Source organism: Dermacentor andersoni, chromosome 5 (genome assembly GCF_023375885.2).
Source record: "Dermacentor andersoni chromosome 5, qqDerAnde1_hic_scaffold, whole genome shotgun sequence".
Lineage (NCBI taxonomy): Eukaryota > Metazoa > Arthropoda > Arachnida > Ixodida > Ixodidae > Dermacentor > Dermacentor andersoni.
Genome location: NC_092818.1, coordinates 134,544,924 through 134,605,871, shown reverse-complemented (window position 1 = coordinate 134,605,871; position 60,948 = coordinate 134,544,924). Strand labels below are relative to the sequence as shown.

At 45.7% G+C, this 60,948-nt stretch overlaps 2 protein-coding genes across 8 annotated transcripts; both read right to left on the bottom strand.

The window, feature by feature from the left end:
* Nucleotides 1–397: 397 nt before the first annotated feature.
* On the bottom strand, nucleotides 398–33,549 carry Sqor (Sulfide quinone oxidoreductase). Of its 3 annotated transcripts, none has more exons than XM_050178652.3 (10): nucleotides 33,312–33,549; nucleotides 25,458–25,652; nucleotides 24,589–24,759; nucleotides 16,484–16,537; nucleotides 15,209–15,403; nucleotides 13,842–14,060; nucleotides 9,679–9,865; nucleotides 3,341–3,408; nucleotides 2,436–2,614; nucleotides 398–957 (listed from the first exon to the last, which is right to left on the bottom strand). In XM_050178652.3, the coding sequence occupies exons 2-10, from the start codon at nucleotides 25,650–25,652 to the stop codon at nucleotides 897–899; spliced, it is 1,329 nt and encodes a 442-aa protein (XP_050034609.1). In that variant the 5' UTR covers nucleotides 33,312–33,549; the 3' UTR covers nucleotides 398–896. The 3 variants fall into 3 exon arrangements, with proteins under 3 accessions (XP_050034609.1, XP_050034610.1, XP_054927003.1); XM_050178653.3 differs by lacking the exon at nucleotides 33,312–33,549 and adding an exon at nucleotides 26,051–26,172; XM_055071028.1 differs by lacking the exon at nucleotides 33,312–33,549 and adding an exon at nucleotides 25,803–25,865.
* Nucleotides 33,550–34,264: 715 nt separating this feature from the next.
* Nucleotides 34,265–52,584, bottom strand: LOC126531215 (CRISP/Allergen/PR-1-like). Of its 5 annotated transcripts, none has more exons than XM_055070383.2 (8): nucleotides 52,484–52,576; nucleotides 48,369–48,526; nucleotides 45,745–45,943; nucleotides 44,829–44,913; nucleotides 42,672–42,826; nucleotides 39,769–39,863; nucleotides 38,892–39,013; nucleotides 34,265–34,353 (listed from the first exon to the last, which is right to left on the bottom strand). In XM_055070383.2, exons 2-8 carry the CDS (start codon nucleotides 48,410–48,412, stop codon nucleotides 34,343–34,345), a joined length of 711 nt encoding a protein of 236 aa, XP_054926358.1. In that variant the 5' UTR covers nucleotides 48,413–48,526; nucleotides 52,484–52,576; the 3' UTR covers nucleotides 34,265–34,342. The 5 variants fall into 5 exon arrangements, with proteins under 5 accessions (XP_054926358.1, XP_054926360.1, XP_054926361.1 ...); XM_055070385.2 differs by lacking the exon at nucleotides 52,484–52,576 and adding an exon at nucleotides 52,315–52,423; XM_055070386.2 differs by lacking the exon at nucleotides 48,369–48,526 and having other exon boundaries at nucleotides 52,484–52,584.
* Between the last annotated feature and the right edge of the window lie 8,364 nt (nucleotides 52,585–60,948).

The following is a 60,948-nucleotide window of genomic DNA, read 5'->3' as shown; positions in this document are numbered from 1 at the left end:
TGACGGCGCTATGTGGACCACGACAACTTTGTATGTTTTATATGTGAAACAATCTTTTAGCTGGTTTCATATGCTTAGCGTAAGAATACATGTCATAACAGCATCCAGACTTCTACAGATTGAGCAGAGGCTAACGGTAGAAAACTGTTATACGTTCTCCTCCTTTTCTTTTTTTTTCTTTTTTTTTCCAAAGCCACGGCTGCGAGTGGATGCGTTGACAGACCTTCACATCTTCCAGAGAGAGGAGGCAGTCCTCCTGAGAAACGGGAGCAGAATACTAAAGGGAAACGCTCTCTCGCATTTAGCCATTTTCAACCAGCTAAGCTTCTAAAGAAATTATTTGCGATCGAAAGCACAAATTGTTCAATTTGTAGGCTAAGGAATCGATAAATGCAACTCTTTTAAATATAGTCTTTATTTTTCGTGTTTCATAAACACAAAACAAAAAGCACTTAGGTGAACGAAGAATTGGAAAGCTAATTTTTCCAGCAGCGCGCGAATAACAATCTGTACAACTATATACGCCTTTAACCGCTCATGTGACTGAGTTGCATAGTGGCACCGCACAGAACGCTGAGTACACTACACGGAAAACCTGATAATATGCAGATGCCTATTGTAGAAACAACTTGAATACAAACCACCGGAACTTATATTTTCCAACCTTCTGCAGAGTTTTGAGTTAAGCGACATTTTCTGATGGAATGCGTGTACACCACATGATTTTCGTTACTTATCAATATGGGAGTGTAATCAGTCTTCGTAGCTTGTGAAGACAACCAATATGGCGCAATAACAGCCAAAATCGGCACAGCGTATCCGCTAGACAAGGCAAATATTCGTAGAACATTGCAGTGCAAGTACACGCATACATTAACAAAACAAAAATCGGAATTTCATTTAGACAATCCCAAGTGAAGCGCTTTTCTGAAGATTCCGGGGCCTTCCCAGTAGCCACTGAAAAAGAAACAAAAGTTTAGACATTACTCGGGCAAGCTTTCATCATACGCAATTCAAAACACTGTTCTAGTCACTTAAGGAAAAAAAGAAAAAGAGAAAGCTTCTTCTTTCTTCTTCTTTCTTATCTTCAAGACAAAGAAAGACCAAGCTTCTAAGAATTTGTCAACTAGTGGGCCTATATATAAAAGCTACGCTTTCAACATATCATAGAGTGCATCTGTGAACTAATCATTGTGTCACATTTTCCGAATGTCAACCCTAGTTTGTTTGGTTCACTTTCTGCGCAGGTAAGTCCATTGCAGTGCTGCATCGTCACCTGCAATTTTCCGTTAATCCCCCCCCCCCCCCCCCACACACACACACACAATATCACTACATCTCCCATTTTTCTTGACACTAGCGAGGAGTAACAGATCAGAGTCACGCTCTTCCGACCTACCGCTCTCCCTTGTGTTCACTACAACCTCTCTCTCTCGCAGTCGCTAAGCTAATTAAAAGCGTTGCGGTTTTTACGGATGTCTGGTTTGCTGAAGTGGCTGTGTCAACGTGCGCTCGTCCTCTAATTTCTGCTGATCTTTTTTTGTCTCTAAACTACTGGTCGCTCGTTGCGAATTGGACCCATACGTATGCTGAGCGCCTACGTCGGTGTGGGGCGCTGAAACGAATGAAAGCTTGGTTGGGACATTACCCCGCGTTGAGCGACCACAACATAAGAGCTCGTCGCACTCACTCGTATGGCAAACGAAGTTCAAAGTAAGGCATCAGCAACAAAACTACGGCACTCCAAAATGACCATGCACCTGCCTCAATCCATGCGCATGAAGTGCAAGGTACGGAGAAATTATTGTTGTAAGTCTTAGAAAAGTTGAGGAATGTGCAGCAGAGTAACGTTCTGTCGCTACAGGACATCTCAACCACACTGCTTACGATTTGCAACGCATTCTGCATTATATCCTTCAGTCCTTCACAAAAGACGAGATGAGAACATAACCTAACTTAGGCTTATCTAAGTCAAGCGATACACAGCGAGAGAGCTTAAGAGACCAGGGATTTTCTTTGTTCTACAAACGACCTGATTTAACTTTTTTACGGCAAACCAACAAACTTCACTTTAGGCCAGTAAATAGGGCAAAAATATTTTTATAAATTTTGTCACACAGACACACCTATGTGCCTCTTCCCAGTTTGTCCTAAAAAATAAAAAGTAAAATCAGAAGGTGCGAGGCGTGTGCATCTACCCACAACTGCCAATGATTTCACTGTGCTTATAGCTTACTTGCAGGGGTTTTTGTTAACCCGACAGCTTCCATCATAGTCATGCAGTTACCGGAAACATAGTTTAAACAGGTGAGATATTTTTTAAAAAAATAAATCATATCTTCTAAACTAAGCTCTATTTCACCTTTGAGAGCTACTGTAATGAGCTCAAAAGCCCAATTGCGAGCTTAGAAATGAGTCATGAGACGCCCGCTCACCGCAAGAACAGGTTCCAATAGATGAAGGGCAGCATGTCCCTTTTCACGTAGAACATGCTAGTGCGCTCTTTGGCCTGGTTGAATGGGAAAGTTTCCAGGGGTTCCGATTTGGAGTCGAATTCAGCAAGGATGCATTTGTCGTAGCTGGTCACCAGCGGACACGACGTGTAGCCATTGTACTGAGGGGCAACAATGACGCATCAGAGAGAAAGAGCAGGGGCAGGTATTACGTGAAGCATAACAATATGACGTGCAAAAAATCAAATCTCTGATCAATACATATCTGACGCTATCACCCAACAAAACTTTTAATTTCTTTAGTCCTGTCCACGTAGCTGTTAGATTTCGCTTTTCTCACCCGGCAACAATGGCCGCGAATTATCACGTGGGCGGGCACGATAGAGCTTTCACCAGAAACTGCTGCACATTTTGGCAGCACATACAAAGTCTACCGTGGACGGGCTGCGCATCTACTCCATGCTTTAATGAAACTAAATGATGCATGTTTTAATGTGCAAAGAGAATTAAGTGTAAGGTAGTAGGCCTGCAGCAACCTTGACGGCAAAAACATATTGCAGACGAATACCAGCATCCTGCGCTATGAATCATTTTACACATGGTAAAAACATGACCGGCCCGACAACTGTCCATATTGTGCTGTGACTGGTGTTGTGAGCTTGTGACTGTTCTGTGGCAACTGCTCCTCACAACGCTGCTGTTGCAACAACGCTAACAAAGAGCGGCACAAACACGCGTGAATTAAGATCCAAACAATATGAGCGGACACTCAGGACAAATGGACGAATAGCTTTGGCATAACCCAAAAGAAACCAACTAATTATTCTTCCGTTTTAACAAAACGATCATAAAACGCGCTCCTGTGTCTGAGCAATTGATGCACGTACCTTTTTGGTTGGTGCCTTGCCTTCCATCACGCTCGTGAGGTTTCTGCGGAGTATGCCGATTTCTCCGGCTGTTAAGAAAACCAGAAAGTACAAAATTAACTCCAGCCAAGAAAGGAAAAATTACAGTGGCGTTTCACTCCGTGAAAGCGGGTTACGCGCAAGAGTATGGTAGCCATGCCAATAAGCTTGCGCGTAACCCGCGTTCCCTTAGTTGGGGTCGGTCTACTCGCGCTCGGCCTGCCGCCGCTTGAGTTACTGCTCTGTCCTTCTCACTCGGCGTTCGACATCTCGATCACGAGACGAACCTAGAACATCCATAGCGCACACAGGGCCCGTAGCGACTGCAAGAGGAGGTGAACCCAGCGCGCCTCCGCCTACCCTCCTTCTTCGCGACGCTTCGCCTCCTTTCTCCTCTTCGCCGTGCGCTCCTCCTCTCCCCTTCCAGGCGCCCTAATCGTCTGGAAGCTCGCTTCCCTCCTCTCCCAGCTCGGCCGCCTCCGTCTTAATCTCGCGGATTTCACAGACGGGGCAGGTACACTTGAGAGTAAGTAAGTCAGGGGAAATTTAGCGCTGAATGCGACCGAAATCTGATAGCATTACGTCACACCTCTGCAAGTGCACCCGGATTCATGATTTACAACTCTCTCTCTCTCTCTTTCTCTCCTCTCTCTCTCTCTATATATGCATGCGTATTGTCGGTTGCACCTGCCCCAGACGCAAACGATTCAACGGAGAACCATAGACTCTCTTCTCCTGCTTGCAAGCGTGCTATGCAGCAAAGCCACTGCAATGCAGCGCACAATAGACGTCGTACGTTTCTTTTGAGCATGTCGTGACAAATTGGAATGGCAAGAAAACTGAACATGTGATAGGAAACTGTTCCAAATGAGTTTTCTGTGAGCTTATCTTGCTTGCGATTTCTGCAGTTCTTGAAGTCGCGATGTCCTCAAATATCTCGCGCACACGTAGGTCAGCAGTGAGATAACAGTAACGACATTGCGGCTGCCTTGTAGCGGTAAACCAGGTCACCGATAATGAGCACCACAGTAACTCTGTAATATAAAGCTCACGTTCAAGGAATGATCACGCACGTTGCAAAGCTCGCCATTGTGTCTACAGAAATTCCTTGGTCTGAGTAACAACGATTTGAGGCTACAACAGAAAGAGTACATTTAGCCTTATTAAAAAAAAAAGTGTGTTTTGTCGACAATATTTTTTGCTGCACCACCCAGCACTAGTACACTAACAGCTGCATAAATATTTGAAGAAGGTAATAACAAACTATTCTGTGGCGCTTTAGCCTAGCACGCAAGGCAAGCTAGCTTACCTTACGAGGCACCTGATAATTTGACTGGTAGTTGGCGTATTGCAGGCCATATAAAAAGCAGCATTTGTGAAACTTGGTGACAACTTACTTTGTGCATTACTATACACTATTTCTACGTTGACTCTTGTACATTATTGATGACATAGAAGCCCTCAGTGCATGCATTACTGAACACACAAGTTTGTGGCCATGAATCAGAGACTGCACTTAGGCTACACGCCATTTCATAGCCAGTGGCGCACCAGCTATATCTCATATGGGGGAGGGGGGCATACCCGCATACAATCTCTCTCTCTCTCTCCACACACACACACATATATATATATTGCCCATTACTATTAAAATAAACGAAATATCCTGGAAATCACACATAGTGAACCATGGGGGCCCAAAAAGTTATCTGAATTTGCGTTTATCTCTTGCAACCATATAAAATCTTAAGATGATACAGGGACAAAATGCAATGATTGCCCCACAGTGGTCCCGGATCCCGCCGAGTGGCAGCAGTACAGCGTACATAAAAAATGCACATTTGCTACAAAGAATTTCAATCATTCAAAGTTTAGGTAATAGTTTTGTCGAGGTTATGCGCAACGACGTACAATCAACATAAATTACTTGCAATAGTCACACACACACACAAAATGTAAGGCCTTCCCGGCCCTGCGACAGTGGATGTCCAGCGAATCTGTTGAAAACCACAACTGCTCAGGGGGGTATGCAATACTTTACTGCTTCATATCCCCCCCCCCCCCTCCACTCAATTTGCGCTAGATTTCATATCTGTTGAGTTCATAGTTATTCCTGGGCAACGAGATGAATTGTTTGTTCGCAAAACACATTCATAAAGCTCCGGATAGCTTACATGCCTAAATTATTAAAAATGTCATAATGAGTCCCCTACGTTTCAAGTTTACCTGCATATTGCCGATAACGCGTCTTTTATTTTCGCCAAATATAAACAAAATGACTTGTTTGATTCAACTAGGCCATCGCTGAAACTAAGACGGAACGTGTTATGATGCCTGATAATAGAGTAAGAAAAACGTTTATGACCCGACCAGGAACGTAAACATTTTGTTGCGCATTGCACTTACCATGTCCCCCCTCCGCTTACCACAATATATAAACCTGTTGTAAACTACAGCTATGTCGGGACACTGGGAAGTGTAGCTGATAGCGGCCTATCACACACTCTAAAATTTGAATAGGAATTTTTTTACAAAGGCTGTGCTTGATCCAACTGCATTTAACTTCACACAGACCGTTTCCACAGTGTACCACCAATTTTTGCTAAATTTGGTCTTGGCGGCTTTTATAGTTCTGCAAAGGCAGCGGACTCAATTCTTACCTTTTAATTACACACCTACAAACACTCTGGAGTGCATGCATACGTAACTGATTGCGAAAGCCCCAATTACCCATCTATATTGAACTTCACCTCAACATCCCTCATTAACTTGTCCTTACAGTCACCAAACACAACGAAGATGCCTCCTTTAGTTCAGCGAGGACACCAGGCTAAACTAATATATTATGCAAGAAAAAGTAAGAAGAAAAAAGATGAGGGTTCAATAATTATTCGTATTTCTTATAAATAAGCCAGAAAAGTTACTACGCGACACATGGCACTTAAAATGCTGCCTATTCCTTCAAAGTATAAAATATCTGAAACGCAGAGTTCTCCAGGGACCTTGGGAAACCTAGCTAATAGCACTACCATGATACTTCCGAACGCTTGCTTACAATTTCTTTAACGCTGTATTTGATCAACACGTATTTATCATCGCACATAAACTTGGCGTGCCGTGCCCCTTATGTTCGAAAATTTTGACCGCAGTTGTAATTATGCCAGCGCAGCCATCTAAGTCTTAGACCGCTCGTAAAACGGACTAATAACGCTACGGACCACTTGCAGATGTATTCTACGGGACAATGCGCATTTAACACACCAATTTGGAACATTGTCTACACCCTATTCATAGCGTGCCCATAATATTCTCTAGATATAAACAAGATCCCTTGTTTAGCTCACTGATTACGCCAGAGAAACAAACTACGAATCTCGTAATATCCCCTTCAGTCACGGCGTACATGTTTGTGTACGTGACTTATTTTTGCTATTACTGTGCAGTAGTTTCAAAGAATAGACAATGAAAATTAAGCTTTGAACAAATCGAACATTCTGCCTTTTTAAGTACACCCCATTTTAATGTATCGCTTCACACGACCGCTTTCATGAAGGCACTAGCGTTTTTGACGGGACGTTTCAAGTGGGGCGTTTCGGTACTAATCGCGAAAGATTATTTCTTCCCTCGTTGTAATGCCCAATAATTAACCCGTGCATTTATTTCGAGCGGGTGATTCAATATATTTAGTGAAGAACCGTAGCATGGCTGACTGTACAATAAATGAATATTTAATTACTATGTAATCATGATGGATCACTATAAAATGCACAGAGTCATTCTTCCGCTTTGACTTGCTTTTTATATGGCGCCTCCAGCCACTTTGGGATAACATTACGCAATTTTCACATATTCATCGACAGTCGATCGTAATTCGTGACTGAAGGTATTTCATGAAAATTCATTTAAAGAAACGAGGATTTAGCAATTATCTGCGACACTTGCATTTAAAGCAGGAAAATGAAAGTCTCGCAACGCATTGCACTTAAAATTTAGCTATTTTTACAGAATTTCACGTCTGTATCTCGTGCGTTGTTTAGGAATATAGGAAACATTAGACTAGCGGCAGTATGACACTCTGGAACGCTTCAATGTGTAACTTTCTACAAAAGCTGTGCAACAAGCTGAGTATGTTTTAGAATACGGATATAGCGGTTCCAAAAAACTGGGCACGATGCAAGTTGTGCAAGCTGACAGTTTGTTATGGCGGGAACTGCCGAGCGCCAGGCGTTCTTCGTAACCCGAACGTGTATGGCGAATCCCGCGCGTCGTCCGCTACAGGGCGTCCAGAGAAGGCACAAAAGATGGCGTTGTCCAAGCAGGGATATATATGCGTAGTAAAGGAAAGTATTACACATGTCGTCACTCCGCTCAAAAAGAAAATTTAGCTTCACCTGTAATTTCAATGTACTTTCCAGCGTGCATCCGAAGGTGCCAGTGCCTCTTTCAACAGCGGGGGGGGGGGAGGCAAATGACATATTTTGTCACGCACTTCTGGCAGCGGGGGGAGGGGAGCAAGTGCCCCCACCCCTTCCGGTAAATACGCCTATCTTCATAGCAGAGCTGCGAGACCGACTGCGCTGACGTTAGCTTATAGTGCGTTACGTTACGCGCTTTAGCTTGAAATGCTTATTTCTCGTTGCTCCTGTTATCCAAAGACAGATATTCACCGAAAGAGGTGAAATCTAAGGCTAGACACAGCGTCTCGACACGTTGTCGAAACGTTGGCGTATACCAGGTCATCTGGGAATACAAGTCCCCTAATTAAAATGTTGGCTCTAGCGTGAGGACATCCCTTGTTCTACCACTGTTGAGCGCTGCTTTCGTCAGCGTTACTGATATATTTTTTTTTTATATTGTCGAGCCTGAAGTCCGAGTAAGGTGGTCCTGTATGAAGCATGAACAATATTTCGCCTCACCATTCGTTTTATTTAGCAGCTTCGTGTCGCTGTACGAAGCGCTGCGCCCCCAGCGTCTGACTTCTTGGGAAATCAGAGAACGTGCTCACGTGACCGAAAAACAGACGGGTAAGCAGACCCCCACCTGCAACACCGAGCGTGAGAACCACCGCCTGCTTTACTAGCGCCTGCTTTCCATTCGCTCCGTGTAGGACGGTCGGACAAAGGCACGGGTAAGCGATGACAACGCATACACACCGAATTAATGAAGAATGGGAATACCTTATCAGGAGGAACTGGCTGGTGAAGTCACTTTTGGGTAGTGTAAATACACGAATGCAGATTCGGATTGCGAAATAAAAATTTGCAGGGTTAAAGATGATCGTTTTTTCATCTACCTAACGTATAGAAACACCACATATGTGCTGAAAGAAGCTACCGCTAAGCGGACGCTCTCTGGCGCGAAAATGGACCTTCCTATAAACGGAAGGTTTGCTTCTGACACCACCAAAAAGTTGTTTTGGATGAAGAGGCAGTTCTAAATAACATTGCTTAAGGCCTGCGTTGCGCCTAGTGGGAATATCATACTTGTGTTTAAAAAGCAGCGCTGCGAAGTCGAACCACGGAGACGAGAACAGCACATACGAAGCAGCACTGATTTTTAAACACTAGTACTACCAGATAACATTACTTTATGTAATAAATTACTTGCCCGATGACATACATATTCAAAACATCGTATAACAATACGAAAACTTGATCATTTTCAGTATCTCTGCGCAGCGGGCAATGGAATGTGTAAGTTATGCGGCTTATGAATTAATTTTTTTTTAGTAAGCTAAGGTGCAGCCCAGGTTCGTTGTACCCCTTCACCAAATCCACAAGGAACATTGAATGCAGCGGAGGCCACGAAGCGTACCTGCTCTTTTATGCGTTACCGTTGTCCGTGTGCCGACTAAGCAGATCATCGCCAAAGCCGTCAAATAAAGAGAATTTAAACCAATTGGTGCTGTCCTCTGATTAGAGATATGATTACAAAATCTTCAGCGGACTCTTCAGCCCGCATATTCAATACTGAATAAAATGCATTTGAGGTCAATTTTAAACGTTAATTGCAATCAGCGCTTATCTCGCATCTGTTCTGGTCTTTACGTCGGGTTTTGAACTGTAAATAGTAAGCATATGCATTCGAGTCACCCAGCTCTACACCTTGCTACAGTTTACTTAACAGAATAAGCACTCTCGCTGCATGACGCCCTTTTGGCATCTACTAGCCCGATGATCATTTCACTGAAATGAACCACAAACGAAGTGGCAAGTTGTTGTCCCGGTCGGTCGCTAACGTAAAAGCCTACAAGTAAGCAAATGAAAACATCCCAACGAGCCTTCCAGCAATCAAGTGCGACTTGATGGAGTTAGACTGACCAACGGCGGCTGCTGTCTTGGATGTGGGCACGTTGGTGCAGTCGCCGATGCCAAAGACGTTGGGGTAGCGCTTGTGCTGCAGCGTCTCACCATCCACGTCCAGGTATCCCGCAGCATCGGCGAACGAGGGCCCCGTATTGATCACCGCCGACGGTATCATCGGGGGCACCACGTGAAGCATGTTGTACTGTGCGTGGGCGGTAGTGAAGAGAGAACGCCAATTTATTGTTAACTGTTATTGGGACAAAGGCTGACGGTACGCGAATGCAGTTACGCAGTGAATTCTGGTGAAGGACAAATAAATACGTATCACTATCAAGTGACGTACATGCATAAGTTTTAGAAGAAAATTCTGCCGATTAATAACTTTATCGAACTGCTTTGAATTTGAAGAGGGAAAGGGGGAAAATTAGCCACGAACGAACGGACTGACCTAGAAATAGTCACAGTAAAAGCGGCCGAATTCAGGCTTGGGCTCGCCAACAAATATTAGGCTTTGAGACCGGAGGACGAAGTTAGTCGAGAAGGAATAAGGGAAACCTTAACTAGAATAATTTCAGAGGGCACAAGCGCAGTTGGAGGTAAGTCGCCAAGACAGCGAACAGGCAATCTCCACCAAGCAACAACAAACCTAATAAAAAAGCAGAGCATGAAAGTATCTAATTCTAGAGATAAGGTCGAATTTGCTAAATAGTCAAAGCTGATAAACTTGAAAGCAAGTAATATTCGAAATTATAACAAAGATTGAGGGAGCAGTGAAGAATGACGGTAGCTTGAGGTCAGTAAGAAGACTTGGTATCGCAAAGAACTAGATGTATGCAGTGAAAGATAGGCAGGGCATCATCATCAGCTATTTCGCGGATATAATTAAGGGTGCGGATAAATTCTATCCTGAACTGTACAGTACCCAGGGTAGCAACATAACCGTGATAACATATAGAGATGAACGGAATACAGAAGTTTCCTTTGTAACCGGTGATGAGGTTACAAGAGCTTTTCAAGGTGTGTACAGGGGAAAAGCGGCAGAACAAGCTGTAACAACACTCGAGTTGATAAAAGACGCATGGGATAGTGCACTCGCAAAGTATGCCGCCCAGCTCGCAAAGGTGTAGGGGAAAGCTAGGGGTATTTGCCGGACGTGATAATATGGGGTGAAGCGACATTCAGGGACATTCTCAGCACGTTTGCAGCGTGCTAGGATCTTACCTACGCGCTTGACAAGTGGGGTGGCCTGGTGGGCAGTCGGAGTGATGAAATGTGGATTGAAGGTCTAAGATTGTCGGATGATTGCTGCATGTGCTTGTAAAAAAATGTGCGAGGTGAGCAGGAGGAACATAAACTCGCGGGCCTTCTCAGGTCGAGGGCGGCGTTGCTGGTAGTGCTCAGGTGAGAAAGCTTTAAGGGCATAGTGTTATGGCTATCAAAGAAGTGCGCTCGTATGTCGTGAACGCAGGTATAGGGAATGAGTGCGTCACTTGCCTTCTGTGCTCGATAGCCTCCTACATATTCCTAGAGTAAATGGGGGTTGGGATGCGAGGGCACGTGAGCGTTCAGTTGAGCCCGAAGGAAAGCAGAAAATTTATCTGTCTTCAACAACGTTACTTCACTCGACAGTCTACCTCGACTGAAGATAGTGGTTGATATCGCCGCCCCTGGACTGTGGTCATTGCGCGTAACCGGCCCCGCAAAACAATATCGGAGCGAAATTTTGTTGACCGAGCGCTCTCGTATTGCATTTAAACGCGCCGAAGTCAAAGAAATTTCTCCTCATTAGGGATTTAATAAACCGCGGTGTCTTCTTCAGTCGACAGGTGGTGCTCTTCTCTATCCTGTGGTCAAGAAAGTTGGCAAACAAGCGCAGATGGAGAACCCGGAGTCATGCGAAAAAAAAAGTGAGAAAAACAGAAACGCAAATTGGATGCAAAGCATGGAAACAAAAATTGTCCATGAAGATTTACAAAGGCATCAAACAAGAGAAGTTTGGAGAGAAATCTTGTACAATAACACAAAGTGCGGTGCCTTGCTATTTGAGTCCCGATCTGGTTGCCTGATTACAATAACACACAGGAGAAAATAATCGCAACATGATGATGCATGTGTCTGCTGCAGCAAAAGTCCGGACAAGACTCCGCACACCGCAATGAAATGCCAAAATATTCATCCGGTCAGAACCTCATGGAACGTCCACCTTCAAGCAGCGCTGGTATTCAAAGCTGATGGGAGCGTTAACTGGTAAGCACGCGAGATAAGTAAGAAACGTTTAGGGTAATGGTGAAAAAAAAAAATGCTGGGAAAAGATGGAACCGGGGTCGTTAGAGGCATAGGCAACCTTACGGTACAGTGATAGCTGTTTAAATGAAGGGAACGAATATAAAATAGAGAAACGTGCTAGACTGCAATAGATGTAGTAAAATATGATTAGCGAAAGCAGGCGAAGTGACTATTTGTCGTTGGACCGTTTCATACAGAATGCGATTAGAAACCATCAGTCATCATCACGGCTTAATGGGAGGGATAACGCGCAATGAAGCGGCTCCCAAGTGTGAATAATGTAATTTAGTGTAGAAAGTATTTAAGATTTTAAAGATGTAATGCTCCTGAAAGTATTAAATGAAAAGCGTGGTGCTACCACCACGATTCGAATGACGTTCTCCTATCGTCATCATAATTATCATCGTCATCGCTTCGCAATGGGGCTCGTTCCACTGTGTATCCAACGTGAATACGGTGGATTTACTGTGGCATTCATTGTCCTTTTTCTGCCCGTACTGTTGCTTTTGCTAACTAGTCTACTTGCCAGCTTGTGAACTTTGAAATTCATAAAATCCCAGAAAAAGCGGGGAGGGGGGAGGGGAGGGGAGTGGAGGGGAGAGACGCGATAGCATGCATTTTTTTAAAGCTTCCATGAGCACAGGTATTTTTCAGGGTACATACGTACTTTATTAACATGAATTTAACTTCCGACTCAGAAAATCGAGCAGCTACGAACTTGAAACAAATAATGACAAGCAACATACTGTTTCTAGAACACGGTGACCGTTTCTACGGCCTAAATATTGTCAATTTCATCTGCTTCAAGAACTTGTATAGATTTGCTCGAAGCAAGTATCACTGCTGCATACTTTTACCCTAAGAAGACCTGAAACGGAATGCACGGGGTTCGACGTACGAACACTTTATCAAAAAGAAAAATACTTTTCCGTAAAACTTAACGCAACATTAATCAAATCGTAAAACGAGCCTAAATTCACGAACATTACTCTGAAATTTCTCGTAGCTGAATTTTGCAGTTTTTAATTAGTCGTTGGAAAATAGCGCTTGCCTGGTTCATCCGTATTACCCTCGTTTAGCCTGGATTACAATGCCTGAAGAAAAACATTTTTATTTCACTTAAAAATATCTGTATGCGAGTTAAAAACATGAAAAAAGTACTCTCACATCTTCGCTGCCCCTCGTGAGATTTGTAGACCCACTGAAAGAAAACTGAAGCGGGCATCTAGCACAAGACAATTACTTCGTGTTCACATGTTCTTGTAATAAATGAATGCAGCTTTGGCAAGTGAACTGTTTCTCATCTTGCGGGAGTCTGTAAGGTAGCCGGTACTGCAGATATAGAGACTTCAATTTACGCGCCTGCATGAATGAAGCCGCACGAGCTTTTGATATGTTTACCCTCGTTTCAAGCATCATGCCCAGAGCGTTGCGTTGTGAATCAGAGATGATTACACATGGGGTAGAAATGGGGATTTCTCTCGCTTAAGTGTTCCATTTGAATTTATTAAGTCGCGAAATCGCGACGACGGGCAACAAGAGTTTAAGTGGCGATGACTTATTATTAACAAGACTTATTATCTGTGGCGATGACGAACAAAAAGTGTGAACTTTCTCAGCGTAACGAGCGGTGGCACCCTCTGCCGACCGCAGAGGGAAACCAGTCTTTATGACCCTTGCGTACTACGTCTTTATTGCACATTGTTTACGGCACGCGTTTAGTCTCTCTGCAGGACAATACCACTCATCTTTTTCCCTCGCGAGGAAGCGCATCGCTTGGCTTATATAGTCGACTCCGCGGTCAGCACACAAAAAGTAAGTAAATTTTGCCTAGGCACATATGCAGCCAAAATGGAGCTCTTTTCTGACGGGTGGGCTGAACGTATACTCACCTTGAACGTGACGGTCTCCTTCGGATCAGCTGTGCTGCCCAGCAAGCGGAAGACGGCCTCCCTCTTGGCCGGCCGCACCTGGACCAACTCGTGCTTCAGGTTAACGGCGATTCCACGTCCCTTTACCACATCCCAGAGGGCATCGGCGTACTTCCGCACGCCGAAGATAACACCCAAAGATGTATTGAAAATGATGTCCACCTTATCGCGCCGCCCCACCTGGGCAGCGAACAGGAAAGCACAGATTAATTTAGTAATTGCGTGAAACTCCCGGAAGGTGCAACCAGACTTGGAGAACTTTCGTTGTAAAGCGACAAAAATTAATTACACCCACGTCTCGAGAGAAAAAGATTGTACTGAACACGCGACCCCGTCGATGACATTTAAAGGCCGTTATGGCGAGCTATCGCAGTTGAACACACCAACACCTTCTGGCACGGTATGATACCCTACATTGCTCTCATAATTATTACATTATTACATTATTACTGTTCCCGTTTGATGAAAAAGTACTGCGCTTAACTTAGCGCTACGCGGTGTAGTACAGGCTTCACAGTCCGCCGCACTGCCGCTATGCTAATGCGTTTTGGCTTCGCTGTGCGTTGAGCAGGAATAATCTTCAGAGGTGTGGCCGCAAAACAAAGCCAACATGTGCAAAGCTCTTTCCGAAGGCTTCACGGGGCGGGACCGCTTAGTGTGTTACAGAGAGATCACACAACACTACAGACTAGGGCGGGTTAAATATCCTCCGGCTGATATATCCTTAAACAAGAGCCAGGCCTCCACTTGGCGTCGCCTGCAAACCAACTCGTTTCCAAGCTCGGTGTCGTGCAGCTTCTACTACCCGGGTCAGTACTCCAGCCAGTGTAAGCTATGTAAAGCCAGGGCTAATCTTTATCACATTCTGTGGGAATGCCCACAGGCTCCCTCTGAGGGAAGAATAAAGTCTTTAGAACAATGGGAGACCTTATTACTCAGCTCCGATCCGGAGATTCAACTGAAGACCGTCCGACTGGCCGAAACCGCCGCTAGGGTCCAAGGACTCCTGGCCGTCGTCTAGGTGGGAAGGCTTAAAGCCTTCCCTACATCTGTTGGACAAACAAAGTTTTACAATTCAATCCCCTCACTTTATCACTGCAGCGGCCCAAAAGCACAGTGTAGCGCCAGGTGCTACGAACGCACAACCAACCTCGCATGCGCCTGATTAGTTTTCGCTCTGCGACCCTACGCACAGCTCTGTCGCGCTCTTATCGGGGGCCGACTTATTTCGCGCGCAGGGATGCTGCACGCGAAGCAACGACTGTTGGATCGGTGAGGGAATATGGCATGCAAACAAATAGTGAAAGAATTAGACGGCAGGTGCGCACCTTTCGCAGGTATGCATCGGTGATGTACATTATCTTCTGCGCTGCGCCAGGACACTTGATGGGCGTGGCCGGGTAGGTGAAGATGGCGTTGCCTTCCTTGAGCGCCTGCATCGCCTGGTGCGTCTTGGTGACCGTGTTGTACGAGTAGTTGGAACACACGTAAGGCGTCTCTAAGGCTTCCATCAGGCCATCGATCTTTGCCACGTCAGCGAGGAGAAGCAAGAAAAAAAATACGTTAACCGAATTATTAGGGCGCAAGCGCAATCACCAAATAAACTCGATCAACGAAAAGGAATTAAGCTGGGAGAAAGCCATAGCCAGACTGGAACGACATGTAAAATTCGGCAGCCGCAAGGAGTAGCAAAGCTTCCCCGCCTGAATTGCGCAATGAGGAAAAATAAAATTCTATACACACTGTCTCTGAATAGCCACGAATGCTTCTACTAACCTGTACCGCGAACTACCTGCGCCGCGATATTCGCAGTATACGCGATGCAAGGTCTGAGGTGTGGACGTAGCATACAGAGGTCGCTATTTTCAGAAAATGGGTTCGAGCATTACCACGCTATGATTGACAGCTTACAGCGGTCCTTGGCAAATCTAGATTCATAACATTCCAGACCTGCACTAATATACCAGGCAGTAACTTGGAGATTAGCAAAGAAGCTTCCCAAAAAGTTGAATGGTGTACAACGAGCGATGGAAGGAACAACGTTAGGCGTGAAGTTAAGAAACAGGAAGAGAGCAGTGTGGCTTAGAGAACAGACTGGTGTTGCCGATGTTCAAGTTAAAATTAACAGGAAAAAGAAATTGAGCTGGGCAGAACATGTAGTGCGTAGCGCCGATAATTTGTGGCTTATTAGTGTTACAGAACGGGTGCCGTGAAACGGGAAGGTAGGCGCAGTTGGGGAAGGCAGAGAACTAGGTGGCGTGATGAAATTACGAAATTAGCAGGCATAATTAAGGCGAGATAAGCTGGCGCTAGAGAGGTGTAATTGAAAATTGTTGGGAGAGTCCTTAGTCCTGAAGTGCACATAAATAGGCGGATGATGACGATGATGATGACAATGATGATGAAGATGATGATGAAACGTCGCTATTCGATATGTGGCATAATCGGACTAGATCCTTCCAATCAACCGTCACTGAGCTGCCGTGCCTTCAACGAGTCATGCAGCAATGAAACATAATCGGTAAGTACAAAAGAATCAGTCGCCGTATACAGTACTAAAGCAAAATAAATAAAAGAAAAGCTTGTAGAAATAACGCTCTTACCAAGTCAAACCGCACCTGGATTCCCATCGCTACTACGAGGAAGTCGTACTTGATCTATAAGAAAAACAAGGAGAAAAAAGTAAGAACTACGCACCGGCAAAGCACCTGTGCTTTATGGTTTAATGTAGTCATTCACTTTCGGATGTTTGAAGTTTATTTCCCAATATATTTGAGGAGGAAGGTAAATAAGTTGTAAAATGCAGCTTCAAAAACACCGCACTCCTTCGACTACATCACTTTGGTATGCAGAGCTGCCGCTCCACCAACTTAAAAAAAAAAAAAGAAGCAGAAGCACGCAGCTTATTTCAGCACAAGAAATTCTATGTAAGATGAGATGCCCAATCGCGCCAAACTGAAAGCGATGAAAATGTTTATAATTTCGCACGATTTACCAATCAAACCATGGAAAACAACAAAATCTAGATGATTATAGCTAACAAATGATAAAGCCAAGTAAGCCGTATAAAAAGTTAACTGCGCTTTCATTTATTTGTAGAAATAGCACTGAAAACGTAAACATAAATGGATGAAAAGACGAATTAGTAGGAATAAATTGAGCCCCTCTGTTCCTTTGTTTGTCTTCTCAAAATGAACGCTGTAACTGTGTCCACTCATTGAATACCGAGGTGCTCTTGTCCAACCATGACGTGACACTCTAAGGCAATTAAGGAGGTAAATACAGAACAATGAAGAAGCGACGAAATCAGTGGCTACGTGCTTAGTTTGCAGGAATATTACGCAGCAGTGCAGTGGTGAGCGGCTCGTGTGTCAATAAACTATGCTGCTCTCCAAGGCGCCGCGGATTAAGGATCCCGATAATTCGACGTGGACGCACGGTCGGAAGGACACGCGGTTGCGATCCTGCTGGTGGCAAGTTCATTTCTCTCGCCAACTGCTTCAGCGTGCGAACTTGCAAGTCTTTAACTGCGCGCTACACTTCGCTACGCTTGAAACCAAAGCAACAAAGCGGAGCTTTCGGGAACTGTGTCCATCGCCAACAACGATCGGGGCCTTCTGGTGAAAGTGGTACACACAAGTTGAAATAGGATGCATTCAGTGCGTTTCAAGTACCCAATACATATATCGCATGGACTGCAATGTGCAAGGTAATTTTCCACCTTTCGCATGCTTTATATTTAACATACAATCGAACAAACAAACAAACAAACAAACAAATTTGACAAATATTGTTAAAGTGCAAACAAGAGACAGGTCTCAAAAAGAAGGTCATACGCAGAACAGCGCGCCTGTCCTGTGTCTGACGTTCTTTTTGCGACGTGCTGCTTGTTTGCGCTTTAAAAATATTTGTCAAGTATGCAACAACTAGGCCCACAGAAAGTTATTCTAAACAAACAAACACCGACTGCACAGCACGCCGCGTCGTAGAAGCAACCAAATTCAATATTTTCAGTGACGATATACAAATTACGCACAGAACGCAGGCCGAATAGACAACGTACGAGAAGTTGAGATCTCCACTAATAAACTAATTAATAAGATGAGAACATCGGGCGTGATCGGGAGAGCCGCCAGCGGAGCTGCAGGCGTTGCATCTGAATGGTTGCACGAGATGAGGTCGACGAGAAACCAGTGTCGTTAGTCAGCGCTCAGTTCAGTATTGCATAACGTTAATGCCGAGTTTACTGCCGTTACACTCAGGCCAGAGCATGCACAAAGCAGCACGGGGGGGGGGGGGGGGGTGAGGGAGCGCCGGTGTGCTTGCACAGGCCGTCCCAGCTCACTTGAGCCAGAGTTTAAAAACTATGCGAATGCCACGTAGCTAAACAGAACCAATGTAATATCGTCTGCCGTCGTTTGGAGACACTCGGATTATTTTGTGCATTCCGCCTAACTATATAATTAGTCCTAATTACTTAATCAACTTCTCAAATATTGTAATTAGATGAAAAGTGTCAATGAGAAAATTATGGAGCAACGGGTAAGATTTCCGATACAGCTTTCTGCTGCCCAATTCGTGCTACATAAAAGCGCTTTTGCGAGCGTTGTTGTAATCGCACCGCTGGCACGAGTTTGTTGGGGTCTCGGTGCTGACGCCCGTTATTGCCAATGGGTCGCAAGCCCCAAGGGTAGCGTTGGCCTGGCGGCCTGGGGCACTGGAAGCATCCGAAGGTCCCGGCAAAGCATGAGAAGACTGGTAACAGAACAACTTGTTTATTCTAACATAGCAAAAGAGCGGCCGGTCAGGTCGACCGAAGTGGAGAGACGGGAGAGCACGTAACTCAACAGTACAAATCGGAGTCTCTCTCCTGGCGTCCGGGGGCAGCTGCTCTTATACTCTCGGCGTCGCGGTCCAAAAGGGAAGGTCACGGGATGAAGGTCACGGGATGAAGGTCACGGGACGGCGGAGCATGAGCCCACGACGGCGCGCACGGTCGAGCCGAGAGACCTGCTGAACCGAGTGCAGTGACGCATCGCCAACCCGCCCACACGACGGCGCGAACGGTTGAGCCGAGAGACCTCCAGGCTCCTCATTCGGGGAAATCCGCTCCCCGGCTGCCGCGCTTTGACAAGCGAGGGCACACACACACACACGCACACACGAAGACACGTGGCACTGAAACACGCCTGGACACGCTTGGCGGGGAAGCGTTGCGGCGGCGTCGCACGGGCCAAAATGTCCGCCGCTTTGAATAAAGCCCCGGCGTCCGTTGCACCCGCGCCGGCATTACCGCGCGTTGTAGGCGAAACGTAACAGACCGCCCCGCCGGGGGAAGGAGATCCCGATGGACAGGGGACTGCATCCGCTGTCCGGAGGGATGTCGCTCGATGATGCTCATAACCGAAGTCGGGCGTCCTTTGGCGTTTCTTGAGCGCAGCGCACAGAGAAGGCCTCGTTCTCACGTTCAGGTGCACACAGGACACTGCAAAGTGACTTCGGGAGAGTCGACATTTTTGTTCTCGTTTCCGGCAAGCGTTAGAACCACGCCTGAAAGTCAACCGCTCAGTCAGCAAGCACGGCACAACCCTCACTAAGCCCTGCCAGGCTCTTTCCCCTTTTATACTGCTGCCTAGTTCCTTACAGTAGTTTAGCAGCACTCAGAACGCGTCCACAAATCGGAAAATTGCACTAGAAACACATCATCACTTTGAAACACTACACAAAAGCAATAGGTTAAAAATCCTGCCTCAGGAAGAAAAACATCAGTAACAAGCAATTTTGAGGCTGATTCCCACGTTAGGGGTTTCGACTTAAGCCATCGGCGTTACCGTTGAGACTCCCCTTTTTGTAACGCACCTCAAAGGAATATTGTTGCAAAGCGAGGCTCCAGCGCAGGAGGCGGCCATTTTTGGGAGAGATGGTCTGCAGCCATTGGAGAGGGCAGTGATCCGTTTCAATGATAAACCTCGAGCCGGCTAGGTAACATGACAATTTCTGAACGGCCCACACGATACACGCACACTCTTTCTCGGTGGCGCTATACGCCTGCTCACGACTGGTCAGCTTACGACTAGCATACAGGACGGGGTGTTCTACTTCTCCATTTTCCCGTTGGCACAGTACAACGCCCATGCCTCGCTCACTAGCATCACACTGAACAACGAACCCTTTTGTGTAGTCGGGCGATCGTAGCACAGGCTGGCTTGTTAGGGCGCTCTTTAGGGCGCTAAAAGCTCTTTCCTTCGTCTCATCCCAGACGACTGTTTGCGGCTCTGTCTTTCTTAGAGCATCCGTCAAGGGAGCCGCGATATCAGAGTACCTGGGGATGTACCTCTGATAGTAGCCGGCGACACCTAAGAACGACCGAATATCGGTCTTCGTGCGCGGTTGCGGGAAGTCTCGCACAGCGGCCACCTTTATTTCAGAGGGGCGGCGACGACCCCGACCAATCACGTGTCCGAGGTAGACAACCTCGGCCTGTGCTAACTGGCACTTGGGAGCCTTGACTGTCAAGCCCGCATCGCGGAGGCGGGTTAGCACTGCCCGTAAGTGGGCCATATGCTCAGGCCAGGATGCGGAGAATATCGCTACGTCGTCTAGATACGGTAAAGCGAATTCTTGCTGTCCCCGCAACACTTTATCCATGAGGCTTGAAAAGCAGTATGGCGCGTTCTTCAAACCAAAACTCAAAACTTTAGGACGGAATGTCCCCATTGGTGAAATGAACGCCGCATACCTACTAGCCTCTTCTGTAAGTGGAACCTGCCAATAACCCCTGACAAGATCTAGGGTGGAAATAAACTGAGCGCTACTCACTCTCTCAAGGCGCTCCTCGATGTTAGGGATCGGATAAATTTGATCCTTAGTGATGGAATTAAGCCTGCGGTAGTCGACGCAAGGACGAGGTTCCTTGCCCGGTACCTCAACTAAAATCAAAGGGGAGGTATAATCACTCTCACCCGCTTCAATAACACCGAGCTGTAGCATTTTCTTTACCTCAGCCTCCATAATATCGCTCTGGCGGGGTGACACCCGGTACGCCTTGGATCGTACTGGCTCTGGGGAGGTAAGTTCTATGTCATGAGTAAGGACAGAAGTCCTACCAGGCCTCTCAGAGAACAGACCTTGAAACTCTTGTAAGAGCTGGTGTAGTTCGGTTTTCTGCTCAGGCGACAGCGATGCTTTACTTATTAAGTCACTAATGACTTGATCGGTGTCTTTCCTGTTCGTCACTGAGCCTAGTCCCGGAAGCTCGACCGGAAGCTCTTCTAACTTTCCCGCATCGGGAATTTCCTCTCCAGTATCTGGTGCCTTTAACGCTACAGGCTCAATTTTATCCCGTTCGGGCGTGCTCTGAATACCAGCTTGCTGCGCCTCTGACCCTTTTTCATCGTTCAACAACGTCGGCCCCGCAACTACCGCCTTTGCAGCGAGCTCCCGAACCTTCGATCTGGTTAAGGCCTGAACGCTAGCCTCCCCAAACAAAAGCCCCTTCTCGCGCAGGAGGTGATCGGACCTGTTCGAAAATAGGTACGGGTACTGGGGGGGCAGCATAGATGACACTGCGGCCTCCGTCTCAAGTGCTCCGAAAGGTCCTTCAATAAGCACTTTTGCTACCGGCAGACACACGCTATGAGCTTCCACTGCTTGCTTGATCCATGCGCACTCGCCCGTGAACATATCGGGTTCTACGTAAGAGGGGTGAACTACATCCATTGTAGCTGCGGAATCGCGAAGCACTCGGCACTCTTTCCCGTTCACGAGGAGGTCTCGCATGTAAGGCTCGAGAAGCTTCATGTTCTCGTCAGTGCTGCATATAGACAAAAACACGACTTGTGTTTTTGTTTCTGGACACTGCGCCGAAAAGTGACCCGGCTTCTGGCACGTATAACAAACGCGCGCTTGCCTCGTCTCGAACCGCTTTCTGCGTTCGGCTTCGGTTGCCGCCGTCTCCTTACGTTCGGTCGGACTGCTTTCACTCGCATCCGAACTACGTGTGTCCCCCTTTGCTCTCATGGGCGTGAACTTTGGCCTCTCAAACTTGGAGCCAAATTCACCCTTTTGACCGTCCTTAGCTCCACGAGCCCGACGCGTCACAAACTCCTCGGCTAACTCAGCGGCTCTAGCCACCGTACTAACGTCTGGCCTATCCAAGACCCAGTACCGCACGTTCTCAGGTAACCGACTATAAAACTGTTCTAGCCCGAAACACTGCAGAACTTTCTCGTGGTCACCAAACGCTTTCTCTTCTTTGAGCCACTCCTGCATGTTTGACATAAGCCTATACGCAAACTCTGTATATGACTCACTTCTGCCTTTCTCATTTTCCCGAAACTTCCGACGGAACGCCTCCGCTGACAGCCGGTACTTTTTTAGCAGACTCGATTTCACTTTGTCGAAATCCTCTGCCTCCTCTCTCTCCAAGCGAGCGACTACGTCGGCCGCCTCGCCGGGTAGCAAAGTGAGCAAGCGCTGTGGCCACGTTTCCCGAGAGAACCCCTGCTTCTCGCACGTTCGCTCAAAGTTAACCAGGAACAAACCAATGTCCTCTCCAAGCTTAAACGGCCGCATCAGGTCAGTCATTTTGAACAATACTCGTTCTCCTGCACCGTGTGCCTGACTTCCATTACGAGCGCGTTCCATCTCTAACTCGAGACGCTTCATTTCCAAAGCGTGTTGACGGTCGCGCTCTTCTTTTTCTTTCTCTTTTTGTTCTTTTAGTTCGCGCTCCTGTTTCTCTTTTTGCTCTTTAAGTTCGCGCTCCTGTCTTTTTGCCGTCTCCCTCTCCTCAATGGTCTCAAGGCATTCCGACAGCTCGTCATCCTCAGCTTCTAACTCAAGAATAGCCCTTAGCAGTTCTGGTTTTCTGAGTTTGTCTGAGACATCCAGACCCAACTCTCTCGCAAGCTCCAGCAATTTCGGTTTGCGCAACGACTTCAAATCCATGGCTGCTCTGAATGCTGCTTTCTCTACTGCCTACTATTGTCTTGTCGCAAACTAACCCGGTAGCAACGACAACCACAATTACCAGCTCTGTTTCTAACACTAACAAAAGCCTGGCAAAACTCAGAAGAAGAAAGTCCCGCACTCACCAAACCTCGCAGCCAAGACTTCAGCGCAGTCGTTCCGCTGCAGGCAACCAGTCATCACACAGGGCTCGTTGCACTGCTCCCGGATGGTCGTTGTGCTGCTCAGCATACATTCAACCGCATCTCTTCGCTGCTGGCCTCCGTTGTCGCGATCTCACCGCTGGCAACCAGATGTTGTAATCGCACCGCTGGCACGAGTTTGTTGGGGTCTCGGTGCTGACGCCCGTTATTGCCAATGGGTCGCAAGCCCCAAGGGTAGCGTTGGCCTGGCGGCCTGGGGCACTGGAAGCATCCGAAGGTCCCGGCAAAGCATGAGAAGACTGGTAACAGAACAACTTGTTTATTCTAACATAGCAAAAGAGCGGCCGGTCAGGTCGACCGAAGTGGAGAGACGGGAGAGCACGTAACTCAACAGTACAAATCGGAGTCTCTCTCCTGGCGTCCGGGGGCAGCTGCTCTTATACTCTCGGCGTCGCGGTCCAAAAGGGAAGGTCACGGGATGAAGGTCACGGGATGAAGGTCACGGGACGGCGGAGCATGAGCCCACGACGGCGCGCACGGTCGAGCCGAGAGACCTGCTGAACCGAGTGCAGTGACGCATCGCCAACCCGCCCACACGACGGCGCGAACGGTTGAGCCGAGAGACCTCCAGGCTCCTCATTCGGGGAAATCCGCTCCCCGGCTGCCGCGCTTTGACAAGCGAGGGCACACACACACACACACACACACGCACACACGAAGACACGTGGCACTGAAACACGCCTGGACACGCTTGGCGGGGAAGCGTTGCGGCGGCGTCGCACGGGCCAAAATGTCCGCCGCTTTGAATAAAGCCCCGGCGTCCGTTGCACCCGCGCCGGCATTACCGCGCGTTGTAGGCGAAACGTAACAGCGTGAAAGCAGCCCGCGAACACACCCAAAGTGCCTCGAGCGACCAGTCGCGCGGCAATTTCGCGTGCATTCGTACTATACGCTCACGCCAGCAGCGGAAGGTGTAGAAACGCGACCCTGGCTCCGCCGCAGACGGGACTGAGCGTGACGTACACGGTCGGTCAAGCTCGATCCGCCGTTCTCGCAGCCAAAAGCGTCTTTCGCGTTGCTGGAGACGCTCGGCTAACCCTTCGCAGCTTGTGCTGCGCGTGCGCCGTGGAGCGGGGGACGCACGACAACGGCGGCGGCGACGACGGCCCGAATCCGCCTCGACCGTTTGTGCAATTGCTATCGCAGTAATAGACGGTGAACAATATTTCGTCATAGTGCGATCCACACGTAGGACTTAAACCTTTTCTAAGAACCCATCTTGGCACGGACTAGCGTACCCTCTCATTCCCTTCTCGTCCTCGCCCGTAATAATTAGAATAGAGAAGCAAACAATAATAAAGCATGCAGATACCTATAAAGAATACATATATTCTTTGTAGGTATCTGCATGCTTTAGCATTGTCTGCTTCTCTATTTTGCGCAGTGTTTTTCATTCGTAATTGTTGAATGCGTACAGGGGAATATTTCTATATCAAGTATATATACTCCCCTCCCCCTGATCGCAGCTCGGGCCCGTCGAGTACACGAAAAAAGTGTGCAGTTTACCTATGTGTGTGAAACATTGAACCCCATACCTTAAGTCCCTGCTTGGTGACCACGGTGTTCTCCTGCGGCGAAAAGGTTTTGGCCGCATCCTGTATCCAGTCGGCCTGGCTGGGCATTACGTCGGCCATTGGCTTGAAGGAGCTGGACAACTGCTTGATGCCACCGCCGACTAACGTCCATAGAGGCTGGTAGCAGTGCGTCTTGCGAGAAAATACGAGAGAGAATAACCTATATGTTCCTTTCGTAAATTCGCCTAGATCGTGACCGCACAGCTCAGGAGTACACAAGCAAGTGATCGATAAGATAAATAAAGTTACTATAAGAGGTCGACTACTCGTAAAAATGGCATTCACCTGCCCGAAGAAAATAATCTGCTCGGCTAAGTACACATTTACGTTAATTAGCATCGGCGTTAAAGCACATGAGTAAATTGTTAATTAGCAAAACAACATGCTCCACAGAAAGAATGTTAACTATCGCCAACTCACCGTTCATATTTCAGTTGTTTACTGCTTTCTTTTGATCCGTAATATTAAATGTAATTTTGCATGACACCTTTTCTTGGAAATCTAGCGCTAAAATGTGGAGAAGGTAGACGACATGCATTGGGTCGTCATCAGTGTTTGGCGGCGGGACAGCAAAAGGAAGATAGAAAAGAAAAAGAACAAAAAAGAAAGGAAAATTATACTCGTCGCTTGTTTCTGGAATTCGGCGCACTGCACTTGTGGTGCGCTTGTCTTGCGTCTAGCGGTGCGCCGTATAATAACTACAGACTATGACATATGATTTGTTCTGCGTCACTCACGAACTAGATCGAAGTGCTCAGTCGCCATAGCTTTCAATTACGAGTAAAAACAGACAGGTTCACTGCATTGTAGGCTAAAGCAGCTCCTCTTACATCATGGGGCTCGAGAACGCCGACTTTTCCTTTGCCCAGCTTGGATGCAAACTTTGCAGCCGTTGCGATGCCGCCCGATCCACCACCGACAACAAGCAGCTTGTAGCTACGTTCTCCACCGCCGCTCTCCGCCGCCTTGGAAGAGTAGAGGCGAACTTGGCGCGTAAAGCGCCTCAGGGAGGACCGAGGCATCATCTGCAAAACAAGAGGTTGAAATGTGCTGTTGCGATAGCACAATTATAACCACATAAAGCTCACAGACAATGATGCCAAAGAAGGCATAGTGGAAATTAACGGCTTATTAAATATAAGTTAGGAGTAGGCTAATGGGAATTGAGAACGCACGACAAAACAACTTGTAATCCGTAGGAACCGAACCGTAGTCTTTCGCATTACGCATGCGGTGCTCCACCAGTTGAGAACGACCGATGTCAATCTCGCTCAACGCTGCGATGGTTGTCTCGACAAACTGCGGAACGAGCGGAATAACCTTGTACGCCAAAAGGGGCTGACCAATTCTGTGCGCAACGTTAACACACTCCGAACTGACGCCACGGATACAAGCAGTGAATATTACCGGTATTACCACTTACGAAAACGGAGGTTGTCCAAGAGGAGGAAGGCGCAGGATCTGCGCAAGCCCAACACCGGCGCTGACAGGTCGCAGGCCCGACGTGCAAAGCGGCGCCTCTTAAGACAACTAAGCGTGCCAACACCTTCCTCTCCCTCTCCGTTAATCGATAAACAGCTCGCTTTAAGTGTTCTCTTAGATAACGCTAGCCAAAGAAGCAAGCGTCTTTGATCCGGCGTTATCTTTACCGCAACCCACGAAGTAATTCCTCCGCTTCACCAAGCACGGTGCTGCCAGGTCGCAGGCTAGGCTCGTCCTTATTCAAGCACGAACTATTGCGGACGCCTTTAATAAGCCCATTTATATACGTGTGACGGAATCTAGTAAAAAGGGACTGCAGGTATGCAGTCCTTGGAGGTGGTACGCACCTCTTTAATCGAATTACGTGAACCCGTACACAGACGCCTGTCGCTTACGTGGATAAGGATAAACTAACGAGTATAAGTAGAGACTCTTGATGTCACGACAAGGTATTACGCTGCAACTTTATGATCCCGAGACGGGACGCTTGGACGAGCTCAGGCTGACCTCAGTAAAGCGGCTCGAAGGACAGGTGCCAAACAAAAGGAGTACGGTTGGCAGTCAGCACAGACTTGTCTCCGGTGCATTCGCGTAACGGCATGCATGGCCTGCCTCAGCGCCAACCACACTGACCGCCAAATTTGTTCCTAGGTAATCATAATTTGCTCTACATTAATACACACCGAGAACTATATTTCAGGTAGGCTATATTACATGCGCCATTACTTTTATCTCATTTGTCATTGTTTTCTAAGAGTAAGCGCTTCGCGTAAGGTTGGAGGCAGACGTTCAATTTCGAAATTTATGCAATGAAAACTTCAACCGGTGCAAAGCGGTCATTCATGAACAGGCCCAGTCCCAAATTCCCATAGTCCCTAATTGAATGTATCAAGCTCGCAGAAAAATATTCCAAGATGCTGCAAACACCGCTAATGGAAAGCAAAAATTAATGTAATTAAATTCCGAGGAACACGGTAGGGAGAGGTGGGGGAGGGGGGGGGGGGCGTTCCAGATTAATTTTAACCACCTGGGGTTCTTTAGCCTGCACCTAAATATTGAATTGAAGTTTATTTACCACATAAGTACACTGATGCACATAAGCTGTGGGGATGGCAGTATAAAAACCGCGTAACGGCAGCCCTGACTGGTCCCACTTCCCCGCAAACAACACGGGGAGGTGGGACCAGCCTAATACCGGAACCTTTTAATAATTGCACCAAATATTCACATTACGTAATCTTTCTGTAAGATCCAAATCGTCAATGTTTCCTTTGTCTGCCCTGGTAGTGGGTATGTGGTGTGTAATAAGTAGATATGAAATTACTAAATTAATAAACTACCCAGCAATAACGTCCCCATGCGGAGATGCTCCTGGCCGCTCCGCAGACTCACATTTAGCAACAGCGCCACCCTCAAAAGAACACACGCTTATGTAGAGCACATTAAAGACCAAGTGTAATGGAATTTCACTTTGGCTATAATTGTTATAAATAAGCAGGTATGTATACCAGGGTCATACCACGCGAAACGTCCCAGACCATAAAGGTGACCATCGCCGATTTTCTTGTGAGAAATTGGGCTATTTGGTGAATGTGTGAATGAGGTTTCAGAAAAGTGTTTTTCTCGAAACAAGAAATTTGGAACTCATAAGTGCTCTTCGAAGATCCCGTAAAGATGCAAAAGTTGGTGGAGGGATATTTTCTTAAGGGCGAAACTAGGTACAATGACAAATCTTATTTTAGAATATTCCACTGGCGTGCTTACTTTGTGTGTCGTCATAGGTCAACACATTCGTGAAGTTTCCACGATCATTTAGCTCAGTAAAAAAGCAAACAATTGTGCGTAGCCAGAAATTTTGTGCACAAGGATCGTTAACGTTTCAACCACAATATCTTTTTGATATTATTGAACGTTGCTATAATTTATGCTGAATGTAATGTTCGACTATGAAATCAAGCACTTTTCGAGAAAATTACTTCCGAATTTGACAAAAAAGTTTTTGACGCTGTTCAGACATAAATTAAGCATTCATGTCCTTCAGGTAAAAATACGTAAAGTGACTCATTGCACGCACTAGCCGTCCGCATTATGATCTAGAAATTTTAATTTCAGTAAATTTGGTTTGGGACGCGAAAAAAAAAATTCATATCCACAACCAATCTCACCGGCAGGCACTCCCGAATAGTGCATTCACTGCAAAACACTTGCAGGCTACAACTGAATTTCTGCCGTGCTTATGGACTAACCCTCTAGGCAAGAAATATTGGCGCATGCTTTTTCATGCGCAGTAAATGACAGTAAATTATCAGTTTACATTGTTCGAATGTTGATGGCACTGCTACCACTTCTTCACGATAATACATTTCTGCGATAAAAATAAACCACGTCTGCTTCGAGGACGTCTTCCCATATTGCGCATGGCGCTGATTCGTTGTTCTTTTAAGTACTACAGAACAGCAGATTACCAGTTATGCAAGAACCTGAATCGCAGACACTCCGCGCCAACCGTTGCATTGGAGACAAATGTCAAAAATTTTTTCCAGTTTGCAGGCTATATATTCTGCTGTGAGTGTGTCCATGCGCCTCGTCGTGCGTCGTTTTCATTCTGGTGTGAAGGAGCTGAAGTGAAATGACCGTCTTATTATTCTGCCTTCGCGTAGGAGAGGATTAGGCTTATTTAGCCCACTGTCTTCCACTGCGAAAATCTCACATTTATGCCGTGTTTGCATACTTGACGCTCCCCAAATTAGAAGTGCACTGACGAACACATGCCGTTTACGATGTATTCAAACTGATGTCACCTGACACATCACGCGTTCGCTTGGCACTTAGCCACAATGAATATGCGTGCCAGAAAGAATAGCCGGCGCTGCATACGGTTTCTGCAGTGAAGACAGTTTCTGGAGTGCCCACCGGTGAGACTGATTGTGGGCATCAAAAATGTTTTTCTCGCCTCAACGGTAACTTGCTGAAAGGTTGCATGTATTGAGCTATCTCGCGCATTATATATGAAGGGCCTGATTGTTTAAAATACGTGTGAACGTAATTAAAAAGTGACTTTTTGCAAATTCGGAAATAAATTTCTGAAAAAGTACACGATTTCATAGTTGGAACATCATATTTAACATGAGGTATAGCAACGGGAAAGAATTGTGAAAGAATATTGTGGTTGAAACCCTAACGATGCTTATGCAAGAAAATTGCTGAAAACACAGATTATTTTTTTTTGCTTTTTAACTCAGCCAATTAAGCACGAGAAATTATGAAATGTGCTCACCTATGATGTCACACCAAAGAATCATGCCACCAGAATATTCTAAAATAAGATTTGTCGTTGCACCTACTTCCACACTTGATTAAAAAAATAGATACCTTCAACCAACTAGTCGGTCGTCGCGAAAATTTCAAAGAGCATTTACGTCACCAAATGCTTTTTTTAGTAGGAGAAAAATACTTTGGTGAAACCTCATTCACACAGTAACCGACCAGCCCCATTCTTTTTTTTTTTTTTTGCAAGAGAATCGGCGATGGTCACATTTGGGGTCTGTGGCGTTTCGCGTGGAATGGCCCACCACTGAAGCAATCTTGGCTAAGTCGCAGCACTAGTAATTGTGTAGTCCTCTTGTTAGCAGCCTTTAACCAGGACATAAGCAGATAACGCCAGTAACTGATGGTCCAAGCCCGCCGCCTCCGAAGCGTGCCGTGAACAGTCGCGGATGCCCCCTCATCTCGGAGGCCAAGCCGAGGAGCAGCGCGTTCTAGGTGATGCATCACTTCCGGCGAGCGGTAAAGGGGGGCGTTTTTTTTTTTTTCAGTCTCGGTATCATAAACGACTATTTTTGCGAGCTTATCGTGACGCTACCGCTCGTATTTCAAACAACAAATTTTGCACGGAGGTTCCTCAATATCTGCACTATCCTAAACTGCGGGCTGCTTACGCGGTAAAAGTTCTGTTGCAGTTGAGCTTTATAAACACGTATTGTTCGGAACGCTGCAAAAGAAAATAGCAATAAATAAATAAAAATGGCAGTTTCACCCGAAGGCAAAGCGCTGAAAGCGATAGCAATGCTTAGCGTTGTGCTTAAGGCAGTTCTGAGAGAAAGCTGGTGTGATGAAGAGCACTGCCAGCGGCGTTGCAGATGTCACACCTCGATGGTGGCTGAGACGCGACAGAAGAAAGAGAACCATCGACTTATTGACAGCATCCAAAGAAAGTATTACATAAATTTAGCTTGACGTCTGCTGTCCCTTCCGTTCGGATCAGTGTATGCATCACGGTGTGACGGTGCTCCCGTGATGGTGCGCCCACTTGGCTTCGTCGCTTTTGTAGACAAACACAATGCGCGCCTCCGGAGACCATGTAACCCTCCGCGCGTTGTCCGCGCATGCGCGTCGATACCGTCGCAGCACGACACCGCTAGCGGCGACGGTGCGATCGCGCCTCCACAGTGCGTATAATTGCTGTGGCAATAATAAGTGCAAGAAGCACATGCTTCGACATATCTTATTCAAATGGACGCTAAAGGCGCGATCGGAACCGCCTAATGAAGATTACAGCGACACTTAGGATTTCTAGTTCGAAAGATCCTCTCGGCGTGTGAGCACATCTAATAGGCGGCAGACTTTAAGCCACGCATTTAAGTTGCAGTGCTGTGAAACCTCCTCATGTGCTGAAAACTGGCGATAGAATTGCAGGTACAATACACATCCGGATCTGTTTTTGTCACACGCCAAATGAGCAGTGTATCTTTAGGAAAGACTGCACTTTGTGGAGTATTGCAGCCTGAAGAACGCGGTATCAGCTCTATTATGCCTGCTGAGACAACGTGCGTCTCGCCACTCTGAGGCGCTCGGTGCACCACCATGTTGAACATTTACCCCGCCGACCATCGCTGACGCCGACGGCATCCGATCCCTTTCGCTGCGTTTCAATGGATCAAGTTCTCATAATCCTTCTCGCGCACTCGCAGCGCGCATTGTGAAGCGTCGCATGAGTGAGGCGTGTTTTGTCTTGTGCCAGGCGATGTCACCTTGATAATGTAAATCTGTAGCCACTCAAGTACGCAGCTGACAGCTTCCTCGCAAAACCACAGGACAACCTCAAGAGGGCAGCCGTGCTTTTTCCACGCCACAAAGTCCACTGACAACCAAAAACATGCGTGGAATAAACTCCACAATGTTTTTGTTCACAAAAAAGAACAAATAATAAAATTTCTCGCTCTCCCGTAATCGAGAGAAGCATGAAATGGCAATCGGCGTAGCAGATTGGTTGGAGATAATACTAACCGCAAACTTAAAATGGGTGTAGTGCATGATCGCAACAGCCCACCCCACCACACCATACCGCACCATACCGCACCACGCTATACTATGCACTGGTCCATATGGACGCTGCCCAGCTAGATTAAGAAAACTGGCTTAAGGCGGCACGACAGGCAGCGAAAGCAGCCAGGATGACAGAGCACATTGCCCAGCTAGAAGAAGAAAAGCGCCTGAAGGAGGCGTCACGCAGCGTGGCGCCATCTCTCGAGACGACGTAAAACTGGCGCCGCGGAACTCACGGACCACTGGCGTTCAAACAAGCAAGGGCAAACCTGTCTCAGCGCGAAAAGATGACAGTGAAGTGTATGGTGCCCTGTATCTGGCCTTTTAAACATCGCTATTGGAAATGATAACTAAAACCTCAGCGCACTAGAAGTTACTGTTTGAGTGACATCATGAATCAACATTAGGAAGAACTCGGAAGCAATATTTTTTATAACTTGTTTGGGCGGTAACTAGCCTATGTAATGTGATCCTGAACAAACGGTTGGGTGCCAGAGATCGTATTTCCTTAAGTTTTGACTGGTTGCCCGGGAGTAATCTTGGGAGTGTTTGGAGTATTTCCCCTATGTTGTCCTTGGCGTCATGGTTTGTTGGCCTTCTCATGATATGATTAATAAAAATTGAGCCCTTCGGTTAACTCCCTTTCTACTCGCTCATTACATAACGAGGGTCTTGAATCCGGCAACATTGATGCCTTCAGGTAGCATGTGTGGGTTTAATGACCTGTTGCCTTCACTCAAAACGATCACGTACTCGTGACGCCTGCGGCAGAAAGGACGTTCCACATCCGTCGCCAATGTTTGTGAGTGGGGGCGCTACCTAACACTCCCAAGGTTAGTTGTAGTAGTTTGTGCGTCCACTTTCATTGCCATTAATTTATAATTTCTTTAATTCAATTAGTAGGTACAAGTAATTTCCCTCATGTTGTCCTTGGCGACTTGGTTTGTTGGCTCCTCATGATATGATTAATAAAATTCGGGCCCGTCGGTTAACCACCTTTCTTCCAGTTTCAGCTGGGGAACATATACACAAACATCTTATTTGCATCAGCAACGCACGACAAAATACACCGATGAGTGTTCAATTTGAATTATTTTTCTGCTTTTCTCTTCTTCGTTTGCACTAATGCGAAACCGTCGCACATGGAAGTTACGCTTATTGTCCCAAGAACGCGAAAGAGCTGTCAAACGCTGCCGCAGTAACATAGGTGCAAAGGCACCGTCCCTGAGTGTTATTAGGTATACTGTCAATTATTTTCACGGCGTACCCGCCACGATTGTTTAGTGGCTGTGGTTTGATGGGGGTAAAATGAAAAAGCGCTCGTGCACTTCGATTTGTGCGCGGGTTTTAAAGAACCCCACGTGGCCTAAATTAATCACGAGCCCTCTACTTGGGCTTCTTTTATACCGCCAGTGTTACTTTGGGACATTAAACTGCGTAATAAGTAGAAATCATTTTTACGTTGAGAACCCGCAGCAACTGAAACGCGCATAGCAGCTGCAACATCAACGAAACTACTCGTGACGTGTAGAAACCAAACGTTGCGCACGTTGGCCCAACAACGTTGGACTCAACCGCGTCGCAGGATTTGCGCTGCTTACTGAGCAACAACGAGAGCGACAGGCGCTAGCGGCATTTCCCCGTGCCGCTGCAACGGAGGCGGAACGGGAAGCGCCGCGTTATTTTAACCCAGCCGAGAAGTGCCAACGCGTCCTTAGCACAAACTGCGCGCATTCGAATCTCCCCGTCCGCCACATATCGCTCGGTGCGCACATATGTGCGCTTGTCATGCTGTCAGAAAGGGCTTCACGGGAGGCGCAGTGTAATGCCATCTTCGCTGACCGTCAATAAAGCCGACCGGTACAGCAGACGCTTACCTTGGTAGGCGCCCAATCCAACGCGGAACTGAGGAGGAAAACGTGAACGTCGGCAGCTGCGCTAGGGGAGCGGTGCGTCGTCTTCGTTGCAGCCGCTGGCGAGCGCGCTAGCCGCAGATGGAATGAGCAGTTAAAAGGAAACAATGGTCCAGCCGCTGCCACCTGGTGGCAGTACGGAGAGCCACGGGCTGCGGGCAATGTCTTCCGTGACTGCCTCCACCGCAATGCAAATCTCGAAGGCAATTGTCAGGTACATTGAAGCACCGAATCCGCGTGCTTCGCGAACGTTGCGGTGTTGTCCAGTCGGTGGCGTACCAGCTGGAGCGACGTACGAACTTGAGCGGGGTATTTAAAATTCGGTTCCATCCGATAGCGGGTGGGCAGTGGCGTAGCCAGAAATATTTTTCGGGCCACCGGGGCAGGGGCGGGGGGGGGGGGGGGGGGGGAGAAAGGGGGGAGGCGCTCCATTTACGTGCCTCCCCCTTCCCCGGAAATGTTTTGTGTTATTGCCTACCGACTAAAAGCCTCCTACCCCCCTCCCCCTCGCCCCGCCTCGAAACTACGCCACTGCGGTTGGGTGTGTAAGCTACGCTGAACTTTCGCGAATTTTGACAGTACGAAGGCAGGCACAAGGTAAGACAAATAAATTTTCGTTATAATATAAGCAGCAGTAAGTAGTACAATAAGCGCGATCGACTGCAGTAGCTTTCACACACCTATCTTTTTCATCTGTTTCCCTAATGATGGAGAGTAAACTGGTTTAACGGTTTACCAGCATCTCCAGTTCACAAGACTTTCTCTCCATCGTGTGGCCCGCTTAGCCTGTAAAAGGCAAAAAAAGTTAAGCGCAGGTTTTTCTTTTTCTTCTTATTTTTGTTTTGCATTAGGCCGACAAATGCCTGACTATGCCCTGAACTGTGGACCTTATTATTTACTCTCACATGTCCCTGATCTCATCACAGAAAAGGTGTTTTATTATCCAGTTTGAATTCCTCAAACCAAAGGCCGCATGCACCAGCTTCGCCATCGTCCTACTTGGGAGCTGAAAGAGATCGAGAAAAAGAAAAGTAGGAAATGTCACATCATTTCTCCAACGCATTCAATAGTTCTACCTTTAAGCCCTAGCTCTTTTCAAACTTACGTGGAGGATACTTGTGCTAAGCACGATAAGCTTTTGTACTATGAACCCGCCGCGGTAGCACAGTCGCTAAAGCGCTGCGCTGATGAGCTCGAGGTTGCTGGTTCGATCTCAGCCGCGGCTGCCACAGGTCGATGAGAACGAAATGAAAAAAAAAAGAAAAAGAAAAACGCTCGTTTACTTATATTTAGGTGCAAGTTAAAGAGCTCCAGGAGGTCAAAATTCATCCGAGGTCCCCCACTACTGCGTACCTCATAATCGGTTCGTGGTTTTGGCTCGCGATACCGCAATATTCTTACGCACCAAATAACCAGTAGGGCGAATAACTCGCAATCTGTCCCTAATGACGTGGCTACACTTTCACTTGCCGCAGTGGCTGACTGCCTTCTTCGAGCCAAACAGTTGAAACGTACAAGCAAGGAATAACCCTCGCCAGGCTTTCTCGTTTACTGTCAATGCGCATTGATATGGTTTTATTCGAAAGAACTTGAGTTTGGCCTAGTTGGTGTTATTATTACGTTGGTGTTACGTTAGTTGATGTTATATTACGGTTGATGTCTGCGGACTATGAATGTAGAAACAAGGGGATAAGAATAAACTGTAGTGCCTTTAGTCGTATTTACGGAATACCAAAATGTCAAACCCTCGTAAACCTCCACAACTCGACTTCAAAAGTTCAAGACTACGCCGATAGATAGGCTACAGTTGGTTATTTCAATCCGCCTGCTTTATACGCACGCTGCCCTATATCTTGAACGACGCCGCTCGGGGGACACCTGATTCACAAAGTCCACAAATGTTCTACGGAGTCTTGTATGACATTGCGGTGCCTGCTTGTTCGCGGCGCTATCGGATCTAGGAAAACGCCGTTGAAACTGGGCGCATGCGCATCGTTCTAATCTGCTAAGAGGTAAGCGCTAACACGATAGCGTCTAGCACCGTCGAACATCTGAGTTCATGATTGTACTTGTGATTTCATCAGTTTCATTACAGTTATTTATTGATATTCTATTTTTTTTACCAGAGAAGCTGCATTGCCAGCCTTCCAAAACGATAAGAAACAAAAAGCAAGATTCTGGGATTTTACGTGCAATCAAAACCACAATCTGATTATAAGGCAGTTATGTTGGTTGATCCCGGTACTGTTGAACACCTGAGGTTCTTTAACATGCACTTGAACCTAAATGCAAGAGAGTTTTTCATTTCGCGCACAACGAATAGCAGCAGTCTTGGCCGGGATCGAACCGGCCACCTTGAGCTCAGCAGTGCAGCGCCATAGCCAGTGCTACTGCGGCAAGTCAAGTTCTGTTTTACGGAAGTTCGGAATCCACACGAAATGCATACCTAGTTGCATAGTTATGCACTCTGCATGCAAAATTCAACAGCGCTCCATCAACACAACTGGTCAACCTGCTAACTGCAGCGTTACATCTTACTTCATATAAATATTAATGAAATCCAAAGACCTAGACTTCACGCGAGGCGTCTTACCTTTAAAAATCGGAACCTAAAGCTATTCGGTATAAATGTGTGTTTCTTAAAACCTATAGAGCGCGTTTTCAAGGCTTGCATTATGCTTAATGATAACGAAGTAGACATTTATGGTAGAGTGAAACAAGAAAAAGCGCACCAAACAAAGGTGAAATTTTGCCCCCTCTGCCAAGAAGTTTTCAATGGAAGTTCCTAGGTGTAATAACAGCAAGAAGCCTGCTTTCCAAGAATGTCGATCTGTAATTTTTTGCACAGCATTATGCACCCGATCAATTGCAAAATTTAGGTTGTATTAATTTTACGGAGACTTCACACATTTCTTCCATCGGCAGTGGCCTAACGTCATGTCACTGACCGGGGAGGCATGAAACAGCCACTCAACACATCTGAAGAAAAACATGTGGAATTACCCATGCAGGACAATGCAGCACAGCCGCTACCGATACTACGCTATTGTGGATTTACGCTTATTCAGTTCCTGCTGTGAGTCACCGCAGAAAGCGTTGCCGATACAATCATGAGATGGAGGAAGAAGAAAAAAGAATATTGTTGTTCAGCCTTATTTACGCTATCCACGAAAGCACTCTTCCTCATTTTTTTTACTGCCATGTACAGCATCCTGTACCTTTCTATATCATTCGAGCACAGTTCGCCGGTGCTGCACCTGCGTCAATGTTGCGGCACTCTGTCGTCATACCATGACATTTGGAAGGACTTTATTATCTCAATTAGCTTCCTATAAAGCGCTAGATTTAGCGAAGCCCTGTGCTTAATCAAGCGAAATCCGGTGAGATCCGACTCTGACTAAGTGTCCCCAAATCACATAAAACCTGCAAGTTTTATAGCTAACGCAACTAATTAAAAGATAACGGTGGAGCACATGCAAGCGTTTACTGTCATGATTCGGGAAAAACTGGTGGAATTCAGCTTCTTATATAGTTTTCAGTTTGACATTAGGTGCTGTAAGGTGGTAATGTTTTCTTTTTTTTTTTCAATTGGGGTATTTGCAGCAAGGCATCTATAATAAAGAATGAAGACAAAGGGACACCAATAAATGCATGCAACCCTGAGTCATGCACGGACTGTGGCAATATGGTTGAGCATTTACGTTATTTATTTATTTAGGTTAGCGTAAAGGTCCATTTAAGGACATTGAGTAAGAGGGGGATAGAATTGTAAGCGTTTAAACAGGAGTAATCAATATAAATATTAATACAGGCTGTCACAGGATAAGTAAAACAAAGTTCAGAAATGTTTGTCCAGGGTAAACACAATAATACACTTATACACACTAAAAATACAATAATATAAGTAAAAAAAATCAAGGAACGAAAACAAGTCAAGAACGTCCTTCTAAAGTGTCCCTACTAGAAGATTTACAGTTCACGCAAGGCAGCACGATTTGTTAAGCACGCAATGTTATCAGGAAAACTGTTCCACACTGTTATGACGCGTGGCCGTGCTGGTGCGCTGAATCACAGTGTATCGCCGAAGATGCGCGCGAAACTATGGCTATTGTTAAAGCGACGTGACATGCGCGCTGGCGGTTGTTCGTTATTCAACGGGTATATTCCCCTGGAACATCAGGTTTGAGTAATTTGCTTGTCTATATTAACGTTAGCTCTAATTCGAAGTAAAGCTGTCCCTTGATTTCGTTCGCACACAATAACAGCAGGAGAAAACAATCTCCGTCGCGGCCTGGCATTTCCCAGATCCCAGCGTACAATGTCACTACGGCAGAGAGTCCTGTAAATAGCACTGCTGCGCTGCTTGTACAACTGTGACGTCCTCTATCTGTTCGCAACCTTGCATGCAAAGCACTCTAGAGCGGTAGCACGTCTTTTCTCGCTACGGAGCATTCAACGGGAGACAAACGCTGTTCAGAGCGCTCTGTGTGCTTTGTCGCCGGCGGACTTGCTTGCCTCGCCCCTACAGCGCACCTCCGCGCAGGTAATCTGTCAGACAGCAGTGCAAGAGCCGCGGCGAAGATAGGAAATCCCGGTGACGTTTGTTAGGAATGACTATAGTGCTTGCGGCGCAGCAGTGACATGTCACTCAGTCCAGGACGTACGTCGCAGTTATCATGAATGGGATATTGAAAATATCCGCGAAGTATTTTTTTCTGTCACAGCTCTTTCGTTAATGTCGGATGCACCTTGCAAGACATATTTCGGAATAGCTCTTGTTACCAATGGGTGGTTTCCCTATAGCTTATTACAAGTTCGTACAATATGTAAAGAGAAAAGTGCAATCGAACGGACAGGTTCATGTAGTGGAATGCAAGTGGTGTACAAGGAAATTACAGAGCACATTCATTCATTCATTCATTCATTCATTCATTCATTCATTCATATTTATTTGGTTTCGTACAATGCATAGTGCAGCTCGTCCTTAGCAAACATTACTTGTTGGTGGACCTGGCAGTCATCTTGACGCCGTTATTCTTACTATCGTTAACGAAGAAAATAACACTTATACACAAAAGGAAGCAAATAAATGCAAATTCATCATTCATGTTTTGACTTACAAAGCTAGCAACCCGAGGCGAGGTGGGTCGGTGTCTGTATTTGTTTCCTTTCACTATTCCTCCTTTTACTCACGCTGTGAATTAAATTGCTTAAGCCTACCAACTGAATAGCTTTTTTTTCAGTTACATGTACAGTGCGCTTACACGTGCACTCAAGATGAATGCTCACGATCCACGGGATCTGATGAAAAAAAAAAACAAAAAAACAAACAAACAAACAAACAAACAAGACGAATCCGAAATTTTTGATGAGTTTCTGAGCACAGCCAGTAAAACCACGCAAAGCTATTGTGCGCACATATTATGCTTGCTGGCTGTAAATCTGAATACCAGGCTCAGTTCCGAGGCTGCATCACCTTGTTCTCAGATATAACGGTTAGTAATTTAGAAAAATATTTTTATTATACATGCGATGGCTACTCACCGCATAAGCCCTCGTAGGCAGGTTGGGTCTTGTGCGGGCAGAGGTGCGAGCAACAGGTGTCCTTGGGACAGCGGCTGCATGGCTTCCCGCTCATGTACACGTGGCCCCCCATCTCGTTACCCCTGCATCATCGCGCAGTAAAGAACGTTTTCAAATAACGTTAATCCCGAAAGCGTACGCTTCCTTTAGGACATTCCTGGCACCGCAAACTCGAAGGAACCGACACGTTAGTCCTCGTTCACCCTAATCGGTCGCTCACTCCATAGAACCGTTAGGACGCAAATGATACTTTCAGCTCGACCGATGCGCTGCGCAGTCTTCGCACTTTCGACAGGAAGCGCAATGTTGTGTGGTAATCGTGACATATGCTTTATTATTTCCATTTGTTTCTGTTTTCTAACAAGTAGAATAACGTTAATGGCTTACATACTTCACCGGAACACAGGTAGTGGTCATGCAGTTTGGATTGAGCAGTTCACTCTCACAAACATGGCGCACACGCATTAGCATTACATCTTACATAACCTTCCTCAGGCAACTTTGCGCTCGTGGGAAGTAATGCTACACCTCGGTGCTAGTTCCAATGAACCAAGGGAATCTAGCTGTTGGTCATTCCTCATATAAAGAAGCTCCATAAGCCTGCCCAACCGGCATAATGCCCCAAACAAACCTGTGTGGTGCATGTACCAGAGCACTGTACGCTGCAGAGACGAAGGAGTGCAACCAATAACTTGCCATAGCAAGTTCATGCTTCCTAGATACAGCGTTAATACGTAGTGCGTCCATCACGACGTCATATACGGCCCTTACGATCACAGCTCGTTACAGTGCGTTCATACTGCTATAAGCCAAATAAAAGGGTAAGAAAAAAACGCACGCTGGCATGTAATTGCAGAGGTACATGTTGTTGCCGGTCTTAGAGGTGCAGTCCTTCCAGGCACATCCGACCTTGTTTGATTTGCTCCACAGAAGCTGCACATTACAAACGCTGCAGTTCAATTGTGCACGCCAAACCCGACACATCACAGAATAAAGGCCGTTTCATTCACCTTGTTCTCTGTTGTCAGGTTTAGTGGCTAAACCAACCGTATAAGCACAGACACACGCAGATGAAAGCTCGCCCGAAAAGATGGGCCACCATCACGGAAGCCTTTCAACGAAATTAAGGTTATCAGAGTGTGTCGCTACGCATGCTTTCTTTCAATGCTTTTCAGATGTATGAGTCATCCATGTAATCAACTTCTTGTATATTACTATCCTTCACAATACATTGCTCCATTAAAAATTCATGATTGCTTGCTCGGTGCTCTTTGGCTAGACTTGACCCTTCAGCTATTAAAAGAACACATCATCATCATCTTCTACGTAATAATATTAATATAGGAAGTGTATCAGAGAGCGAGAAGAATCAGAAATCAACGAGGAATAAGCGAAACGCTTATTTCTGTATTTCAATTAAGCAACAATTCATCTACGCCTTCCATGGCTTCGTTGTCTATTGTTCTCGCGTATCGAGCGCTTATTATGCCAAATTACAGAATGTTTTCATTTTCTTATAATCTTTGCGTCTAAAATGTGACGTGCTATTCTTCAGTCATGAACGCAGACAGGGCACGACGTCGCTCCATCTTCCGCGGCTTTGTCTGCTAATTACAAGATGGAGTATAGTACAAGTAGTGCTTAAGAGAACGCCTGACATAGACATGCTTAACGCCATGGACGATGCGCAGGCCGCTGAACGAGCCGGCCGTGTTTGCTGCACCAACGACACGCACTCAAGCGCGGTAGCGTCTCAAGGCCAGAAGCTGCACCGAAGCGTTAGCCTATGTAGCTGTGACGCCCGTCTATCTCAAGGCCCGTAGCGGACGGGCGGGAGGCGTGCCCGCTGGAAGCAGGAAGTCGCCCAAATAGCGGACAATCAAAACGCACGCGCTCGCTCGAATAAATCAAAGCCCGATCAGACATGCGTGTGTGTGCTTAGCTAGAGTGTAAACTCGCGAGAAAAAGTTTGTAAACCATGGCATGAGCAAAAAAAAAAAAATGTTTAATTTCTTCTAACACAGCTCCGCCACGTGGAATTGCTTCAATACATTGCATTGGTCGAACATTGGCTCTACAATACTTCACTATATTTTATTTCAACCGGCGTACCCACATTGCCAAGCAAAAGAAAACTCTCACGGCACGAGTGGTCGCCGAATTCTTGCTTGAGACAAAAAAACGGATTGGGACCAGATAATGGTACCTGATGCTCCTTGTCGCACCAGAACATCGAAAACGTGTCGGTATAATGATACTATACCTTTCATAAGGAAGTCTCAACTCTTTTGCAGAACTCTAAGGACGCATACAGGACCCATTAGAGTGAATTATTGCGCGCAGTTAGCAGATCGCTGCTAACATGTACGACAACATCAAGAGGCAGCAATGTCGTCATTTTGTGTGTGTTCAAGATCAACTAAGCGGAAGTAGCATGCAAATAAATTACGTAGCATATTTGGCGACTGGGTGGGCAGCGATTTGACATGTCACGGTGAATAAATTACACGTTAGCAACCGCACGAAATCCGTTCCGGGTTCATTTTTGGTGCGGACGTCACCCGGAATAAGAGTTTACACCTGACGCCGCTCGATGAACGCACGGTTAAGTCAAGTTAAAATGCCTTACATATAGTCACCGATTATGTGTTTTGCAAACGACAACAGTGTGGACGTCGCGCGAGTTCAAATGGATCTGCATGCAAACGTCCGAACGGTCGCGTCGAAAATACGGGCGAAGTGCGCTCAATACAGTATGTGGTTGCTTCCATTGCAGTTGCTTGCATTTTTATTGCATATCAATTAAAAAAAGTTTTGCACTTACCGCTACATTGTATAAAAGCAAATTTCGGAGCTCGATAGTAGTCTCGGTCCGGTATCTTTCAACAAAACGCTCTTTGTTAGCTTGTTTGGTCCGAATTTTTCCGTTGACGGCAGGCAGCGAAACCAGTTCAGAAGAAGACAGATTAGCCAGTTAAAGAACTCATTAGCAGGCGATGAGCTACAACGGTTTTCAACATTTCTCTGAATGGTGAAGCGGCTGCCAATTAAAGGGACACTAAAAATAATAGAAAAAATAAGTTGTGAGTTATTAATAAGCTATGTACGCTTCTACTTTACCGTAAAAAGCCACTCTTATACCTTCAGAGAAGACAAGTGGCCAAGCCACTTTGAAGAGACATCATGTATATTACGCCGTTTAATCGGGCCTAGTTATTTTTGGTAAAGATGGCCTATATAGCATTCTAAAGGAGCCATAGACTGATGTTCGCAAGCCTACAGGATACTCACTGTTACTAATCTATAACGACCTAAGTATCAGAAGATACAATGAAATCTGTGATCTCATGCTGATGTACTCACGCTGAAGTTTCACAGCAAAAAGAATAAATAAATAAATAAAGAAAAGTAAGTTTGTCCTTCATTTTCTGTTATAGTAGTAAACCTGCCAGAAAATAATTAACGAAATAGTCTTGAAATAATATTTTTATCGGTCTAAACATATAGTGTTTCTGCTTAGTGTCCCTTTAAGCTCCCGCGGAAATGAGTTTGAACATGCCCGTAATTTCGAGCGTAGTGTCAGAAGAGCTACGGTTGAAGAACTCTGGCATCATTAAAACGGCTTAGGCAATCAACGTGAAGGCGCGGGAGCTAGTGTCAGACTTTACCTCGAGTGAAGTTTGTGGGGAACACCCCATCAGCCGCACCGCACAACTGTTAAGCGACAGGTGGCACAGTTACCTGGCTGAGCACCGAGACCCTCATGCGCACGGGATGTCCCGGCTCGCTGGGCGGCACGAAGTCGATGGGTGCCTCGCCCCAGAAGTTCACCGCGCGGCTCCAATTGGCAGGACCAGCCATGGCGTACAAGTTCTGTCCCGGCCGGTTGTCGAGACCTGAAAGTGTGTGGGCAGGCATGCCACGGCGCTACGTCATTCCTGCTGTGTTATTCACCGACAAGATGGCCAAGTTTGCTTGGTGGGCTGCTCTCGCGACAATTTCCGGCAAAGAAAGAGCAAGCAACAGTGGGAAAAAGCTGTGCCTTTTATATAATCTCTCAAGAGCGCTGTCACAAACGGATACAAACATTAACAATAATGGAGATTATGGAATAAATGGTAAGGGAACTTGTGCTGGACATCTGACGAAAGGAACAAGGATCTTCAGTTTGTTAGACTGACAGAGTGGACATCAATACAAGTAAAAAGTATTCACGTAAGAGGCGACGCTGACGGAGTGATCAACTTCCGTAGTTTACTATGGTTGACGAGGTTGGCGGCAAAGCAACGACAGTTTAAGAGTGTTAAGACGGAGAAGTACAATAAAGCGCATTGAAATTGATTTCCTTACTATGGCTGTGATAAAATAGCGGCTGTGAAGAAGATGAGCGTGATAAATCCCACTTTATGTGCATAAAAATTATAGGATTGCCTAGCGCTCTGACCAAAGGACATAACGCGAGGGTCGAAGGGCGGGATTCTTCTGAATGAAAACCAAACATACGACAATTTTGGCGCTTGAATCTGCTACGGAGCAAGCGTGATCACTAACCACAGCTCTAAAAATGATCTTGAAGGATCGCCCAAACCTCGACAGCAACTTCATGTGGGCGAGTTGGCTCATCTTGAAGGTATAGGCCCTGATCGGTAGCCCCTATAGGTGACAGCCATCTTTGGCAACAACTGCGGGAATTGGCGAACCAGTGAGAAGGATACCGCTCAGCCCGGTGTCATTCCCGTGAAAAACTCGCGGCTGAGCGCGGGCAGTGTCGGCAGATGGTGACGGGGTTCGAAATCATGTGCACTTTCTCTAAACACAACTTCGAGAGTAAAAGATTCTGATCTATCTCGAAGCACCGCGATGGAATCAGGACAACAACATACACAACATGACTATCGGTGACTGCCAATTAGAAAAAAGCACCAGCCATTTAGTCACGTCGAAAAACGAGGCATGCGCGTAGGTGACATACAGGTACAGGTGTTTACGCGGAAATGGTACTTCTTGTTTAGATAGGTAAAATGAAGCGGTGCTCACACACTCATCTTTGGCTTTTCCTATACAAAACTCTTCTACAACTTCCCTTTCTTGTTTTTGCATTCCTTAGAAATCCGGTGCAACTGAACAGCGCAGCGCATGTGCATTTATTACAGTGCGCGGCTAAATGGCTAGTTACAATTTCTTACATTGTTTAAGCGCTGTCTTGCTCTGCCATTAAAACATTGCCCAGTGTGTCCAATGTATACATCTTTCCACAGCTTAAAGGGTTTTCATAAATGACGTCAGCGCTGCACGTGGTGAACCTAGTTTCGTGATTACTAGAACATTACGGGCGTTTGCTGTTTTTCATTACACTACAAGGTTATGAAAGTATGCAAGGAGCCGAGAAAACTAAGTTGAATTGATGTAACAGCGCCCCCCCCCCCCCCTCCCTTCCCCAAGAAAAAAACTAAATACCTGTGCGCGCTATAACGTACGCCCACGGGGTTTCCCATAACCTTAAAGTCGGTGCAACTCGGTTCGCAACAATGCGGAATCGGAGAAATTGGAGCCAGCGTAAGGCAGATGAAGCTCAACGTTCGACTGCTCCAAGCGCAATTGGAAGAGCCACGTGAGCAGAATTCTGTAGGACCTTGGTCGAACTCCCATTTACAAGGTGATGTCCTCTCCGAGCGCTCCGAGCGCTCCGAGCTGAAGCGAGGCTCTCTGAAAGAACCAAGCTAAGGTCTTCAGAGCTTTCAATTTCTACCAGCAGAACTTAACGCTCTAGAGCATTCGGAAGTGACTACTCGAATGTTTACCATTAGCGTTGCATTGTATATAGTGTCTCGTCCCTTGAGCTCAAAGCAAAGAGGAAATACAGTCTCAAACAAAATATGAGTGTCGGAGTCAGCTCACCGATGTGGCAGCCTATACAGCCAGGCTCAAACACGCAGTTCGATAAGTGGGTCTTGGCGAGCTCCTCCAAATGTAGACTGTAGCTCTGCATGCAACACGGTTATGCTTACGGCGTGTGCACAAAGCGGATGAGGACAAACGTAGGTATAATATGAACATGGTTCAGGAATAACAGCTAGCAGGAATTTCAAGAAAAGCTCTGATCACTAACCAGAGGTTCCTACATCACTACCTATAGGAACCTATATTTTTATCATTAGTTTCGATTGGTGTTCTTTTGGTATACTTGTGCCTTCTACGTTGTCTTCTTTCTGCCCTCATTAACTACCCTCATATACCAGGTAGATTAAGGCAGGCCACAGATTACCTGCCACAACCTTAAGCTAGCTTGCTCACCAATAGCGTTTCTTTAAACTTTTGCCTTTACATAATTAGATGTTGCTATACGCAGCATTTGATCATATGTACAAGGACTGGTCTTCACATACTCTTTATGAAAAGACTTTGTCTATGTCAATTTAAACACTATAGACACTTGATAGGAATCCTCTGAGAACTATATGCAGCAATTGGGTTGGCTAAATACACATATGGAACTACAACAGCACCGGTAGATAAGTTAGGACCATGTTTACGTTGGCTATATCAAAAGCTTTGTACATGTGGGGCCACTCTATGCAAAACTGTTAACATCCGTTAGCAGTGACACGCATATAGCCGGCATAAAAATGCCATCGCTTGCGTGGGCTCATTTTATTCGTCATCCGTCTGTTTCTGCGCGGCAGTAACTTCGATAAACCAAATGCCATGCGTAGTGACCTAGCAGAGTAGTGACCGTGCGTAGTGACCTGTAGCAGAACTCGGCTCTGCTACAGCAATAGTGGCTAGTTGACGAGCACATACAACAAATGCTCACCATCTGCAGCATGTCAGACGCGGCCGGCCATTTCTTCTCCTTGCCCATGGCCACCGAATTTCGTATCTGGTTGTGCAGCTGGACGATGTTTGCGCGCTCCTCGTCGTTCAACGCCGCGCACCGGATGCTGCAGAACAGCAGCAGCACGGCGGCTTGCGCGAGCAGCACAAAGCGGAGCGGCAGGATGGTCGTGCGTCGCCTGCGGCACATGAGAAACCACCGCATACGCGGCGAAACCTTGGTAAAGGCGTATATGCTGTCAGACGTTTAAGTGAAACGTGAGCATCACTGTCTCCAGGATTCACAAACGGACCGTGTCTCGAAGCTCATTTTTCGCCTGCACCATGATGGAGAAGACGTCGCACAGCAATAACGCTACTACGTGACTGCTGCGGTGAGGAGTGGCTTGATAAACACACATTTATTCTTGCAAGACAGAAATTCACAGGAAGATGGCGGCTTGGGAGTAATGAAGAGTGGCAGAAAAAGGATCGTCGCTAGAGATAACGAAGGACAATTCCCCTTGTCGAAACGCTGGCTCCAGTGAAATTCCCTTTTCTACCACTGCTCTTTACATTAGTTCTTGTGCATTTGAGTATAGACAACGAGGGCCCCTAGTTGCTTTAACGGGCCTCGAATTGAATCTGTTCTTCGGCTCTACCGAGGGGGCCATAGCGCCGCCCCTCGGCTGAAAAAGACGTTGCGCTTCTGTAACACTCCTCGGTGACTACACCAACTGATAGGTTTGAGTGGCAATATCTTCGCTCTACCACAATAAGATTAGTCAACAAGAGTATCTAGTTAGGAAATGTTCCTTGAGGACTAACCGTGGAATGTCAATAAAGCATATAGTAACTAGTTCAATAGAGTAGCAGCGATGTTCTCCCCGTCTTTGGATCGCGGTAAAGTGTCAAGGCGTGGGACGTTGCAGAATGCGAGGATGCATCTTGCCAGTGTAAGGCAAAATTTTCCGACTACCAAAGAAAGGCTGAACGAAGCTGAGGACACAACACAACTGAAAATTAAAAAGAAAATGATAGGCATAGCTTTATGAGATTACAAAGCGGTGCTGCGGGTAGGAAAGCATGGGCGCACGATATTTGAGTTCAGATTTAGAGGAAGGATAAGGCAGAGTCGCAAAAGACACGCAATGCCTAGAACAGGTAATTGATTGTACCTTATACGACAATGGGCGTGAACAAATACGAACCATAGTCGAAAGTCATGAGGTCAAGAGGTCATGAGTCGAAGTCATGAGCCCAAGTCACGAAGTTAGGAAATTTGCAGCCATAAGGAATGTTTGACTGTGCGGAATAGGGACAACTTGAGGTCTCTAGAAGATACGTTCGTACCGCATCGGATTTGAACAAATTGTGATTAGGATAAGCTCATATAAGAGGAGGACGTGTCCGTGTATTTAGGTATTAAATTAACGGGGCTGAATCAGCGGGGGGGGGGGGGGGGGGGGGGGGGGGCTGAACAAGGCGGCGAAAACTCAGCTGCACGTTGCTCGACTTAGCTACTTTGCAAGCTTCTCTTGTAGATTTGGTCGCGTAACTTTTACGAGTAACTAGATTGCTATAAGGAGATCTGGAGTCTTCAATGCTTCCGCTGCTGCTTCTATGGCAATCACGGATAGCACGTAAAATTTTCGAACATTTTACATGGACCTCTTTTGAAAACACTGCAGTTTGTTCTTTAGTCTCTGTGGGTAACTTGCGTTGCACGAAGCTTATTCTTTACTGATAACTCAATTTAATAAGAATTTTCAGCGCAGAAAGAAATTCAACGCTTTTGAAGATGCGTGTCTCTACATTTAGATGCTCGCTTAAGTGACAACCAAGATGGTAATATTCTTTATTCTAGGCATTATTTTGTATATATTGAGGATCTGACGTTTAGGCTTTAGGTGACAGCGTCCTATAGGAGTGGTCGTGCCGAGACTGCAAATCGAACTAACACACAGATACAAAATTGAGAGGCAGTCAGTTACTTGCGCATTCCGCAAACGGCATACGCGTTTCCTTTTGTCTGTATAATCTGCGACATATGTGCCTCTAATTGAGAGAACGCGACATACATAAGTTCCAAGAATTCATTGTTGCGAGCAGAAGAGAAAAGAACAGTTCATTGGTGCGATCAGAAAAAGAAAGAAAGCAAGGATGTTGGAGCGGCTAATTACGCAGAAAGAACAAAGAAGAAAAGGCCACTCCAGGAAGTGGATTGCACTTTAAAGAAAAAAATTATCAGCAGAATTGCTCACCTGGCAAACCAAAATGCCCTGGGTTATTCGATGCTGCACGAAAAGCAGTGCGCGCTATCTGCATTACATATTAACATAACACCAATTTACAAGACAAGTTACAATTGTGCTCGATGCATCACGAGTTTCTGAAATTCTGACCCACCACACCCCTTGTAAGCACCATTAATTTCAAATAATCTCACTTGCATTTTTCGACACGAACGCCGTAGATTCTATCATGCAGAGCAGCTGAGTTTCTTCTCCCCATGAACCGAACGTGGTTTGACTGCACTATAGGCGCGAAGGAGGCACACGATCCTCTAGCAGCACCTCTGTGCGTGGTGGATGCGCAGAAATAGACACAAGTTTTTCGGCTTACGTCATTTGAAACCTGGAAGCAATCCGGCTGCCTGAGCTAAGCATCGCTCTTCGGGATCTCAACGATGCCGTTGGTTTCCAGGTCGGAGCTCGGACACAGCGTTGTAGGTGCAGATTTCGTGAGCACGTCCAGCTTTGCACAGCGCCAGGATTTGTCACCTGAATGAACGGTACGTGGGAGCGCTGGTCATTGCGGTGGGAGCACTCAGGTAGCGCGTCAGGCAGCGCGTCAACGCAGCGTTCTTGTGAGAAGACGACGAAAAAGAAGATGACGATGATGATGAGCATCTAACATGGCACGTACCCACAACGGGAGATGGGCCAGAATTCAGGTAGGCGTATTCATTTATTTACGTAATTTGTTGATGCAATTTTGCAAGCCTTGGTGTGGCCCAAGCAGGAAGGTCATACAAATAGCAGTGAAAGCTAATAGCGTTAGCAGCCTTAGATTGACAGCGCACAGAATACCAATCCAGTCCATCAGCTGCGAGAACAAAGCACGGAAGATAAACACCCGCTCATAGAATGAAGAAATTCCCAAAAGAAATAAAGCGAAGAATATACGCAGAAAGGAACCATCAATAGAGTTTAAGCGAAGTAAAGGAACAATAACGCAAAAATCAGCACGGGTAACCGATTCACAAGAGAGCAATGATGTAAATAATTCAGATGGTCAATAGAATCAAAATTGGTTAGTAGTGACTAAAGTAAATTGTTCCAATCCAGTCCAATCCTAAAATATTCATTTTTCCCTCGTATACGAGGGAAAAAGGAATATCTTAGGACGTTAGTTCTGGCATTATAGGGAGTTATCAAAGAGTCAGCGTGACGATGCCGTGTTCGGCGTGCCGCTATTGGCCTTACATAAAGGTTAGGAGTGAGGGAGAGCAACTTGCTTTTAAGAAGAAAAGGAAAGTTTAGCCACTGGATCCTTTTTCTCATTTCCAGTGTCTCACTACCATGTTGTTATATATATAGGAAACGAAGCTCACCAATCGCCGAAGCACATGCAATAGAGCGTGATAGAATGGAGGGCGGAAATAGACTAGGAGGCAGTGCCGCGTGGCAATCTTGAAGTCTTGTCATAAAAAAAATAAAGGAAAGCCTCGTGTTAAATAGGCGCGCACCACGGAATACGTAGGCAGTAATTTCTAGCCAGCGATCACGCGAGAGATGCAAAGGGGGGGGGGGGGGGGAGTACAGTCGAAAGGCAGGTGGCAGGACCGGTCGTCACGAAGGCGTCACTAAAACTTATACTACGAACCTAACACTGCCTTGAAAGGTCCGGCAACCAAAGGTCACCTATTTTCTCAGAGTCAGCGCGCAGGTGGGCCCCAAAGGAAAGCAGGGACGATGTCAGAGGAGGTTGGCTTGCAGATGCCGGCTAGTTGGCATCCTGATCCCTCTGTGTTTTTTTCTGCTTTCAAGCCACGAAAACTTGAGCCGCCGCAGCTCCAAGCGCTGTCGCAAGTGCCGCTGCGAGCATGATTCGCTTGGCGCCAAGCCAAGGTCCCATTGAAGCTGCCCATAGTCATTCGTTCGTTGTCATGATTGGTGTGCGAGGTATACGCTTATACGTAATTGCCGTTTCTAATATTTACGCCTCTCAATGCAACAATTTAATTCCCGGTTATAAATAGCACTTTTACGCTTTTTTTCATCTTAAGTTCTCGCCACTACCACTGGAAATAGCGACATATGTCGCGGGGAGGGAGCAGCAGTAATAGCATGTCGTGACCTGCGCCTTCTGGTGCGCCGCTTTCTCTCGATGACAGTGGCGTTTGCTGCTTCAACATACCGCTTAGGAAGTCGCCCCCACGCTTCCTGAGGCGCGCCGAGGAGCGTTCGATGCAAGACGGCCCGAGCTCGGCGTATGCAAGATTTCTGCCCGAGACTGCGCGACGGCAGTCAGTAAGCAAAGATAGCGAGGAGTACGCGATAGTAGCAGGCAATAAAATGGCCGGGAAAGGCCACGTATACGTCAACCCGAGCGCACCCGCCATGCAGCACTTCCCCATTGTAAAGAAGGGCATAAGCCTTTTCAACCTTGTAATGCTCAGCAGCGAAAACGCAGCACGACAGCGTGATTGTCGCATTATCCGCAGACTTCATGGCAGCCGCTTTCTACATCTTGCCAAGTGTGGGTTCTTCCTTTAGAAAACTTCGTTTATTTCGCCATGCTGCAGAAAAGTTCGTATAGCCGAAAGCAAGCAGCCAAATCAGTTTTGTGAGGGCATCGTCATAGGCAGGTAGGTCCCAAGCAAGGCAAATCCGGCGATCTACTTCAGTGGAGAAAGGAATTTTTTGCTGGTTTGGCGTACTCATTTGATCACACTTGTATAGAAATTAAAATGCACACCAAATAAACGTAAAGCTCTGAATAATGCAAACCGACCAAGTGATAAAGAAGAACCCTCGCCTATTTTATTAATCCTATTTCCCATATTCACGTTTGCCGTTCTGAGCGTTTGCACTGTTTGGTTAACACAAACATTTGTTAACGTTGTTCATCAAGTAAGTTTAGCACGATCACTGCATACCACGCTAACAAAGATGCAGGTGAGAAATGCGGCACTCTTTCAGCGAAATGTGGTGCGCGGTGCCAATAGCCTCAGGCCGTAGCGCACCGCGACACAATGAGACAGATATATACGCGCCCTACATGTGTCGCTGTTTGAATAACGCACTAACGAGCACAGCGTGGAAATTTAGTGGTACGCGGGGCCTTGAGATAGCGTGAAAAAGAAACACTCGCGTTAACAAATTGTTGTCCGCTCACTAAACGAAACTCTATTTTGGGAAAGATCGCGTGGCAACGCCGCACGCCGTCGCGCCGCTGACGATGTCCGCAGTTAGCCGCTTCTCTGTCGTGACGCCTCGCCTTACATATGAGTGTCACATTTCCGCGGCCGTCTTTCACAATTCCTGCAGGACGACGCGGCGGTGTAAGAGGTAGCAATGACGCCAAGTGTGTCGATAGTGCTGCTGTAGCAGTCTGGACTGTTTGCCTCTGAGCCGCACATATGCGCTACGCCTTCGAGTACCGAGAAGTGTCTGTCGAGCACCCCGCAATACTCGCAACGTCAGGCGAGAGTGCTGTACCCAGCTATTCAAAAGTTGCATAAAGTGCTGAGCTGCCCCTCTATGCCGCTATAGGACAACGAGAAAGAGCTCTTTCTGTCGGCCTTACAGTGCGACAGCACTGTATCGCTTTAGTAACATTGATTTCACTCAGCTGTAAAAATGATATGCACGAACAGCAAAAAAGGAAAATTGAGAAGGGCCGAAGCTTCAGTTACTCTGCGCCCCGAGTTGTTCGCCAGCGAGCACCAAGCTTTTGAGCACATTTTTTTCACTGCAAGAACGCGAAGCGGCTACAAGGACTCGGACTTTTGACGCTTGTTCGATATGCGCATTCGATTATTCGAGTTTTCATACAAAGTAAATTTATGCTTTTTTGCTTCTCCTTATTTCCCGGTTCGGTATCCGTTCTCAGTTCCATTTGAATGAGCTTGAAGAGTAACTTTCCTCTCTGATGTTGAACTAGAAGCGAACCGTGTTACCTGATGCAAACAATATCCGATACGATAAAGAATTTCGGTTCGGCACCAGCTTTGTATAGGTCTCTTGGATTGAAGTGTTTTAGTTACTAAAGAAAACGCGCACAATACATTGTGTGCACGTGGATCAAGCATTTTCGGCCACATATGATGAAACTGGGAAAGTTAGTGAGATAGTAGAGGTTTTCGCATACTTTTGCATAGGTTTATGCTACTGATAGAGAGACGCATATCAGAATTGATTCATCTGGCCTTCTCGCACAAGGAGTCACCACTGCATTGAGGACCATCATCGGTCGATTCAAGAGCTGATAGTTTTTTGCACGGATAATAACACCGATTCATTAACCTCAGTCTAGTATGAAATGTATAGAAATAATTTTGTACCTTCAGTTCTTGTTGTGCATTTCCTCTCTTTGTATTTTTGAGAATCCCTCCTCTATCCAATACAAGTCAACCCGAGACTATGCCAGGTATACATACATTTACATCATATGGAAATATATGCGCTTTTCGGCTAAGGGACGCCTATAACATAGTGAAGAGATGTTCGTACCTCGTGATATCTCCTTGTTCCATAGCGCTCGCTGTGCGTTCCTCAAATAAAACAAAAGGCTCTCGCTCTCGTGATGTACCGCCACACCTTCCACTTTGACGTGTTTCCCTACATTTGTCGTGGCAGAAGAACCTTCTGTACTCTGAATGATGGAATTGAGAAACTTCATTGTGTGATTTGCTTCTTTTGTTTGTCCTATATATATATATATATATATATATATATATATGTATATATATATATATATATATATATATATATATATATATATATATATATATATATAATTCACGGTCGGGTCTGTACGTTTGACTGCCCTCATTTACCGTCCAAAACACTAGCACGCTTCGACTTCAACCTGAGCGCATACGGCACACCTCATTTGGAGATCTAGACAAGCACAAGCCAACTTTAGAAAAAAAATTATTTTTTTAATACGTCTTTATTTCTGCGTTTGATAGGCCAAGCTTTGCGGCAGAAAAGGGGTGCTCTATGGGGGAGGGGGAGGGGGACCGATGCTCAAACCAAAAAATATTTGGTTTGATTCAATCTTTTCATTGTTCTGAAAAAGGCGCGATCGAAATTGTTTTTCCTTTAATATAATATGAGAGGGGGGCACAATACTGCCATGTGATTGATATGCGATGCTGATTTCTTGTGCATATGGAATGAAAAGGACAATAGGATTCGTTTCTGACGAAAGTAATGCACATGACAGATGTCTCTGTTTGAAGCACGTCGTTTTTTAAGAATGCAGAACTGCCAATTTCAGAAGCGCCTCAGAGTTGAAGGAGGGCCTGACACGTTCCTTAACACCTTCTGGAAGCCCACATCTTAATCAGTACTTATAGACTTCGTACCTCACCATACAGACACATTCATTTTATCAAAGTTATTGGGTCAAAAGCGACATTTTAGCAATACTGCCAGCATTAAAGCCAGAAATTATGAGCAGGAATACAATGGCTAGACCACCGCTGTCGCCATTTCCACGTTTCCACGTTTCATGTTTATTGCATGGTCTGATTTTAATGTTAATTTATCTTTCTTTCAGCACATTTCGCAGGTAACAAAGAACATGCAGGAGGTACAACAGCTTTCGAAGTAAAACAGTGTAGAAATTGTGCTCAAGTGAATTTTAATGAAAGGCAATCATACTTTTTCACCACCTACAGGCCATCTGAATTGATTGTTTCATTTGAGGCTATCAGATGTAGTATACGACTATTTCCAGATTTTTGCGCAGAAAGGCATTTTAGCGCATATAAATATATCAGCCTTGCATAGGACGCTTTAAAGTAAAGCTATTCCAATCTCTTTCAGTTCCATTTCGGTCAAACATTGGTCAAACATCTTTCGGGCCAACTCCACACCGCCCTTCTACACGTCAAAGCCACGTGTACACACTAAGAAGCATAATTATTCAGAAGAAAACAAAGCTTTTTTTTAAATAGCCGTGGACTGCCCTGTTCCAAAAGGAATTAAACTTGGCTGCTTGCCGATCACTCTGGCACTGGTCTGGTACTCGGAACTGCCAGGGATGATAGCTTTATCTGCGCATAATAAGAATATTTGTGCGAGCGTATAACGTTGTCGGGCCCTTTCTGCGCGCATGCATCGCTCTGCCAACTATTCGTCGAGGATACGTTCTAGCGTACATTTTTACACTTCCGTTGCCCACCTCCGCGATTTTCGACCAGCCACCGCAGACTAGGCAAGGGGAAGCGGACCAATCGTAGACGCTGACACCACCCTCGTCATCCGGTTCACTACTTTAACTGTGATAGCTCGGACCCACTGAAACCTTCTTCCCTTCTGTTCGCTCCTCTTTCCTTGTTAGCCAATCAGATAAGAAAAAAAAAACTGTCAAAGAGGCCATGCAATTCGATTTCAAAGCAAACAAAGTGTCCTCCCAAAAATGAGGAGAGCGTTTCATCAGGCTGTTAATACAACGCTACAAATCGCCGCCTGATGCTTGCGTCGGCGGTTTGGCGAGGTTGACGTCAGGATACTGGAATAAAATAAGAATCATATACTTTTACTTTATATGACCCCATGGTGAATCCTACCATGCAGTGAAGCTGTCGTGCTATGTACCCGTAATTTATTTATTGTGAAAAGTTGATCATGTAGCATATAATTACTCTAATATAGCGTTGTGATGCCAAACGATAGCGATATAGAATCGCAAGCATAATAATATATGTCACTGCACGTGTCTAACCAACCCCTTGAAAGGAACAAGAAACTACACGCAATGATGATTTCCAAAACGATTAGTTTTCATTTATTATATCATAATTTTCCAAATTCCATTTTTTCTTAACTTTTCACCTGCTGCTGCTCGACTGAAGGCTGATCCCCAGTGGTAGGTTGAGCTAACCCATAGACACCAAACCAAACAAAATCAAACCAAGCCGTGGTTGAAGCGGTTAGATGCCGCGCCCCCTACTAGGTTCACTCTAGAAGTGTTTGCACGAAGCTGTAAATACAAGGAGGCGAGCTTATAGGTCATTCACTAGCATCAGTGTCAACCTATATAGTCAATGCCACTCACGGTACATCGCGATATGTTGGAACCACATAGCACACAAGCGTGAGGTTTCGCATTCTGCAGCATCCGCTACGGTACAACACATCACTTGTTTAACTGAATTTTCGGAAAGCGCGTACAGCTTTATTTGACTTACGAAGTTCAGTGACATGGATGAAGAGATTAAGTTCCGTAGAGAAGCTTATGATACGACAAGTTCGATTACGTTCGCTTTTCTGAGGGTCGAGGCCGCACTGTCTCTTCTTATTGCAGCATCGACAACTGCCTGCGCTGCGTTAGCAACAGTGACGAACACTTTGGAAGCCAGCGAAAATTTTCCACAATGGGCTGATGAACAAATATGCATTTCACATTCAATTCTTCGGTACGCAATACAGCCATCAAAGCCACAGTCAAACATGTTTGTTCGCAGGAAGAATACAATGTACCTGCGGGAGGCAGACACTAAAGGCAAAGCGCCTCAAGAGGTCTTGAACCCCTAAATGCATCGGCGATACCCTGTATAGCTGAGACTCCTGACAACTGTTCAACTGTTGCGGTGAAGATATATTTATTCACAGCGAACAAAAGTCCGCGTAAATCACGCGAATAAACTGACGAAGGAATGCTAACTTCTCAAGTCACGTCCAATAAGTTGATTTTGCAAGCTAGAGCAGTTCCAAAACAAAGCCGTTAGCTGATCTTCGTTATGGTGATTTCCTTGTGTTTGTGTGTGTCGGTAGTAACTTCCAAACTCCATGTTTAACATGCTTAAATTTGGATACTTGGCTACGTTGGTATTGCATTGCTAGATCTAGAAACTACGATGCAGACTGGGGCGCGCAATCACAATGACCTCCCCCCGCCCCTCCGGTGGAGTCGACGGTTCTCCGGCTTTGCCTATGGGTCGAGGAGGTCTACCGATCGTGAAGAACGTGTGCCGCACCATCGCAGAGAGTCGCAAGTCAATGTTCGTGCGTACCCGCCGGTTCTGTACGAGCTGCTGGTGCATGTTCGAACTAGCTTGGTGCAACACTGGCTGTTCCGAGTCCAATCGTGACAACAAGACAGTGTTCATCGTCGAGGAGCATAAAGAGGAGTCCGATATGACCCATTTGTTGAGGTATCTGTCTGGCACAAAAAATATCATCTAACTGTCGACGATCGGGTGACACCGAACTGCACTAGGGTACTTCTCACTGTAGCTGCAAACAGCTCTGGAACTTTGCCTCTATGACGCTGTATTTGCACAATACTAGGCGAGACGCTCTGCGCTCTCTTCGGCGCAGATTGTGCCATCGATACAGCTTCCACGCCAATGAGTTTCCTTTGTGGAGCAGTAGAAAGGCGGCAGGGACAGAAGCTAGCGTGTTTCAAAATTACACGATCTACAAGATAACGTGATGTGACATATATGGTCAATAACCTTAAATATGTGCTCGCTCTTTTGCAATCGGTTTGCCTTTTCATTGGGACCTAGAAAAATTTGGTATTTCTATCTCACCACGTATATGCCCCAACACAACTGAATTCAGCCGTATCTACGTTTACGACATATTGCACTTTCCTTCATTTTATTTTATTTATTTATTTAGTACATACTGCAGACCTTTCGGTCCAAGCAGAGGGGCAATAGAACGTATACAAACAAAAGAGAACAAATTAAGAACAAACAAATACAAATTTATACAAATTTTAGTCACGCTGTGTCTGTAAACTGTCCTTCCAGTCTGATACTGTGCTTGCAAAAAAAGAAAATCTAAACGTGTCAGTTCGAGCATAATAGGGTGTTAGTGAATCCGGATGATGCTGTCTTGTTTGCCGTGTTATTGCAGGCGTTATATAAGTCGATGGTTTAATTTCAAGCCTGTTGTTGAGAAGAAGGGAAAGGAATTCAAGTCTTAGCAGCTTTCGGCGCGATTCAAGAATAGGTATGGAGTTTTCTGTCATAATTTTAGAGGGAGAGTCCAGTCTTGCGAATGTATTAAATATAAACCTGACTGCCTTCCTTTGTATTTTTTCAAGACGCACGATATTTGATTTAGTGTAAGGATCCCATGATATACATGCATACTCTAACTTTGGTCTAATAAATGTAAAATAACACAGTAATTTCACATTAGGAGGGGTATTTTTCAGTTTGTATCTTAGGAAACAGAGTTTGCGGAAAGCAGAAGAACAAATATCATTAATGTGCATGTTCCATGACAATGTGGAAGTCAAAGTAACACCTAAGTATTTGTAATTGTGAGTTTCACGCAGAGCTGAAGAACCTAGCGTATAAGAAAAAGTTAGTGGGCTTTTTTTACGAGTAACACGAATAAATACGGATTTATCAGCGTTAATAAACATACCCCATTCATTACACCACTTTAATATGTTATTTAAATTCTTTTCGAGGACAGTCTGATCATTCTGACAAGTTATGTCACTGTACAAAATACAATCATCGGCAAACAGTCTAATTTGCACACCAGGAGTTATGGTTTTAACAATGTCATTTATATAAATTAAAAACAGTAGAGGCCCCAAGACACTACCTTGGGGCACCCCTGATGTGACTGGGAGAGTGGCCGAGCTATGTTCACCTATTGTAACGTACTGAGTGCGTTTGCTCAGGTAAGCAATAATCACGTTTATGAAAATGTCAGGTATGCCAATAATTCTAAGTTTGAAGATTAATTTGTCGTGCGGAACCTTATCGAAGGCTTTTCTGAAATCTAAAAATATTACATCTATTTGGCCATTATTGTCTAGAGATAAAGCAAATGAATGAATCACTGATACCAATTGCGTTACAGTCGAATAACCCTTTCTGAAGCCATGCTGAAACTCCGTGAGCACATTGTTTTCAGCTAAGAATTCTGTTATATAGTTTGCCACGATGTGCTCCAAGAGCTTGCAGCATTGTGATGTCAGAGAAATGGGACGATAATTTTGTAATCTTAGGCGATCTCCTTTTTTAAATATTGGAACAACTCGGGCCACTCTCCATTCATCGGGCAGTTGTGCCGACAGCACAGACGCAGAAAAAATTCGTACAAGAAAGCTGGCAATAAGTTCAGGATAACGTTTTAGAAAGATGTTTGGGATTTCGTCAGGGCCACAAGAAGCTTTGGTTTTTAGGTTTACCAACATGTTGACAATTCCAGCATAAGAAATAGAATCCACATCGAATACCTGTTTCACTGGAAGCATAGTAATGCAATCATCTGACACTGCAAAGACACTTTAAAAATACTCATTAAAATGTTGTGCTCTGTCTTCGTCATTAGTTATTGATGTGCCCTCAATTATTATTTGTGAAATCGGTGTCTTTCTTTCCTTCATATGGTTCCAAAATTTTGTAGGATCATTTTTAATAAAGTTAGGCAGAGAGTTGTTATAATAGTAACTCTTTGCAGCAGTCACCTTCTGTTGAAGAGAGTTCTGCGCCTCTTTTATTTTAACAGGATTACCATGCTTTCTTTTTAACGTTTTTACTCACTTTTACATGTCAGTGACTCACATAGAATCCAGCGAAACGCCCTGCAAAACTTTAACAAGATTTACAGTGTTCTGGTTTCTAAGATTTATTTAATATTGTCCAGTCTCCTTCGCTATAATACGTCTGCGATCAGAAATATGTGAACACCTCTACTAGCGGACCGTCTTTTCGTACGAACTGCTTTCTGAATAGCGTTTTGCGAAAACCAGTGTCCTAATTTAAAATTCAGCTTTTCGCTCGTGAAATGAGACCTTTCACTCGTGAAACGCTAGGCAATAATGAAAGTAAGTTGGCGAAATGGTTGAAATCAGGCATGAAAACCCTACAAAAAATCAGAATCGGTGTCGTTCTCCTATCGCTGGGGCAGCTTGCAGGCTTGTGGATAGGTATGCTCCATGGGCACAATACAAATAAGGCGCGCCACATTAACCAATTGAGATGCACACGGCTCAAAGCTCTCATGGCCAATCCTTAACAACATTCCACGTTTGAATGCACTATATGGCCACCGGGTAAACACATTAAGAATGCGTACGCAAAACAGAGAAAAAAGAATAGGAAAAATATATGTAGGAGCTGGTAAAATTTATTTCTGGGGTTTTTATTGCCAAAACCACGATCTGTGTATGGGGTACGCCGCAGTGGGCGGCTCGGGATAGATTTTGGCAACTAGGGGTTCGTTAACATGCGCCCAATGCACGGCAAACGGGCGTTTATGCATTTCTCCCCAATCGAAATGCGGCCGCCGCAGCTGGGACTCGATCGCGCGCCCTCAGGCTTAGCCGCGCAACGCCAAAGCTACCACAACGTCACCACGGTGGGTTTACGTCAGAATTCTTGACGCGCATTTAATTGTTCCCGAGCGTGAGAGCCTTCACGCATGTACAGTAAACAAACACACGGTCGCATTTATTGCTAAGGAAGACCGGCATTGTGGATAACTGATGCTCTTTATCATCTTGTGTGTGGTTTTCAGTGACAGAAGAAATCGCGCTAGAACATCTGGCTTGTACTGGAGGCGCTACAATTCGATTGCGCTTTCTTAGGCAAAATTGTACAAGTGCGACAGACAAATCTAAGCTCAATTGAAGTTCCATAGACAACTGCCATCGCATTAAAGAAAGCCTTCTAATTCATTCAGAAATTACGAGAGGATAGGGAGTCGGTGGGCAAAATTTGAAAGGACGGAATGTTGCGACAGCGAGACGATGCCGTTCTCGCATGCTAGGTCAAACTGCAGGCGGGCCTTTCCAGTCGGCAGCCGTACGCGTCGGTGAAGGTGCGCAGCCTTAGCAACGCAGCTGTGGCGCAGCTGCCTTCAATGCCGAGGCCCCGCTTCCGGCAGTCCTGCGTGAGATAGAGAGCGTCTCGCAAAGATCGCCCTGCACTGGGGCTTCATGAAGCAGACAATAAAATTAAAAATTTTTTTAGGGGAGTGCTGATGTACATAGGCCGGTAAAATGGACGGAACTCACTGAAACTCACTCACAAAAGAACATTTAATTTACCAAAAACGATCGACGAAATTTGATCTCCGGGTTGAGTACGTCGGCTGTTTATACGTGACTCATCGTGCGTGACTCATGTGGTGCACGCGTTCTAATTTGAATAACGTTTGCGTCACGCACAGAATCTGATTGCACAGGATTCTTCCGCTATAGAATTGCTGATAACATTCGGGAAAGTTCCGACGTATGAATAGGCGCATTTTTGCGCCGAGCGATAATATTGTTTAGTGATTATCCGGCTAAAAACGGTGATCAGATTATACTAACCAATGTACCCGTGTTAGTACTACAAGCTGGATGCTCCGGCGAATCCGCATCCACGTGAACTTTTTTATTACAATAAATGTTTCTTTGTTAAGTGTTATCATCTGTGTCTTGCAATCTTCGCGTTTCTTTTTCTTTCTTGCTTTATCTTTGCGCTGTAACAATTGGGTGAATCTTTTGCCAAAATTTAAGCTGGAGTTCTTAATCTTCTTTTTTTGTGCGGCGGAGGTTCTTTCCTAAATTATGCTGTGAAGCACATTGGTGCGCTACATACAATTTTGTCCGTCTTCTGGGGAAAATTAGTGGAATACCAATGCATTTGACCACGGGAAGATATATGGGTACATTTTTATAATCACGATACCTACTAAGCGGTTGAAACCTTGACAAACAGTTAGCCTAGATTCCGCAACCACACAATGCTCCAGAAAGCGAATTTAAAAGTTATGGAATAAATTTTTCTTGCTCGCTTGATAATATGCGATTTTTTCCAAATATTAGGCATTCAGTGTGCCTAATGATGAGTCGTCGAAAAATACTTTTGTTATTCATGCCACCTTTTAAAATAATATTTAAATACGTCTTTGAAAAACGTGATCAGCAACGCTGGATACTAAAAGAAGAATAATTCAGTTTCCTGAGCCGCCAAAATATTCAGATAGACTTCAAAGTT

What these genes read in the sequence shown, in the direction of transcription:
- Sqor (XM_055071028.1), bottom strand. Translation starts at nt 25,850, where the DNA reads ATGCGAAAGACTACGGTTCGGTTCCTACGGATTACAAGTTGTTTTGTC. An exon ending in TCCAGGTGCGGTTTGACTTG is followed by an intron (nt 15,404 to 16,483) that starts GTAAGAGCGTTA and finishes GACGTGGCAAAG; the next exon opens with ATCGATGGCCTGATGGAAGC. An exon ending in CAAGACAGCAGCCGCCGTTG is followed by an intron (nt 3,409 to 9,678) that starts GTCAGTCTAACT and finishes TTTTCTTAACAG; the next exon opens with CCGGAGAAATCGGCATACTC.
- LOC126531215 (XM_055070383.2), bottom strand. Translation starts at nt 48,412, where the DNA reads ATGCTTAGCTCAGGCAGCCGGATTGCTTCCAGGTTTCAAATGAC. An exon ending in CTGTATAGGCTGCCACATCG is followed by an intron (nt 42,827 to 44,828) that starts GTGAGCTGACTC and finishes ACACACTTTCAG; the next exon opens with GTCTCGACAACCGGCCGGGA. An exon ending in GGGTCTCGGTGCTCAGCCAG is followed by an intron (nt 39,864 to 42,671) that starts GTAACTGTGCCA and finishes TGTAATGTGCAG; the next exon opens with CTTCTGTGGAGCAAATCAAA.